At 41.2% G+C, this 72,089-nt stretch overlaps 1 protein-coding gene across 1 annotated transcript; it reads right to left on the reverse strand.

Moving 5' to 3' along the window:
* Positions 1–29,622: 29,622 nt before the first annotated feature.
* LOC107759287 (large ribosomal subunit protein eL24) lies at positions 29,623–32,434 on the reverse strand. Its single transcript, XM_016577174.2, has 5 exons — positions 32,343–32,434; positions 30,803–30,878; positions 30,579–30,680; positions 30,025–30,173; positions 29,623–29,925 (listed from the first exon to the last, which is right to left on the reverse strand). The coding sequence occupies exons 1-5, from the start codon at positions 32,351–32,353 to the stop codon at positions 29,769–29,771; spliced, it is 495 nt and encodes a 164-aa protein (XP_016432660.1). The 5' UTR covers positions 32,354–32,434; the 3' UTR covers positions 29,623–29,768.
* Between the last annotated feature and the right edge of the window lie 39,655 nt (positions 32,435–72,089).

Genomic DNA, 72,089 nt, shown 5'->3' on the forward strand with positions numbered 1-72,089 from the left:
CTTGTCCCCTCGCGGGTACGGAAAAAGGAGGTGTGACAGCTCTGGCGACTCTGCTGGGGATTATAACCCAGAACCACTGGTTCAGGGTTAAGAATTCGAGCTTAGAATAATTGTTATTATTTGGCTTTATTTATTATCCGATTATTACATGTCCTGAGCCTAATGTGCTAAATGCTGCTTTTACCGCTTTGATATTATTTGAACTGTATATAAACTGTGCCGAAACCTTTCTCTTCTTACCTCCGGGGATGTGCTCACTGGTTGAGACTCCCTATTCTGTTAGTGTCATACCCTAAATAAAAGAGGCTCGGAAAGTTTCTAAGCCGGCTGGCCTTTTGGTTCCCGGAAAGGAGCTCCTTCCTCAACTCGAGTTGTCCGCTCGGGTACACTGTCTAGAACACCGACCCAGGTTTTGAACATAGAATAACGTGACTTCATGCCGGATCCCTAGTAGGAACGCTTATTTGCATCATGTTGTATATGACTTAGGGGACTCAACACAGGGGTTGGGTCCGTCTAGGACTAGCAACCTGATATGAAAAGGCCATTCTGACGCATCCTATTGTTTTCCGTGCATTTATTTGTCTCATACCCGCATGCTGACCGGTGTTTGAATATTTGGAATATTGTGGAAAAAAAAGGAAAATAACGGTTAGGAATTGATTGTTTATTGTTGAAAAAAAAAAGAAAAAAAAAACAAATACTGTCAAAACTATGCCAAAATTTTGAAAAGTCGTTGTTCTGTCTTTCAAAAAAAAAAGATCTTATTTTTAAAATGGTTTTTTTTTTATGAAAATAATAATAAAAAAGAGTCTTGTGTTGTCTTTACTTTTATTATTTGTTGCAAATATATGTATATATATATATATATATGAAAAATTCAAAAGTTTTGCTTTACTTCAAAATGTATATATATCTTTATTTGTGGCAAAAGTATTTATCTTGCTAAAGGTCTAGAAAAGTCCTTTCAGGCTCCCAGTTTTCGAAACAAAAATCCAAAATATTTTCCGTTATTGACTTCTTTAGAAAGTTTTTATATATATATACGAAAATTCAAAATTCACAAAAAATCGCATATATTTTTGTTTTTATCAGGATAAGTGTCGTTTGTTAAAATCTTATTAATAAATGTGCAGAATGAGCACGATTCCGAATGAACCCTTTTCAATCATGAATAAAATTCCCCTCCAATTGCGGCTCTGGTGGAATGATTTGGGCAAAGAGGGGCATGACGAAATCAAGAAGTATCTGAAAGGCCTCACGAGTTTGTTGGATATCAGGCCACGAGGAGATATCATAAGGGCACTAGTCCCCCACTGGGATCCTGCGCACAATGTCTTCCGTTTCTCAGATTTTGAACTTACCCCAACTTTAGAAGAAATAGCAGGGTATATCGGCAGCACTGAGACTCCTTTGAGGCACAAATATCTGATTGCTCCAAGAGCTGTAGCAGTACACCGGTTCCTGGACTCCTTAAAGATAGTCAGAACAATTCATAACCCTGACTTGACAAAAGGTTTTTGCAGCATGAGTTTCATATATCAAAGATATGGTCACATAGGAGGATTCGACAAGCCAGAAAACCAGTTGTGCAGCAAAGGTAATCGCCAAAAGTGGGAAGAACATAGACGAATTGCTTTCATGATAACTTTCTTAGGACTACTAGTATTCCCAAGAAAAGATGGGAATATTGACATAAAGATAGCAGGGGTCGTCAGTACGTTGCTCACACAGAGTGATAGTACGTTGGCGCCCATGATAGTATCTGATATATTCCGGGCACTCACTTCTTGCAAAGCCGGAGGAAGCTTTTTCGAGGGTTGCAATTTGTTGTTGCAAATGTGGATGATCGAACACCTATGTCACCGAGCCCAGTTTCTGAGCCATGGATCCGCTGGAAAGACCTGCATAGAGGAGTTCTATACCAGAGTTGATGAAACCTACCTACCAGAAGGAGTTATAGCATGGACCTCATATTTCCATACCCTCAACGCCAGTCAAATACAGTGGGCGCTAGGGTGGCTACCGATCGACGAAGTCATATACATGCCAGCAGCCAGGCCCCATTTTCTCTTAATGGGACTTAAAAGTATTCAACCATACGCGCCGCATCGGGTTTTAAGGCAACTTGGGAGGTATCAGATAGTGCCGAAAGACGAGGATCTGAGCATCCAGGTAATCGAGATCAGTCCCGACGGCCAGTTTCCTGAAGCAAGGGTTCGTCAAATTTGGAGCCAATGTCAATACTTAGAGGCAAATACTTGTGTAATGAATCGGGCAAAAGGGGAAGTTTCGCCCGGGTATCAGGCCTGGTACAAAGGGGAGACATCATCTGGAAGACCGACCAAAAGACCTCACCTGCAAGAATTTGCCAAATCTTCACAAGAACAGTGGGGCTGGTTGGCCAAAGAGCAGGAATATCTTGTCAAAGCAGGCAAACTGAAGCAACAAGTTCAGGATATGAAGTTTGAGTGCCAATTACAGTCTGCTGCCCACAAGGGAGAAAAGAACAAGTTAATCAGAGAAGGCGAGATCCTCAAAGCTCAGATCCGGAGAATGAAAAAAGAGGCTAATAGCCAGCTAGGAAGCCGGGCAGATAAAAGATTGATAGCAGGGTTAAAAGATCAGGTTGCGGAATGCCAGGAAGATTTGGAAAAAGCCAGGGCCAGCACAGCAAAATTGCGAACCAAGTGGGCAAAGGGTGCGATGGCTCGGAGGCAGCGCCTGCAACAAGTCATAAGGGAGTATGAACTGAGCACCTGGACATTAAGGGAAATGAATGCCTCTCTTCGAGAAAGGATCCTCAAGCAAACACGAAATGCCCAAGCCGACAGAAGGAAATATTACGATGCAATGACCAGAATGGAAAGGCAAATGGAGATGTTCCAGGATCAGCTTGCCAACAATGCGCAAACACTGGGATTGAAGAACCAACAGATAAGGCATTTGTTCACAGAAAGGGACAACATCCGGGGAAGGATTGATGAAATAGGGCATTACATCTACATGAAATGCTTGGCATATGAGCGAACACCTCGGAAGACCCTCCTTGTTTCCATCATGGGCTGCGTCCGCCGGATTATGAACGAGTTGAAGAGCTTGCAAAGAGACCTTACACCTAGAGCCGCGAAAAGGCCGGATGATGCCTCGCGGCCCCTTAAATTGGAGAATTAGTTTTGGTCAAGTCCTGTTTATTTGGCTTTGGTTGTTTTTCCATATGTTGTTTTCTTTTTCGTTAAACCGAGTTTAAAACCGTGGAGTCTGTACTATTGCTATTCCTTGCTTGATGTAATTTGTAATAGCAAAATTTTGAGAATGAATTCAATGATTTCACAAGAATTGTGTGTTTCTTTACTTTAAGGCAGAACTACGCCTGGTCTGATTCACGCGGGGACGTGATACGTAGGCAATCCCCATAAGATTCGACCGCTTTTAATAAATAAAAATAAAAATACAAAATAAAACACAGGGTTTCCCAAAGTACTTTAAAAAGGGATGAATGAGCAAACCGGGATGACGTATGTTGTTTGAGGCAAAGCATGTAGAAACGATTAACTGCCTAGGTGCATTGCATCCTCTATGTGTTATGATCAAATCTGTTAAGCTCTAACACTAACAAAGTTTGTTGTTGTCTGATACCAGACAGTTAGTTGTTAAAGAATTCTGGTAACACATTCATACCAAACCAGATCCAAAGGACCGGTAGCAACAAGCATGACTACTTCAGAGAATAGTAATGAGGAAGAAAGGCCGATGAGCCAGTTGCTAAAAGAGGCAATGGAAAAGATTGAAAGGATGGGACTAGAGATGCATGCAATGCAGCTAGCCTTGGCCAAAACACAAAAGAGCCCTGAGACACTGGGACACATGCCGGAGTACCCTCACTCTGGCCCTTCCACAAGCCGCCCAAATCCCCTCTATCATCAGGAAAGAAGCCCTCATGATTCCCAAGCTCCACCACCCCATCAACCTCTCCCGACACCTAATATTCCCATTTTTGTGGGACCTACATCATCCCCTTTACATCGAACGACTAGTGAGCCGTTGTTTCAGGCTCACGACACCCAATACTATCCCCCTGAGCCTACATTCCATGCACCCGAACCACAGGCTTACAATCCACAGTTGGAAGTACCGGCAGAGGTTGAGAAGCTGGTTAAGGCCCCTGAACAGGATGAAGTGTTGAGAAAGTTCAAAAGCCTGGAGCAATCCTTCAGGAACTTACACGGGCTGGGCAATCAAGTCAACGTGGCATACAAAGATCTGTGCCCTTTCCCGGATGTCCAACTCCCGGCTGGGTTCAAGATGCCCAAGTTTGATTTATATGAAGGGCACGGTGATCCCATGGCACATTTGCGGGGATTCTGTAGCAAAATGAGAGGGGCAGGAGGCAAGGATGAGCTTTTGATAGCTTATTTCGGCCAAAGTCTGAGTGGATCTGCACTGGAATGGTATACCAGGCAAGATTTCAGCAGGTGGTACACGTGGGATGATCTGGCGCAGGCTTTTACAAGTCATTTCCAGTACAACCTGGAGATAGTCCCTGACCGTCTCACGTTATTGAGAACTGGAAAGAAACCCGGGGAAAGTTTTCGCGAGTTCGGGTTCCGCTGGAGAGAACAAGCAGCTAGGGTCGATCCTCCCATGAGAGAGGGAGAGATGGTAGACTACTTTTTGCAGACATTGGATCCAACCTACTTTGGTCACTTGGTGACAACGGTTGGAAAATCTTTCAACGAGGTGGTCAAAATAGGGGTCATGATAGAAGAAGGTTTGAGGTCGGACAAGATCTTAAACTATTCGGCACTTAAGGCCACAACCCAGGCTATTCAAAGCGGCACGGGAGGTGCGCTAAGAAGAAAGAAAGAAGAGGTTGCCACGATCGAGGCAAGCAGTTGGTCCAGGGCTGGCAGGCCGCACTACAACCAACCCAGGCCTCACAGGTCAAACTACCCATACAACCCACCACAAAATTTCTACCCACCTCGAGAACCACATTGTTCCGTACACCAAGCCCAGGTATACACTCAGCCTCCGGTTCGCCCACAATGGCGCGCACCGGCTCCCCAGAACATATATGCACCACCACAAAACACTTACCCTCCACCAAGGGCATATAGAAATCCTTCAGGGGCAGGTTTCCGGGGAAATCCAGATGCCAGAAATGACAGGTTGCGGAAGCAAAGAACCTTCACCGAACTGGGAGAAACCTACACCGCTGTGTTCCACAAGCTGCGGCAATTGGGTTTGGTTAGTCCTGTCCATACTCGGGAACCAAATCCCCCGCCTCAGAATTTGGATCGTTCAATCAGTTGTGAATACTGTTCAGGGATGCTCGGGCACGATACCGAGAAGTGCTGGAAGTTAAGGCATGCCATACAGGATCTTATTGACACCAATAAGATCGAGGTCCAGACACCGGAGGCTCCTAACATCAACCAAAACCCACTGCCAGCGCACCACGAAACTCACATGATTGAGTTGGTGTGTGAGGGAGGAGAATTAAGAAAACCCTCACAAACAGTGATGATGATCCAAGCTGCCCCAAAAGAAGTCTTAACCAGTGGGGGAACAAATGTACAGTCGCAGGGAGAAGGCGTTAAGCCGGTAGTAATATGGGGGAAGAGCCCGTCCGTCATAGCAAGCAAACCCGAGCCAAGCAAGTTGGTAATACCAGGGATCCTGCCCACACCGGCAGTCATGTTGAAAGGGGTATGTGGAGAACGGGTGACCATAAAGCCGGTGGTCCAACTGCCAATGCTTGACAGCAGGGCTGTGCCCTGGAAATATGAAAAAGCAGTGGTGACGTACCAAGGAAAACAGGTGGAAGAAGTCAGTTGTGAAGCGCAAGGGCTGACTCGATCAGGTCGATGTTTTGCTCCGGTGGAGTTAAGGAAAACCAACCCAGTGGCAACCAAGAAGCCAGTGTCAGAAGAAGAGGCTGAAGACTTCCTGAGGAAGATGAAAGTGCAAGACTATTCTATGGTTGAGCAGCTGAGAAAAACACCTGCCCAGATCTCACTATTGTCATTACTCCTCCATTCCGAGGAACATCGCCGGGCCCTGTTAAAGATATTGAACGAGGCCCATGTACCCAGTGAGATTTCTGTAAACCACCTGGAAACCATTGCCAGCAAGATTTTCGAGGTGAACAGGGTAACATTCTCAGATGATGACCTGCCGGTGGAAGGTACGGAGCATAACAAAGCTCTATACCTAGCTGTCAAATGTGAAGACTCGGTAGTAACTCGAGTATTGGTGGATAACGGCTCAAGCGCCAATATTTGTCCATTATCCACCCTGGACCAGTTAAAGATTGACCGTGGAAGAATCCGGGAGAATAGCATCTGTGTCCGAGGGTTTGACGGAAACGGAACAGCCACTGTGGGGGATGTGGTACTTGAACTAACCATTGGCCCGGTCCTGTTTACCATGGAATTCCAGGTATTGGACGCCACGGTATCTTACAACTTGCTGTTAGGACGACCCTGGATTCACGCAGCTAAAGCGGTGCCTTCCACCCTACATCAGACAGTGAAGTTCGAGTGGGAAAGACAAGAGGTCGTGTTGCACGGCGAGGATACAACATGCACCATGGGCGGAACCATTGTGCCTTTCATAGAGACCACTGATGACAAGGGTCCCTGGGTCTACCAGATTCTCGATACAGGGTCGGCCAACAAAATTTCTGAAGGAGAAATCATCCCGCACCCTAGGGTAGCTGCCGCAACAGTCATGATGATATCAGAAATGCTGGGTAATGGGTTTGTGCCGGGAAAAGGCCTGGGAGTTGAACTTCAAGGGATAGTCCAACCTGTCTCCCTTCCTAAGAATCTGGAAACTTTTGGGTTGGGGTTCAAACCAACCGCAGCCGACAGGAAGCAAGCACGAAAAATGAAGAAGAGAGTCTGGTTTCTGCCTAAACCAGTGCCATGCCTCTCAAGGTCTTTTGTTAAAGCTAGTGCCAAGGGGTCGGCGATCCCAAAGATTCGAGGACCTTTGATCGGCATAAGTGAAGACCTGAATCAGAGTTTTGAGAGACTATTCGCGGATGTCAGTATGGTGGAAGCTGGAGAGGGTTCCAGCAGAGCAGAGATACAATTTGTGGGGCCTGAGGCCAAGACCAACAATTGGACGGTTACTCCTCTTCCTGTCCGAGGGGAGTCTTGGTAGTAGGCTTTGATTAATGTTTTGTTTGTTTGTTTGTTTGATCGGATTATTCAAGGGTGTAATCCCAATTTTACTTTCGTTTTGTAAAAATGTGAACCCTTTTTATCCTGCAAATTTAATAAAGTTCTTTTCTTTTGTCCCATTTTAATTTCTTGTTTTGTTCTTTCTGAACAGTTCTCTTTTTACTGGTCCTAATGACATGGCATGCACAATGGATCTTCGACCTAGTCTAATAAATCAATCTGAAACCGACTCAATGATGCAAAAGGTCGTTTGTGACGATGAATCTGAATGTGACGAAGGGGAAGCCTTCGAAGAAATAAACCGAGAACTGTGCCAATTTGAAGAGAAACCCAAGCCTAACCTAAATGACACTGAGGCTGTGAATCTAGGAGACGCTGATAACGTCCAGGAGACCAAAATTAGCATCCACATTGAGCCGAATGTCAAAACAGAATTGATCGAAACTCTCAGGGAATTCAAAGATGTTTTTGCATGGTCATATGATGATATGCCTGGATTGAGCACCAATTTAGTGGTTCACAAACTACCCACTGACCCGGCATACCCTCCGGTCAAGCAAAAACTAAGGAAATTTAAAACAGAAATGAGTGTAAAAATCAAAGAAGAAGTGATCAAGCAGTTGCAATCGAAGGTCATTCGGGTCACTCGATATCCCGAGTGGTTGGCCAATGTGGTACCAGTCCCAAAAAAGGATGGAAAAATTAGGGTGTGCGTTGATTACCGCAACCTCAACAAAGCAAGTCCCAAGGACAATTTTCCGCTACCCAACATTCATATCCTGATCGACAATTGCGCTGGGCGCGAGATCGGATCCTTTGTGGATTGTTATGCGGGTTATCATCAGATCCTACTGGACGAAGAGGATGCTGAGAAGACAGCGTTTATTACGCCATGGGGAACCTACTGCTATCGGGTAATGCCGTTCGGGTTAAAGAACGCCGGGGCAACGTACATGCGAGCAATGACTGCTGTGTTTCATGACATGATACACAAAGAAATAGAGGTGTACGTCGATGATGTGATCATCAAATCTTGGCGTCAGGAGGACCATGTAGCAGACCTGAGAAGATTTTTCCAAAGACTCCGCAGGTATGATATCAAGCTTAACCCGTCCAAATGCGCATTCGGGTTCCATCAGGGAAGTTGCTAGGATTCATCGTCAGTCGACGGGGGATTGAGTTAGACCCATCCAAAATTGAATCCATTCGAGATTTGCCACCGCCAAGGAACAAAACAGAGGTAATGAGTTTGCTGGGTAGACTCAATTACATCAGCAGGTTCATCGCTCAACTCACAGCAACTTGTGAACCCATATTTCGACTGCTGAAAAAGGATGCTGCGGTAGGTTGGACGGCAGAGTGTCAGGAGGCCTTCGACCAAATCAAAGGGTATCTGTCTAATCCACCCGTATTGGTCCCGCCTAAGCCCGGGAAACCCCTAATCCTTTACCTGACGGTCTTGGAAAATTCATTTGGTTGTGTACTGGGACAACATGATGACACAGGAAGGAAGGAGCAGGCCATCTACTATCTCAGTAAGAAATTTACAGTGCATGAGGTCAAGTACACTCAACTCGAGAAAACATGCTGCGCCCTAACTTGGGTAGCTCAGAAATTGAAGCACTACCTGTCTTCATATACTACGTATCTCATATCCCGTTTGGACCCTTTGAAATATATATTTCAGAAACCTATGCCCACGGGAAGGTTGGCAAAATGGCAAATTCTGCTCACCGAGTTTGATATCGTCTATGTGACGAGGACAGCCATGAAAGCCCAGGCACTGGCAGACCATTTGGCAGAGAATCCCGTTGATGAAAAATACGAGCCCTTAAGAACGTATTTTCCTGACGAAGAGGTGATGCGTACAAATGAGTTGGAATTACCTAAGGAACCGGGTTGGAAGCTTTTCTTCGATGGAGCTGCGAACGCAAAAGGGGTTGGAATAGGAGCAGTACTCATTTCTGAAACAGGACGGCATTATCCTGTCACGGCTCAACTACGCTTCTATTGCACCAACAATATGGCCGAATATGAGGCTTGCATTCTAGGTCTGCGCCTGGACGCTGACATGGATGTCCGGGACGTCTTGGTCTTGGGAGACTCGGACCTCTTGGTACATCAAATCCAGGGTGAATGGGAAACACGAGATCTAAAGCTCATACCATACCGACAATGCTTGCATGATCTGAGCAAGCAATTTCGATCGGTAAAATTCAAACACATCCCGAGAGTTCACAATGAGGTTGCGGATGCCTTGGCCACCTTAGCATCAATGCTGCACCACCCTGACAAAATATATGTGGATCCTCTACACATCCAGGTTCGTGATCAGCACGCCTACTGCAATGCCATAGAAGAAGAAGCAGATGGCGAACCCTGGTTTCATGATATCATGGAATACCTCAGAATGGGGATATATCCAGAACATGCCTCTGGAGACCAAAAAAGATCCCTTCGGCGTTTGTCGAATGGTTTCTTCCTCAGTGGAGGAGTATTGTACAAAAGAACCCCGGATTTGGGATTGTTGAGATGCATAGATGCCAGTCAAGCAATGACGGTTATGGAAGAGGTACATGCGGGAGTTTGCGGACCGCACATGAGCAGATATGTATTGGCAAGAAAGATCCTTCGAACAGGGTGTTATTGGCTCACCATGGAACGCGACTGTATCACTTTTGTGAGGAAATGCCATCAGTGCCAGATACATGGAGATTTGATTCATTCTCCGCCAACAGAGTTACGTACGATGTCAGCACCTTGGCCGTTTTGTGGCATGGGGCATGGATGTCATTGGGCCCATCGAGCCAGCAGCGTCCAACGGTCACAGGTTCATTCTAGTGACCATTGATTACTTCACCAAATGGGTTGAGGCTAAAACCTTCAAATCGGTAACCAAGAAGGCAGTGGCGGACTTTGTTCACTCCCATATCATCTGCAGATTTGGGATCCCAAAAGTGATCATCACGGATAACGGTGCGAATCTTAATAGCAGTCTGATGAAAGAGGTATGCCAACAATTCAAGATTACACACCGCAATTCCACCCCATATCGTCCCAAGGCGAATGGAGCAGTCGAAGCAGCCAATAAGAATATCAAGAAGATACTGCGAAAAATGGTGGAAGGGTCCAGACAATGGCACGAGAAATTACCCTTTGCTTTATTGGGGTACCGCACTACCGTCCGGACCTCCATAGGCACAACTCCTTATTTGTTGGTATACGGAACTGAGGCCGTGATACCAGCGGAGGTCGAAATTCCGTCCCTCCGAATTGTCACTGAAGCCGGGATTGATGATGATGAATGGGTAAAAGCTCGATTGGAACAGTTGAGCCTGATAGATGAGAAAAGATTGGCAGCAGTGTGCCATGGTCAACTGTATCAGAAGAGAATGGCAAGAGCATATAACAAGAAGGTGCGCCCCAGGAAGTTTGACGTAGGGCAGCAGGTGTTAAAGAAGATCCTCCCACATCAGGTCGAGGCAAAAGGCAAATTCGCCCCAAATTGGCAAGGGCCTTATATCGTGACCAGAGTATTGTCCAACGGTGCTTTGTGTTTGACAGATGTCGAGGGTAGACGTGTCGACATGGCTATCAATTCAGATGCAGTCAAGAGATATTATGCGTAATTTCTTTAATTATGGCAATTATTCGGTTTGTTTGTTTGTATTTGGCATTTGTTGAATAATGAGATGACGGAGGCAATTCTTTCTTCTATCCAAACACTTTTAACCTTTGCTTCCCCCTTTGAGCCTAAGTAATCCTTTCATACCCCTCTTTTGGAATCACTAATGGAAAAGACATGGAAAAAGAGAGAAAGAAAAGAAAAAGAAAAGGAAAAGAAAATGAAAAGAAAGAAAAGAAAAATCAAGGAATATAAAACCGTGGGAACTACGTTTGACCTGATTCCTCAAAGAGGATACGTAGGCGCCTCACGGCTCGGTCATAGTATGCATCATAGTGGATATACGATGCATAATGTACATAGTGTGCGTAAAGCGTGCGTAACGCACATAGCGCAACATAAGTATAAAAAATAAATTCCCCAAGCAAGAAACCTGGGGCAGAAGTTATGTTTTAAAAATTCCAACAAAGGTTTGATTCCAAAAGTTGTAGCACATCACCCATCGAATTATTTTCATTTTTCATAGCCTTTCTTTAACTCCACACCAGAACCAACATTCAACGTCCAAAAGACCTCCCGATCAATGTTCAAAAGATGTCGAGTCAGGTAAATAAGACCGAGAATAATACACCAATCCCCAGCAAAGAAGAGGATCGTAAGACTGGGAATGAATTGATAGCCAAAGGAGTCTCCAGAAGAGAGGGTCGTATCTACAACTCCCCGATTCCTCGAAAGAAATAAAATGAGAGAGTCTCATCGGTGAAAACCTTCGCAGGCACCGAGAGGCGATGTAAGATGAGGGATATGAAATGAGAGAGTCTTATTGGTGAAAACCCTCACAGGCACCATAAGGCGCCGGGAGATGAGAGAAAAGAGAGAGTCTCATCAGTGAAAACCCCTCGAAGGGCACTATGAGGCGACGAGACAGATCAGCAAAACTACCACATTCGAAACGAAATGAACACTCTTTTATCATCCCCAGCAAGTCAAACCATCGGGCAAATCAATTGGTACAAATAGACTGGGTCGGGAATCTATGGTGCACGCCATGATCACAGGGACCAGTTGGGTCCTCCAGATAAGTTCTTTTGATTGTCTCCTCCCACAAAAATATTGGTTCAGAAAGATTTGCTCCTTTCCATATCTTTTATTTCTTTTCCTAAAAATGTGTCTTGAAAGGATTTTTCAAAGCTTACTACCAGAAACCGAAGAGGAATTCATCCAATACAGGATAATACAAACAGTCTTAAAGGCCGGTCCCAGGCAATGCAGGGATTGTGCCCGGAAATTTTGGAAGAAGTAAAGGGATTGGTTTCGGGGGTTAGAAGCAGACTCCCACATCATGTGTTTAGAGAGAAAGCAGAAAAGGGGGTAAATTGAAAACCAATCCCCAGCAGGCTAGAGACCCCCAACAGGCAACCTTGCCCGCCAACCAATTATGGGGACAAAGAGCAAGAAAGGGGGAAGAGAGAAAAATGGCTCGCCAGAAAGGCACCCTCTACCACCACGATTAAAACTGACTAAATCCTTTTGTCTGTTGCAGGAGAGCAAAGAATTGATGATGGCAGCAAGATGCAACGCCATGGAAGTTACCAAAAACCGGGGCAGAAAATTTTCTGCCGATTGTCGAAAATTTTCTCGAAAAAACGGGGAAGCAATTTCAATACTTTTAAGTTCTAGGTCGCCCACCAGTATAATGCGGGAATACATTTAAGTTCTAGGTCGCCCACCAGTATAATGCGGGAATACTTTTAAGTTCTAGGTCGCCCACCAGTATAATGCGGGAATACTTTTAAGTTCTAGGTCGCCCACCAGTATAATGCGGGAATACATTTAAGTTCTAGGTCGCCCACCAGTATAATGCGGGAATACATTTTAAGTTCTAGGTCGCCCACCAGTATAATGCGGGAATACATTTAAGTTCTAGGTCGCCCACCAGTATAATGCGGGAATACATTTTAAGTTCTAGGTCGCCCACCAGTATAATGCGGGAATACATTTAAGTTCTAGGTCGCCCACCAGTATAACGCGGGAATACATTTAAGTTCTAGGTCGCCCACCAGTATAATGCGGGAATACTTTTAAGTTCTAGGTCGCCCACCAGTATAATGCGGGAATACATTTAAGTTCTAGGTCGCCCACCAGTATAATGCGGGAATACATTTAAGTTCTAGGTCGCCCACCAGTATAATGCGGGAATACATTTTAAGTTCTAGGTCGCCCACCAGTATAATGCGGGAATACATTTAAGTTCTAGGTCGCCCACCAGTATAATGCGGGAATACATTTAAGTTCTAGGTCGCCCACCAGTATAATGCGGGAATACATTTAAGTTCTAGGTCGCCCACCAGTATAATGCGGGAATACATTTTAAGTTCTAGGTCGCCCACCAGTATAATGCGGGAATACATTTAAGTTCTAGGTCGCCCACCAGTATAATGCGGGAATACATTTAAGTTCTAGGTCGCCCACCAGTATAATGCGGGAATACATTTAAGTTCTAGGTCGCCCACCAGTATAATGCGGGAATACTTTTAAGTTCTAGGTCGCCCACCAGTATAATGCGGGAATACATTTAAGTTCCTAGGTCGCCCACCAGTATAATGCGGGAATACATTTTAAGTTCTAGGTCGCCCACCAGTATAATGCGGGAATACATTTAAGTTCTAGGTCGCCCACCAGTATAATGCGGGAATACTTTTAAGTTCTAGGTCGCCCACCAGTATAATGCGGGAATACTTTTAAGTTCTAGGTCGCCCACCAGTATAATGCGGGAATACAGTTAAGTTCTAGGTCGCCCACCAGTATAATGCGGGAATACCTTTAAGTTCTAGGTCGCCCACCAGTATAATGCGGGAATACATTTAAGTTCTAGGTCGCCCACCAGTATAATGCGGGAATACTTTTAAGTTCTAGGTCGCCCACCAGTATAATGCGGGAATACTTTTAAGTTCTAGGTCGCCCACCAGTATAATGCGGGAATACATTTAAGTTCTAGGTCGCCCACCAGTATAATGCGGGAATACCCGTTAGCTCTAGATTTTGGGAATCAGTCACCCCACCTGAAAACGGAAGGGTACAACAGAGAGCCCCGAATGGGAAACAATAAAATCCCAGCACCCAGAAGCAGACAACTGCAGAGGCAAGCGCACAATTCAAAAGGAAAAAGGAACGCGTCTCAAAAGAAGCAGTTTGGGAACGTTGTAGCATGCCCAGTATAACAATTCTGATGAAAAGCCGTACCACTGAAGAAACCATTGGAAGGTTTAAAGAAGAAAGCCATGTCCCCAGCAAATCAAACAAAGTGACGAAAACTGGCATTCAGAAAGGCAGTGGACCAGCATCATCTCTAAAGTCACAAGATAAAGGTATCGGAGGAAAGCGTTAGCCGACGAGAAAGCAAGGCAACAAGAACAAGTTGAAGATGGATGAGATTTCAGAATCCTCAGTTTAGCTTAGCTTCTTATTTTCCTTTTAGAATAATGTAATAGGGAGATCGGTTGAGCCGCAGTATCCTACAGCAGCATACAATAGCGCACAACAACAGCAAACACTACAGTCACACGGTAGTCCCAGCTACCAAAGATTTCCTGAACTACATTGACCTGATTCCTGTTCAGCCCAGGATATGTAGGAAACCTCTGAAGCAAAGGTTCGGTCAAATCTTTTTCAAAAAAAAAAATGCTTCACACGGAGTATTCGGACGGGCAAAAATCGCTCGCTTTATCTTTGCGCGAAAACCCTTCGTGTCTTCGGGCAAAGAGGGGCAGCTGTAAGCACGTGATTTTTGCTTTACGGACAATCGCTCCAAAAGAAAATAAAAATAGTGACAAATGGTTTCGCTGTACAATTTTTCGATCTGTCCGTGACATGTGTTTGTGGGTCTGTCCATTTTGCATCTAGTCATTATCAAACGAAAATACAAAAAAATATAAAAAAATATATAAAATATATGTGTCGTTAAAAGAAAATTCAAAAATATGAATATATGTGCGTCGTTCGTTCTAGGTTGTGATTTAACTTACTTAAATATTTTTGTGATAACTATGTGGAAATGTTACAGTGTTGTTGATTTTAATTTCACTATTTTATTTATTATTATTAAAAGAAAAAAAAAGAGAAAAAAAGAAAAGTAAAAGAGTGAGGGAAAACCGGTCTGGGCCCAAAAGAAATGAAATAAAACAGGCCCAAACCAGCACTCTGATCCAGTCCAAAACAAGCCTGCCCAAACACGGACTCAAACGACGCCGTATCGGCATCCCTACCAAAGCCGTTGATCTGATTCAAACGAACGGTCCAGATCAGGCTGTTCAACTCGCCTCAACGACTTCGTTTCAGGCAAGATGATCTAAGCCGTCCAACCCCATTGATCCAACGGATCCAGGCCCTCCTCTAAACCCGTCAACATGGCCCGATCCATGCCCTTTACCCGGTCTCACCCACCATCACGCCCAAACGACACCGTCTTTCCTAAGTGGATGGATCCTGGCCATAGATCCCCATTGATCCAACGGCCAGGATCTAAATCCTCAATACATATATAAGCTCTCCATTACACCCCACGCCCCCCAAACCAAACCCCGCCTTCCCCACTGTACACCCTCGTCCCAAACACAACCCCTTCTCATCCTCGAACCCTAGCAGCCGCCCCAGTATCCCTCGCCATTAAAGCCGGCGGCATGAACGCCGATGACCGCCTCCTGAACACCCTAGGACCACCTCATTGTCCTGAACACGAATCCACTAACCACGAGCCTCGAATCACTTTCGTTCGTCTCGAATCTTCATTTGAAGATTTGAGTCGAACCCGGATCTATGCCAAACCACCCCATCTTCATACCAGACACTCCCCTGACCTTCCTCATGACCAAACCAAGCTTGGTTTGGTCCGAATCTACCCACAACTCCCTAAAAATCAGATCTAGAAATCCAGACTTTAGAACACACGCACCTGGGGAATCCGGCCGGTTTGGACATGGGTTTGAGGTCTAATAGACCTTAATCAAGGTGTTCTCATGTGAGAACACCCTGATTAAAGTTTGTTCGGCCTCAAAAGTTCGAAGATGAATCAGATTTGGGTCTGTGTGATTTAAACATTTTTCGGTACGTTTTCCTTTCTTTTTTGTTAGTTTTTAATTAAGTGGTCAGCATGTTTCGTTGGGTTTGTTTGTTTGTTATTTTTGTTATTTTTCATTCGGATTTCTTTCATCTCTTTAAAGACCTTTTTCTTTGGTCGGTTGATTTTCTATGTGTGTATTCTGAATGTACTCTGTGATAAACATGATCGTCGATTAGTTTAATCGTCAGATAAGTTAACTCATATAGGCCCCAGTAATTGAACGAAAATTGTCTGATGCCCTTTAGGTCCCTAAACATATTGTTTATGTGAGCGATTGATTATTACCTGTTATAATTAGTATAGTTGACTCGATAAATATCGTCGATTAGCTTTCTATAACTAATAAATCGAATGAGCTAATAATGTCACATGACTAATTGAGCTTTGTCACTGACTGTATGCCCCAGCATTGTTTGAAATGGTTTGTTTGCACTATAAAACTGACTGAAAAGGTTCAGCCCAGGCAGTCTTGAGTTCGAACTTTCATCAGTTCAAAAAATGCCCTGATGCTGCAATAGGCAGGGGCAGTAATAATCAAGGTTGACAGGGGTATTCTGGGGTGTTAAAAAGAACAGAAGTAATTAGTTTAAGTGAGCTGACAAATGGGGTACTAAATTAGGATTAAACTAATGCCAATGGGGGGACAAAACACAAGAGTATGGGTTTAAAAGGAATACTAAAATAAGCCCATAATCCTTGATTAAAGAATAAACCAGGCGTGGGGAACAAGGGGGGCTGGCATCAAGAGATGCTCAAGCATGGGTTTAACAGGGTAGGGGCAGGCTGCAAGTTGCAGCATGGGGGCAGCTTAGCTGCACTTGGTCACTTTGGCTTATAAATAGGCCATTTGAGAACTGAAAAAGGGCTGGACTTTTAGTCTTCAGAAAAAGAGAAAACAAAAGGTTGGAATTTTTAGTCTTAAGGCTGGAATCTTTAAGTCTTAAGAAAGAGTGGTGAGTTAAAAGAAAAGATTGAAAACATAAGAGAGGCTCGAATAAGACATTGTAACCAAACACTGCCTGAAAGTGGTATAAGAATGCATTTTGGTCAATCTGTCTTGGCCAAGTTCTGTTGCTTGCATTGACTGAGTTGTTTGTGGTTGATTAAACTGGTGGTTTTACTGCATTTGAACCCTCAGTTACTGCTGCTATTTCTTTACTCTTTCCTGAGATTACTGGCTTGGCACTCGACTACTTGCTAGTCCTTGTATTCTGGGAGATCATTGTTGGTTGTCTGTGGCTATGGAAAACATTTGGTTTAGTTGGTTGTTGCTGTGTTGTTGCTGAGTATCTGTTGTTGCTGTGTTTACTGCATACTGCCTAGCTGATCATTCCTTCCTTCTTTGTCCTCCATACCAGGTACACAATTACACTACCAATGTAACTCGAAAGTTTGAGCAATGAGTATAAAAGAGAAGATCTGCAGATGTTGTTTATATACATGTACTGTTGTGTTGAACGTCATGTAATGTCTAATAGCTCATATTTGGGATACTGAAGTTAGCTAACAAGCCTAGTTGAGGTCAATATAGGGTATCGAATGATAATTATATATGTATGCTGTTAGATAAAAGTGGTCTCAATGAATTAGGTTGCATCTCAGATTTAGTTTACTTTGCCATATATGTTGTAATGTAGTCCAAGCATGAAACTTGTACACTGTAAATTAAGTTCTTTCCTTTCCAATAAATTGCCATATATGACTCTTAAAATCATGTTTCAAGATAAAGAACACAAATTCAGGGCCTCAACCTCATGAAGGTCGAGCCCAGGTCGAAGACAGACCAGGAAGGCCTGCATCGAACGAGCAGTGGCCCATGTCTGGCCAACCGCGCGTGGGCTGGATTTGGGCCCATGATTATTTGTTTGGCCGACTGTGCACGCAGCTTCGGTCCCGATTTGTTAAGCATTTCCGAATCCCATTACAAACAACTTGCAAGCATGTAATTAATTAGGATTATCTACTATTTTCAATTGATAGAGACAAACACGACAAGAAACGCAGTTGCTAAAGGATATCCTTTTAAAATAAGAACGAGATGAGCCTCGATGAAAATAAACAAAATGCGCATATGCGGGGCCCTTGTTAAATGTATATTATTGAAACATTTAGTTTCCAGGACGGGTTGTTTAGCAAATCTCACAACCCTCCTAAAATACAACACGTAGTCTCTTTAGGACACGCTTTAATAAACCTTACCGTCTTAAACTCGGGTGCACATTTATGTGACCCAAATCCAAATCTCGACGGATTCGAAATGTGTTTCTAATTACGGGTACATTGATTGTGACGTGGTTCGAGATGCGTGTCCATGACGTTGCAATTTCATTTTAAAAAAAAATAATAATAATAAGAATGAGATGAGCCTCGCCAAATAAAATACAAATTGCGGGGCCTTCAGTAAATATTTGCTTTAAAAAATTATTTGGACTTCGGGATGGACCGTTTAGTAAAATTCCACGGTCTTACCCAAAATAAATACGCTAGTCGCTTTAGGCGCGCCTTTAATAATTTAATTTCCTTAAACTCGGGTGCACATTTGATGTGACCCAAATCCAAATCTCAACGGAGTCAAAGTGTGTCGACGACCACGGGTGCATTAATTGTAACGCGGTTCGAGATACATTTTCACAACGTTGCAATTCTTGATAAAAACAGTAAATGATAAAAGCGGTTAAAAGTTAAATTTTGCACGCAAGTTCACACTTGTATAAAATCAGATAATCAAGCCGAATATAACAGTTGAGCGACCGTGCTAGAACCACGGAACTCGGGAATGCCTAACACCTTCTCCCAGGTTAACAGAATTCCTTATCCGGATTTCTGGTATGCAGACTGTAATATAGAGTCATTATTTTCCTCGATTCGGGATTAAAATTGGTGACTTGGGACACCCTAAACCTCCCAAGTGGCGACTCTGAAATAAACAAATAAATCCCCTTTCGATTGTCCTTTAATTGGGAAAAAAAACTCCCTTGTCCCCTCGCGGGTACGGAAAAAAGAGGTGTGACAATTGGAACAGCTTTGCTCCATTTGCCTGTCCAAATCTGTCTTCCAGGTCACTCCATAAATCCTTACACTCTGTGAATAGAGCACACTCTCAGCTATCTCTTTGGACAAGGAGTTGAGAAGCCATGAAAGTACCATATCATTACATCTATCCCAGGCCTGCTGGATTGCAGAATCAGCCTTAGGGATAATGAGAGTACCATTGATAAATCTCAGCTTGTTCTTTGCAGACAAGGCAATGATAACTGCCCTTCTCCAACCTCCATATCCCTTTCCATCAAAAGCTGAGGACACAAGGTTCATCCCTGGATAGTCAGAAGGATAAAGGTAGTACGAATGAGTAGAGTCAATCACTCATGAAGCAATAGTAACTGTAGGTGCAAGAACATTAGTGGTGGCAGCAGAAGCAGAGGCTAGAGTATCAGCTGACTCCGGTGAAATACTCATAGCAGATAAGCTTAAGAGAAGAAGAAAAAACTGATTTATGACTGAGAAAGCAGAAAAAGATAGCAGAATTAAACCTGCTCTGATACCATGAAAAAATGAGAGAATGAATTGAAGATTTCTGCTTTTGTATATTCAAATTATTGTGTTTTATTAAGTGTACAAGCCCAACTTTATATACAGAAGGAATGTTTTAGGGCACCATACTATATTGCCAAGTGGCAATGTCCTATTAGCTAGGAAAGTTGCACATAAAAGAAATACAAGGATGGAGCAAATAATTAAAATACAAAGGTATGGGGAGTATGGGGAAAATAATTAAAAATACAAAGGTGACATGTGTTGTACACTATGTTCTTACAATAGCTGAAGAAGGCCCAATCTGAAGAAGGGTGACTATCAGGTTTCAAATCTGAAGAAGGCCCAATCTCAAACCCTCACGTCCCAATTAGGCCCAAGGCCCAAAATACCACCTCAAGGCTCAAACCCTCACGTCCAAAACCGAATGGCCTCAATTGTGTCTGTCATCTTCATCGACTCCAACATATATATATATATATATATATATATATATATATATATATATATATATATATATATATATATATATATGGAATTTTTGTCGAACTTTACGGCGGTGACCTCTCTCGGTATAGCATATGTCCGCCTCTGGTCTCAATGGAGGTATAATTAAATTATAAAATTTAACCAATGTGATTTAAAGTACAGTCAATGTTATTTTTAAATATATAAATTTTATTTTTCGAAAAAAGATTCATTAACCAGTGCGTGAATACACACTGAAAATTAATATCTTGCCCATCATATAGTACTCTGAATCACGTCATTCTCTTTTTAAAGAACATAGCAGATAATAAACATTAGACACTAGCAATATTGGGTGATATAATGATGAAATATTAACAATCTATATATATATATATATATAATTGAGGGGCATAAGCCCGATGACGTGGCAAGCCTCAATGATCAGAATTCTCTTTTATCTTTTAAGTTAACTTTTTGTATTAAGACCTGCTTCTATTTAGTTAATGTGCCTACTGTTGAAACTGAGGCACTAACACAAACTTACGAATTTGGTAAAGTTTCTAAAGCAATAACAGTAGTTATCTTAGATTAATTGCTCATTGTTTCTACTTGTTTACCACTTAATTAACATTAGTTAATTTTCTTTTGTGTTTACTTAATCCAAAGCAATGGGGACCGTACAACTTGATTTGGATACATAGTTAACCATTAAAATGGCATGAAGTTTCTGCTTTATTCAAGAAACCATGAAAAATCATGTTGTATCTGAGTCTGATATCAAGCAACACGATCAATAGCAATATTCTAAAAAATATCACGTTTTTACATGTAATTTATTGAAATTTTTTCACTTTGGACTTTATTTTGTTTAGTTCTTGTACTTGTTGTGATTCTCGGATCAATATGAAGATTATTTGGGAGGAAAAACAACTCTATTTCACAAGAATAGAATTATAGAGAATTTACACCAAGAATTTCTCTCTACAAAAAACCTCACCAAACTCTCTTTTTGTTCTCACAATCTCTTCCTGGATTGTATTTCAATCTCTCTGTATTGATGTTTCTGTGTAAAACATAAGGCTCTATTTATAGCCTTAAAGAATGTGGTTGGTGGTTGAATTCTTCATTCAACAATGGAGGCTTCAACAATGGTGGCTTCTAGAATGGGTTGGTGGCTTCAACAATGGTGGGCTTCTAGAATTGGTAGTTGGCAGCAGCTGAACTTATCAATTCTCCCCCTTCAGCTGCATTCCAACGCAGCTACTATTTGAAAGTTATTCCAACTATGTCTCTGCACAGCTCTAACTTTTCTTGAGTGACCACCTTTGTTAACATGTCTGCTGGATTCTCCTTCGTATGGATCTTCACTAGTTTCAACAGTTGTTGATTCATCACCTCGCGTATCCAGTGATAGCGAATGTCGATGTGCTTTGTCCGAGAATGATACATTGAGTTTTTGCTTAAATCAATTGCACTTTGACTATCACAATGTATCTTATACTCTGTTTGATTTATCCCTAGTTCTTGGAGAAACCGATTTAGCCACAATATTTCTTTTCCAGCTTCCGCTACAGCAATATACTCTGCTTCAGTTGTGGATAGTGCAACACACTTCTGCAATCTTGACTGCCGTGACACAGCTCCCCCTGCAAAAGTATAAACATATCCTGAGGTTGATTTTCTTCCATCAGGATCTCCGGCCATATCTGAATCTGTATAGCCTTCCAAGACTGGATCAGCTCCCCCAAAGCACAGACTTGATTTTGAAGTACCTTTAAGATACCTGAAAATCCACTTAACTGCCTCCCAATGTTTCTTTCCAGGGTTAGAAAGAAAACGACTTACCACACCTACAGCATGTGCGATATCTGGCCTCGTGCAAACCATGGCATACATCAGGCTTCCAACTGCTGAAGAATATGGAATTGTAGACATCTCCTCAATCTCTTTCTTGGATGAGGGGCACAAACTCTTGCTCAACTTGAAGTGATTTGCCAAAGGGACACCTACCGGTTTGACATTACTCATATTGAACCGTTTGATCACCCGTTCAATGTAATTTTCTTGAGATAGCCATAACTTCTTGTTTCTCCTATCTCGAGTTATCTGCAATCCCAAAATATGTTGAGCTGGACCTAAGTATTTCATTTCAAAGGACTTAGAAAGTTCTTTCTTCAACTGTCTAATTTTTGTTGCATCTTGTCCGACGATCAACATGTCGTCTACATAAAGTAGAAGTACAACAAAATTGCCATCCGAAAATCTCTGAATGTAAACACACTGATCTGCAGCAGTCCTTTTATATCCTTGACTTACCATAAATGAGTCAAACCTTTTGTACCACTGCCTCGGTGCTTGCTTTAGGCCATATAAACTTTTCGTAAGCTTATAGACGAGGTTTTCTTTTCCTGAAACCTCAAAACCTTCCGGCTGCTCCATATAGATTTCTTCATTTAGATCACCATGAAGAAATGCTGTCTTGACATCCATTTGTTCAAGCTCCAAATTCAAACTGGCTACCAATCCAAGGATGATGCGGATTGAAGTCAATTTTACAACTGGTGAAAATATTTCATCAAAGTCAATTCCCTTTTTCTGTAGGAATCCTTTGACTACTAACCGGGCTTTGTGCTTCACCACCTTTCCGCTGCCATCTTTCTTCAGCTTGAATACCCATTTACTCTTCAGTACCTTCTTTCCTTGTGGAAGATTCACAATCTCATAAGTGTTGTTTTTCTGTAAAGAGTTCATCTCTTCGGTCATTGCTTGCAGCCATTTTTCTTTATCCGTATGAGATATAGCTTCATGGAAACTCTCTGGTTCTCCATCTTCAGAAAGTAGAATATACTCGGTTTCTGGGTATCGAGTTAATGGAATCTGACCTCGTTCAGATCGACGAGGTTGTTGATTATTAGCTTCAGGATGTGTACCATCATCGTTCCCATGTGATGGTTCTGTAGTTTCCTGAGGGGTTTGTGCCTCCCCCTGCCAAACATCCTCCTGTTCTGCTTCTGGTACTGCTTCATGCTCCCCCATGCTATCTGTGTCAAACTGCAATGGTAGTGGATCTGGACCAACTTTTTGGGCACTGGAACCTCTTTCATAAGACATTGTGGGCTTTTCAATGTCTTCAATTGTCTGGTTTTCGTGGAATACAACATCCCTACTTCTGATCACCGTCTTCTGTATTGGATCCCATAATCTATACCCAAATTCTTCATCTCCATAGCCTATGAAGATACATGGTATAGTTCTACCATCAAGCTTCTTCCTGAGCTCCTTGGATACATGTGCATGTGCTAAACAACCGAATACCCTTAAGTGAGAATATGAGGGATTCTTACCCGACCATATTTTCTCTAGAATCTCAAAATTCAACGGGGTTGATGGTGACCGGTTGATTAGGTAGCAAGCGGCGCGAACAGCTTCTCCCCAAAATGGCTTAGGCAGCTTTGCCATACTGATCATACTTCTGACTCTTTCCATAATTGTCCGGTTCATTCTCTCGGCTACTCCATTGTGTTGTGGGGTGCGTGGGACTGTCTTTTCATGTCGAATCCCTTGTCTCTTGCAATAGGAATCGAACTCCTTGGAAGTATACTCGCCTCCATTATCTGAGCGAAGGCATTTTAATTTCTTTCCCGTTTCACGCTCTACCATGGCATGCAATATCTTGAAATAATCAAAAGCCTGGTCCTTTGTCTTTAAGAAGTACACCCACACCTTTCGAGAAGCATCATCAATGAAAGTCAGAAAATACCTATTGCCGCCAAGTGACTTCTCCTCCATGGGACCACAAATATCAGAGTGTACAAGACTGAGTAACTCTGATTTTCTGGTTGAAGAAAATGTAAAAGAGACTCTATGTTGCTTTCCGAATAAGCAATGATTACAAGGGTCTAAAGCAGCATTCTTGTCCATTCTGATAAGCTGCTTTTTTGTTAGAATTGATATCCCCTTTTCACTCATGTGACCGAGTCTCTGGTGCCACAGGTTTTGAGACGCCTCTTTTTCCATAACATTGAGGCTGTCTGAACATACCTTCACATGAGTTTTATATAAGTTGCCACAAATATGTCCTCGAGCGAGAATCATAACCCCTTTCAGCAATTTCCATGTGCCTTTTCCGAAATAACTTTCATAGCCCTGTTTGTCAAGAGCTATACCTGATATTAGGTTTAGACGAAGATGTGGCACGTGACGGACATCCTTCAATATCATTGTACTCCCGATATTTGTTTGTATTTTGATATCACCAATTCCAACTATCTCACAGGAAGAAGTGTTCCCCATCTTCACTACTCCAAAGTCTCCTACTTTGTATGTTGTGAAGAAATCTTTTCGGGATGTGGCATGGTATGATGCTGCAGTATCTACCACCCATTCGTTTTCTTCTTGACTTGAGACGTGAAGGCATGTCTCTTCTTGGATGGAACAAATGGCTACCTCTCTGTGGGTAGTGACTAATGCATCTCCATCCTTTTGCTTCAACTGCTCCTTCTCCTTATGCAATTTTCTACAGTTCTTCTTTAAATGGCCCTTTATTCCACAGTGGTAGCACGCATATGATGACTTCCTACCATCCGTGGATTTTCCCCTACTCTTGCTTCTGCCTCTCCTCTTATCTTGACTTCTTTCTTGTTGTCTCCCTCTTTCTGTAATAAGGGCATGCGACTCACCATGATCGATGTCCTTTCTTCTGGCTTCTTCATTAAATAAGGCATCTTTAACCATAGACATGGTCAGATTTCCACTAGGAGCTGAATTACTGAGAGAGACTACCAGCGTCTCCCAACTATCAGGAAGAGAACTAAGAAGTAGTAGCGCTTGCATCTCATCTCCGAGCGGCATGTCAACAGACGATAATTGATTTATCAAGCTCTGAAACTCACTGGTATGCTCGGCAACTGAAGTTCCGTGCTTTAACTTCAAATTTACCAAACGCCTCATCAACAAGGCTTTGTTCCTAGCGGTCTTGGCTTGATACATCCCTTCTAACTTCACCCAGAGGGCATACGCATCTGTCTCTTGTGCAACATGATGAAAAACGCTATCGTCAATCCATTGTCGAATTTGACCGATAGTTTTTCTGTTTAATTTCTTCCACTCTGCTTCTTTGGTGGAATCGGGGTTCCTACCCTTTGCTTCTATGGGATCAAACAAATCTTTACAACTGAGGAGATCTTCCATCCGAGGTCTCCACAATGTGTAATTTGTGGCAGTAAGTTTTATCATAGCTCCAGATGATGATGACTATTCCATTATGTCTTTAAAATGGCTTGGTCAAAATTTTGGAGCAGAATCTCTCCAAACGGAACTCACCAACACGTCCGGAATGGTGAAAAATGGTAGGATTGACTCTTCTTGGGTCAAAATAGGGCCTCCAGAAAATTTTCAAAATTTACACCAAACTTTTGGGGTTAAATCGAAAATATACTGAACTTGTGGGGCAGATTTATAATTTCAGTAACTTCAGGGGTTATTTCATAAATTTCTAAAAAATTTATGATGACTGGATGCTGACGTGGCGCTGACTGGATGCTGACGTGGCGCTGACTAGATGTTGATGTGGCACTGACTGGATGATGATGTGGCGCTGACTGGATGATGATGTGGTGCTGACGTGGCGCTGACTAGATGATGATGTGGCGCTGATTGGGCAGAAAAAAAATTGTCATAACTTCTTCGTTTTAGCTTTGTTTGGCCTCCGAAAAATTGCGTTGAATTCGTATCGACGCAAGGAATCTAATGAAATGATCAAAACACACCGAAGATCACGTTTTCGAAAAAACGTAAATCCGGGTTGAAATTTTCAGTGTTCCGATATTTCTCGATGAACACAGAATCGAAGGCTCTGATACCACTTGTTGTGATTCTCGGATCAATATGAAGATTATTTGGGAGGAAAAACAACTCTATTTCACAAGAATAGAATTATAGAGAATTTACACCAAGAATTTCTCTCTACAAAAAACCTCACCAAACTCTCTTTTTGTTCTCACAATCTCTTCCTGGATTGTATTTCAATCTCTCTGGATTGATGTTTCTGTGTAAAACATAAGGCTCTATTTATAGCCTTAAAGAAGGTGGTTGGTGGTTGAATTCTTCATTCAACAATGGAGGCTTCAACAATGGTGACTTCTAGAATGGGTTGGTGGCTTCAACAATGGTGGACTTCTAGAATTGGTAGTTGGCAGCAGCTGAACTTATCAGTACTCAGCTTTCAGCAACATGACTAAATAGCTAGCTGCATTTTCAGAGAATAATGCAAACTTCAGTTGCAGTGAATTTTAGTGTTACTCAAATTTCTTTTATAATTTTAGGTTTATACACCAAACTAGATTATTTCAGTATTGTAATGATGATCTAGAGCTATCTTTTGGGTACATTATTTCAGTATTTTACTCTTTGTGTTTGAATTTCTGCTAAATGTGTGAAATAGTGGGATCAAACTCTCATTCTTACTTACTACTTATCCCATTCACAAGTGTGAGGAAGATACCTATGGTATTGAAGGCATGTTGTTACTACTACATTCAAGAAATTGTAGAATATTTAAAACTGTACCAAGAGAGTGTGTGTGTATACAACCATACGTGAACATACAATTATTTAAAGATATACGTGAACATACTAGTAAAGATATAAAAGGAAATTATTTAAACCATACGTGAACATACAATTGTGTAATGCAACGACTTTTGAAAGAAAAATTACACGCCTCAACAGCTTGATCGTTACATAAATTGGTACTTTTTATTTTTATATTACTACAAATTTAATTATACGATACACTAAAATTTAAGTAACAATCGTCCCAACAAGCTCTAAAGGTAATTGCTTTTAACTTTTCATGCGTTCCAATTGACATATGACCGCGACAAAAGAAATAAGAGAGAGAAATGGGACAAGCTAGTCCCCTTTCCTTTGTGGTCCGCATAGTTTCTCACGGCTGATGGACGAGTTGGATCAAATTTGTACAAGTTTAACATGTCAAATCAATTAACAGCCCACGACTAGGGTGCTCGTTGGTCGGTACAATACAGTATTTAGACATTTCGGTTCTATATTTTTGGTATTCGGTTTCTTAAAATGCTATACCAATACGGTACCTAATTAAATTCGGTATGATTCGGTTTTTCTCTTTTCGGTTCTGTTTGTTCGGTTCGGTAACTTTGGTTTATTCGGTTTGAATACTAACAAGTGCATATAGTCATAGACTATAATATTCTTAATTAAAGTACTCAAAAGTACAAAAAAGAAAACATCTGTTGAAGAAAGTTTTGTCTAAACCCAGCAAATATCAATCTAGAGAGAGAAAATGCACATAAAGGAATAGGTTTGTGCATAATTTGATAAATACCGAATTACCGTACCGAAATCGAAAATTTTGATATTTGGTATACGGTATTTTGATATTTGGTATGATATTTGGCTTAAGTTTTTAAAAAAGAATTGGTATTAGGTATGGTATTTGGTATTTTAAAATAAAATACCGAAATACCAATACCGTACCGAAATATATATATTATATTACACAAAACATATATTATCAATTATAACATAAATATAAAAAAATTAAAATTTTACTTTTCTTTATTCTCTAAGTTGATCAATTAACTCTATACAAGTAACAAGACATTTCTAATGATCAAACATTCTTTTATGTACAATTTTCTCTATTTGGGTCGATATTTGCTAGTTTTGGACAAATTTTTTGTCAACAAACATTTTCAGTTTTGTATTTTTGAGTACTTTAATTAAGAATATTAGAGTCTATAGCTCTATGCACTAGTTAGTATTCAAAGTTTCAAACCAAATAAATCGAAGTTACCGAACCGAATAAACTGAAACCGAAAAGAGAAAAACCGAACCATACCGAATTTAATTTGGTATGGTATTGGTATAGGATTTTAAGAAACCGAATACCGAAAATACCGAACCGAAATGTCTAAATATCGTACCGTACCGACCGACGAACACCCCTATAAAGGAATAAATTCGATCATTAGAAATATCTTCTTACTTGCTTAGTAATCGATGAACTTAGATAATAAAGGAAAGTAAAATTTCAATTTTTTATATTTATTTTATAATTAATAATATCTGTTTTTTGTAATATAATATATATTTCGGTACGGTATCAGTGTTTTGGTACTTCATTAAAAAATATCGAATACCATACCTAATACCATTATTTTTTAAAACTTAAACCAAATATTATACCGACTACCAAAATATCTAATACCAAATACTAAAATTTTCGGTTTCAATACGATAATTCTATATTAACCAAATTATGCACAGCCCTACTCACAACCCAACAGAGCTAACTTTCCCTCCTTTTCTATTTGCGTTTTGCCAAAAAAAAAAAAAAAGGAAGAAGAAGAAGAAGTGCTAAAGCTAATGTATTTTTCTTTAATTATTAGCTTAATTCATCAATATTTACATAACCTTTGGTTTTTATGTTAGATTTGGGTTGCATATTGACCGGTGTAAAAATTGCATGGGGCGTCGCCCTATTTGGTCGTCTCTTTTAACTTATAGCCGTTTTGTTTTCCCGTTTGTATCCGTATCCATTTTTTTGTTAAAAGCATTTTAAAAATATGATTTTGCCCTTTTTTAATAAAAGACTATTGAGAAACTGCAGGACAAAAACTTAAGCATGTTTAGGCTGAAGTTTTAGCAATGAACAAAAAAAAACTTCAGCTTGTTTAGACTGAAGTTTCGGATAAAATTCAGGACAAAACTATAAATTGCGTTACAAAACTTCAGCATGTTTTGGTATGAAGTTTTAGCAAATGAACTAAATAACTTAAGCATGTTTAGACTGAAGTTTCGGATAAAACTCATGACAAAATTGTAGACTGCAGGATATATATTTTCAGCATGCATTAGCATGAAGTTTTAGCTTCAATGTAAAACAACTTCATGCTACGTTAGCATGAAGTTTTAGCTTCAACGTGAAACAACTTCATGCAAGTGTGATTCTGAAGATGAATCTGGATAAGTTTCTAATTTTTTGTAAAGTTGCTGAGAGGAGATCTTTTTTCACAAATGAGATTGCAGATCACGCGATTAATGCGTGATGCGGGTTTTATATCTTTTTTCAGGAATGTAATTGTCATATTATTACAGATTTTTTGTTAGCTGGCTACCAAATCAATAATTTTAAAAAATAGGGTACAGGTTAAAAAGTGACACAAATATAGGTTACAACTGCAAATCCCCCTTGACCAGTTGGGTTATACTACTCAACCCGTTTTGACTCAATAGTTTGATAGATCGTTTTGAGTTCTAACTTCTACACACCACGTCAGCAAACAGATAATACTTCAACATAATCCAATCTGTTTAAACTTGAGTGAGTTGGGCAGGTTACTAAAAATGGTTGATTATGCTGGCATCTCAACTTCTCAAACACCAGTCTTATAAGCCACAAACTGCAATATCTCGACTCTACAATTCTATTGCTTCCTTTGCCAAATTATAGGACAGCTCAATGCACTAAGCTTTCGCTATGCACAGGATCGGAGGAAAGGCCAGACTACATCAACTTTATAACAAACTAACATGTGCATTTTAACATTACATACTTGTGGGACAAGGAGCAAAATTTAGTGAAGACTTAATTGGGGTTAGCTAAGGTGCAAGGAAAATAATTCTCATAATGGGAACAAGAGTAATTAATCTGCATATTTGAAACAAGACCAAAATTCAGAAATATATTTGTTTGAACTGCTGATCTGCAGTTGGATCAAAAACTTACATTCAATCAAGATGCAAAACCATTCTAGTACTACTTAGAAACACAAACATAAACAATAGCTTAACGTTTTCCACCGCCGCCACCAAGCTTGGGGCCTTTTCCTGCAGCTCCCTTTGACACATTACCTTTCCCTCCACCTTTCTGTGACTTTGCCATCACCTCTGCTTTCTTAGCCTTCTTTTCATCCTTTGTCTTCTTGATTCTTTCCTTGATTTCACTGCAAAAACCCAACCAACAAATTAATCACTCCATCTTCGACAAACACAACTTCTATAGTCACCTTTATAGTAAATGCACGAACTCCGTGAATACATACCGAAGAGCAGCCTCCCTAGCAGCATCTCGAACTTCTGGCCTTTCAGTTCTCTTCTTCTGGATTACCTCTAAAGTTGCACCCACAATGGACCTAGAGTAAGGCTTCTTTGTGGCGCGTCTCCTCTTCTTGACAGCTTCTTGTGCAATATCCTAAGGTTATCGAACACCAAAAAATAAGAGTTTCTTTAATTGACCGATGGCCCAACATAATTATAGGCGGTAGCCCAAATATACAAAACATATACACTGACTATGTTTTTGTATATTCATACTAAAAATAAAAAACATATATATTTGTCGGCAATCATTTTTTTGGGCGGCCAAAAATGTAATTATCCCAAAAACCACAAATTTAACTGGGCAAAAGTACCCATGAAATGGCATTTCATCTCTAAATCCAAGTTTTCTAAATAAACACTTTGTGATCTGAAGACAAAGTGCATCCAAGGGTACAACTTTACATCACAAAGCTTTATCCTTCAATGTCGGAACGTTAGTGATAAACTTCAAAGCAAAAAAAAATGTTAAGTTCAGAATGCTTTATTCAAGACTCACCTTCTTGTGCTGCTTCCTGTACATGGCTGTCCATGTAAGCTTGGAAGGCTTCAGGCGGTTGTGGAAGTACCGCTTGCATTTTGAGTTAAGAAATAGGAACACCTACAACGACCAGAAAAATACTAAGTGCAATGGACAAGAAAGCATGACTCTACGCCCTCCTACAAATAAGTGCACAAATAACTTAAATTACCATCACCCAGGAAATGGCTTTGCATATGTACCTGAGAATCTGAACGAATAAATCTGATACCCCTCCCTGGGTATATCTTGCCACCGCTGAAACGGCAGAGTTCCGTCCTGCAATGGAAGTACAAAAAAATACTAATGAGTACTCGCTCGCAAGTGCTATAGCCTATAAGTAACCAAGGCAAAACTAAACAAAAGCATGTCTACAATAACATACCCCCTTGGTCCCAATCAATGTGACACTCTTCCCTTTTTAGTCAGTCCCAAAAAGAATGACACTTTTCTATATTTAGTAACAATTCAACTATAAATTTTCTCTTTTATCCTTAATGAAATGATTTCTAACCACACAAATTTCTATGTTTTGTTTTAGACAACACACAAAAGTCTTCCTTTATTTCTTAAACTCCTTGCCCAGTCAAACACCTTTACATAAATTGGGACGGAGGAAGTAACAAAGAGGAGGTAACTCCACAATCTCCACTAATTGAGACAAATGCCAATCACATTCTATTATTATACAACCATTTCATGGGATAGTCAAGTTGAAACATACCAAAATCAGCCAAACAAATAACTCCCTATAAAACAGTTCACAAATCACCTTGAATTTATCAAAATTCAAAAGTGATGAGTATTTTCCAGACACAATGTTACCTTGAATCAGTTGTACCAATTCAGTATCATAACAACATATCACAATTTCCAGGGATAATACTACAGACAAAAAATAAAAACACAAAACATGCCCTTCTCATAACACATTCATTAAGATTCATTCAATAAAATACAACGGGAGACCATACTAAACTCCAGGCAACCTCCTAAAGTACCCAAACTATTGGTAATATCACATTTAATTTAATGGTTAATCAAATTAACCAATTAAGCAAGCTTAAACACCTCATTCAGAGAAACAGGATCCAAAATATTTTGCACAAATCGATGGGTTAATCTGTTGTATATTCAGTAACACCTTTCAATGTACTCCTCTTTTCACACATTTTCTCTTCTGTCATACTAATAAGTCAATAGAAATAATTAAAACACAAGATCATATATGAGTGTAACAACATTTTACCAGTAAAGGGTTTTCAGGAACAGCTTTTTCCCCCTAAAATAAACTACAATCTACATTACACATGAACATACATCTTGTAAAAAGAATGCCAAAAACAGTAAAGATTTGACTTTTACGTATTTCCCACATAGGAAGAATTCAAATCAGCAAAAAACACAGAAAGGATTACACTTCTAATCAATTTTATGCAATGTATATAGTTAGAGTTTAGCAACATTTTACCAATAAAGGGTTTTCGAGAGCAACTATTTTCCCCTAAAAATAGACTTCAATATACATAAAAATGAACATAAATCTAGCAATAAAAATGGCCAAAAAAGTAAAGTTTTGATTTTTAACCTTTTCCAACATAGCCAGAATTCAAATCAGTAAAAATACATAAAGGATTAATGTTGGAAACTTCTGATAAATTTATGCAATATATACAACATTTGCTTGTACATAAGATGCAGAGAGAGAGAGAGAGAGAGAGAGATCAACGATCGAGGGTTTACTTGAGAACCATGGCTGATGCTGTTGTGAGCTCCCTCCCTCAGGTGCGGTACCTCAATGAAGAAGAAGAAACCCTAGGATACTATCTTTATATTGGAATTTGTGGTTAGGTTTTTATAGGCCCAAAAGAATATCAGATCTACCATTGGGCCCAACTGATGTGGACCTCTATATGGGCTTGTGTACGAAAATCTCAGAAGGTAATTTCTTCATCTATTGGGCTATTCAATTAACCCAAGCCCAATAACAAGAAGAAGAATTAAGGAATTATTACACAAATAGCCGATCTCATTATTTTCTTCTTTTAGCTGATATACATAGATTGTATACTGATTAAACACAATTACATATATATATTATACATATATTATATATCTACCAGTTATTTTTGGTTTAAGCAGTTGTATAGACAGCTATTTCGGCCAACACTAATTGTTGCTCAAAAGTGTTTTTCAAATTGATTAACCAAACATAAACTGCTTCTCACAAAAAGTACCTTTTTGAAAAGTATATTTGAGAAAAATATTTTCCAAAATAAACTAATTTAGAAGCACAACCAAACATGCTATGAATAACAATAACAATTCATCACAGCTTATTTAAATAAAAAATTTACTTTGACTAAGTTTAAATTTTATATATTGATAGAGTAAAAATATTTATATAATTAGATCATTTGTAAGATAATTAGAGATAAATCATTATAATAAAAATTAAATAATTACAAAAAAATTGTAACCAACATGCTATGATATATTAACTATAAAACTCTTTCTCAACCTTTTTTTTATTATATAATGAATTTAATTTTTATAAAATATAAAAATGATACTTTTTTATTTGCATAGAATATTTGAAGGATTAGAGGGATAAAAGTTTTTGCTCTTTTAAAGGCGGTGTAAATGGTGACACTAATTGTCAACGGTGAGGTGTTAGTGATAGAAGAAGAAAGAAAGAGGAGGGAGTAAAATAGGTTAGTGTCACTTAAGCGACAATGCGTTGACAAACGAAGGTGCATAACGTTAGAGGTATTTTTGTACACACAATATTAGGAGATTTAAATTAACATTTTCATAAAATAAAAGGGTAAATTTGAATTTTTCCTATTTTCAAATACATGAAATATATTAGTAATTTGAGTCATATTACATGACTATTGTTTAGTCGTGAAATGGTGTAGTTGAATTTAAATGTGGTTTATAGACAAGCCAATCGATTTGATCCCGAAATGATAAATAAATTAAATAAGAATGTAAAATTTAGCACTAAAATCGAGATAAGACAATAGAGAACTTGGTTTCGGGAGTAGAGCTTCTGAAGGTAGTAATAACGATGTTAAGAAGAAAAAAAATAAAGTAATCAAATGTTATTGAGATTTGAATAGTATATAGTATAAGTTTGTCAGAAAATTCGTGTCCTTTACAATGGTTGTTGGAATTCTTATTTATAGTGGCACCTAGGGAATAAGGTCCTAGGATTAAACCCATTTTAAATGATAATTATGGGGGTTATTGAAGAATGTGTAACGGCAGGCTATTAATGTTATATTCTCTATAACAGATTATGTATTTAATACTGCAGAATATTCTTCATTGAATGCTACCGGGTAACAGATATTCATCTGTCTCCATGAGCAACATTCTCTTCACGGGCTTCCCGGTGCCAGCCGTGACTGCTGCCCTCGGTCTTGACTTCCACCTGTCCCGCTTTCCATCTTCCTTTGGTTCCACGTGTCACTCTATTATACGTGCATTTAATATGAATTGATTTTACCTTATACAGATAGTCCCCCTGCTTTCCGGTGGCACGTCCTTGTGTCATCAGGAAGTTGGAAAAAATACCTTTCTTGGGGGGAAATTTACTGACTTCCATTGAAAAGTTTCTGATGCTTGATTAGACGCACATCTATCCGCATTTAATACCCCAAACACGCGTCATCCCACGATTTAGCATTACTTTTTCCGGTTCTCGAGGTAATAATGGTCATAATTTTAGCCATTTATTTCTTTACTTATACGCTTCTATCTTCTTCTCTTACACTTTATAATTTTTCGAATTCTCTCAAACTTTTTTTACTCAACTCACTCTTACTTTTAACTTCCTTCTTCAGAGAAACCCTGACTTCCTTTGATAATTATGGCCTCCTCTTCCAGAAACTCTAGTTCTTCAAAGAACAGAGAAGGCATCGATGCTCCTCCTACGGTGAGCACCATTATCCCCAAAAAGCTTACTACGACTAAGAACTTTAAAGAGAATTTCCCTTCTGCTAACTTCCGTTATACCCTTCTTCCATCCGTCCTTCAAACATCCCTTCTGCGAAAGAAGACTGTGGTTTTCATGACTTGAACATCATTGCTCATGACCTAGTGAAGCAAGTAACCTTCCCCAAGAAGGGTTTTACGTATGTTTACAGGTACCTCTTTACTTTGGGCCCGTTTTCATTTAGCGAGGCACTTGACTCCGTAATATTAGAGTTCTGCCTCAACTATCATGTCCGATTAGCTCAGGTGAGCCCTTCTGTGTGGCAGACGGTAGATTGTCTTTGGCGACTATGCCAGGAGACGGGAGAAGAAATCTCCCTAGCTCGATTGATGAACCTTTATTCCCCCAAGATTTTCCGTGGGGGAATGATAAACTTCAGCAAACGTGGTCATCGTGCTTTGCTCACTAGCATGGATGATGACAACGATTGTAGTTGGATGGAGCGGTTTGTTGTAGTTGCCACCAGGGACATCATCCCGGCCACAACTTTATCCTTTCCTGAATCATAGAATAGTAAACGTAAGTTCAACGCCTATACTTTCTTCTGCTTAAAGGTTATTTCATGTTATCGATGATCCTTCTTTTTCTATTATTTCATTAACTTAGTGGACATCATCAAGGGTTAAAGGCTTGGATCAGTGGGTCAAGAAAATTTTGGATGTTACCACGCCTGAGACCTGCCGATGGAAAGAACCAGCCCTCAAATATGGGTGGAAGGCAAAAATCATGGTAAGTTGATTCTTGAGTTTATCTTGTTCTTTATCTCACTTAGAAGAAAACATGCTAACTTCTCCCTTTGTTGAAATTAGGTCTTTCGTAGGGCTATGTCACCATCCTTGAGTAGGACATTTTGGCTGATCCTGCAGATGCGACGAGGTTGTTACATGAGGCTTTTGCCCTAACGGGTGTCGTCGGACCTGCTTCCGGTGTGAATGCTTCCTCTTGGAGTCCCCGACCAGGGAACAAGCAACAAAAAAGCGGCGCTCCTCTACGACCAAGGGTAAAAATAAAAATGTAAAGAGCGTCGCTCCTGAGCCAACCACAAACACCATGGTGATTGACGATGATAGAGGAGCCAGTGATCAAGGGGCTTCTCTACATAGAAGACGACGACCTTCATCAGCTCAATATGATGTTCAATCTGTTGAGCTAGTTACATCAATCGAGAACGAAGTCCAGGCACTCTGGGGAGAGAGTGGTAGAGATGCCAACTCTCTCTTTCGGTCCCCTATCGCTGCTCCCGATACCATGATGTTAGGTGCACTGTCTTTTCTATCTTCGTTTGACGAGCAAACAATAACTATCATTTCTTTTGTTACAGCTATTTCTCAACCTACAATGCCATCAGCTTTATTTCCTTCCTCACCAATCGTGCCTTCTCCACCAGCAACTGTCTTCGTTTCACGAATTTACTTATCATTTACTTGAGATGGTTCTGGGTCATGTCTCCCCAACAGAGTCGCCAGAGCTGTCACACCTCCTTTTTCCGCACCCGAGGGTGCAAGGGAGTTTTTCCAATTTAAGGACAATCGAAATGGGGTTTGTTTATTTATTTCAGAGTCGCCACTTGGGAGATTTAAGGTGTCCCAAGTCACCAATTTTAATCCCGAATCGAGGAAAAGAATGAATCTATATTACAGTCTGCGTACCAGAAATCCGGATAAGGAATTCTGTTAACCCGGGAGAAGGTGTTAGGCATTCCCGAGTTCCGTGGTTCTAGCACGGTCGCTCAACTGTTATATTCGGCTTGATTATCTGATTTTATACAAATTGAACATATGTGCAAATTTTAACTTTTGACCGCTTTTGTCGTTATTATTATTTTACAAGAATTGCAACGTCGTGAAAACATATCTCGAACCACGTTACATCAATGCACCCGTGGTTATCGATATATCTCGACTCGGTTGAGATTTGGATTTGGGTCACATAAATGTGCACCCGAATTAAGGAAAATAAATTATTAAAGGCGCGCCTAAAGCAACTAGCGTCTTGTTATTTTGGGGAAGGTCGTAAAAATTCGTTAAACGGCACATCCCGAATTCTAAATACTTTGATATATACATACATTTAGAGGGCCCCGCAACTTTTGTACATTTTGTTTGTCGAGGCTCGTCTCATTCTTGTTTTTAAAAGGAATTTGCGACGTCATGGACACGCATCTCGAACCACGTCACAATCAATGTACCCGTGATTAGAAACACATCTCGAATCCGTCGAGATTTGGATTTGGGTCACATAAATGTGCACCCGAATTTAAGAAGGTAAAATTATTAAATACGCGCTTAAAGAGGCTATCGCGTTATTATTCCGGGGGGTCGTGAGATTTGCTAAACGACCCACCTTGGAACTGAATGCTTCGATATATACACTTAACGAGGGCCCCGCAGTTTGTGCGTTTTCCTTTATTTTTGTCGAGGCTCATCTCGTCCTTATTTTAAAAGGATGTCTTATAGCAACTACGTTTCTTGTCGCGTTTGTCTCTATTAATAGAAAACAAAGATAGTCCTAGTTAATTACATGCTTGTAGGCTTATTTATAGCAGGATTCAAAACGCCTTTACACGATCAGAATCACGGCCCCATACCCAGGTCGCATCCCGAATATTATGGGCCCAAACCCAGCCCACACAGTATCGGCAGGGTCCTGGGCCACTGCTTTTCCGACGGAAGCCTGCTGGGTTCGTTTGATTTAGGCCCAACCTTCATGAGGTTGAGAAATGCAGGCTTGTATTATTTATTCTAAAGGCAATGTTTTGCCAATTATAATGAGGCAGCTTGTTGAAGGGAAATGAATTCAACTATCAAGGGATAACTCCATACTTGGCGTGCATTACAGGATATGCTAAACATAATTAACCAAAGTATAAGATACAACCTACTGCACTGTAAATCCTTCTATCACCAACCTATATACACAGTCTAACATTCAATTACCATACATTGACATTTATTAGGCATGAGGACTATCTCCAGTATCCAAACAAGAATGTAAACTATTATACATTATATGAGGTTTAACATAATAGTCTATGTATATATAAACATCTGCAGATCTTCTCCTTTACATTCATGCTCAAACTTTTCAAGTTACATTGGTAGTATATTTGTGTACCTGGTATAGAGAACAAAAGGAGGAAGAAAATGATCAGCTGAGTGGTACGCAACAAGCACAGCAACAGCAGATAATACAGCCCAACACAGCAACAACCAAACAGCCACAAAGATGGAGTTCACACGTTGGTCGAGCAACAGACCAATAATCCCAGGAAACAGGATGGGAAACAAGACCAATCGAGAAAAGAACCAGAATATTTTGTGCTATAGCCAACAGAAATTCAATAACCACCAAAGCTCAGCAAACAACCAGCACAGTTTCAAACAATCAGGGAGACTTAAACTCAATGTACAACACACAAAAACTCAATGTAGTAGCAATCACAGCTGAAGATACACAGACTTCTCTTAATGGAACAATAACAGCCTCAGTTAGGATAACCAACTTGGTTTCTTTGTGCAGTTTTTGGATAGTGTTCAGTTACAGTATTTCTGGAAATTTCTTTCTGTTTTTTTTTCAGTTTTCTTCAACTCACAAGACCTCTCTCAAGACTAAAATTTCCAGCCCCTCTTAAGTTCTGAAAACAGTTTATTTATAAGCCAACAAACTAGTGCAATCAAGCTGCCTGGATTCTGCCAATTGCAGACTGCCCATACCTATTAAATCCCATGCCTAAGCATCTTTTTGATGCCAGCCATTTGTTTCCCACGCCTGGCTTATTCCTTTTGTTCAAAAGTTATGAGTTCATTTTAACCCCCATACCCTTGTGTCTTGTTCCCCATTGGCATTAGTTTAATCTTAATTTAGTACCCTACTTGTCAGCTCACTTAAACTAAGCTTTTTCTGTTTTTCTCGAACCCCAGACTACCCTTGTTAAACCTTGATTATTACTGCCCTAAACCCATTGCAGCATCAAGGCATTTTGAACTTCTGAAAGTTCAAATTCAGGACTGCCCTGGACTGAACCTTTTCAGTCATTTTTGCAATGCAAACAAACCCATTTCAAACAATGTCGGGCATTCAGTCAGTGACATAGTTCAATTAGTCATGTGAAATTATTAGCTCATTTGATCCATTAGTTATAGAAAACTAATCGACGACGTTTATCGAGTCGACTATACTAAGCATAACAGGTAATAATCAGTCGCTCATATAAACAACACGTACAGGGTCCCGAATGACTTCAAATATCTTTTGTTCAATTACTGGGAACCTATATGAGTTAACTTATTTGACGATTAATCTAATTGACGAGCATGTATACCACAGAGTACATTCAGAACACACATAGAAAATCAACCGACCAAATAAAAGGTCTTTGACAGAGATGGAAGAAATTTAAGAAAACACCAGACAATAACAAACAATCACAACAAAGCATGCTAACAACTTAATTATCACTCGAATAAAACAGAAAAGCAAATAAAAACTTACCGAAAAAATGTCCAAACAAAATTTGACCCAAGTCTGACTCAACTTTGACCATTTGAGGCCGAACAAACTTTAATCAGGGTGTTCTCACACGAGAACACCTTGATTAAGGTCTATTAGACCTCAAACCCCTGCTAAGACTGGTCGGTTCCCAAGGCTATTCGTGTTCTAGGGTTTCGATCTTTAGATCTGGCTTTTTAGGAGTTGTGGGTAGATTCGGACCAAACCAAGCTTGGTTTGGTCACGAGGGAGGTCATGGGAGTGTCTGGTACGAAGATGGTGAGGTTTGGTATAGATCAGAGTTCGACTCGAATCTTCAAATGAAGATTCGAGACGAAGGAAGGTCATTCGAGGCTATGGGGGTACAGATCCATGTTCAGGAGAGTGAGGTGGTCCTAGGGTGTTCAGGAGGGGGTCATCGGCGTTCATGCCGCCGGGTTCTGGTGAAAGGGAAATCGGGGCGGCTGCTAGGGTTTGGGGGGTTTCAGTGTTTGGTGAGGACGATGAGTGGAGGGGGGTTCGGATATGGGGCGTGGGGTGTGAGGGAAGGCTTATATACGGAGTAGAGGATTGGATCTGGGCCGTTAGATCAGATGATCTCAACGGCTTGGATCTGATGGTGAGGGGTGAGACGAGGTCGTTTGGCATTAAAACGGGGTCGTTTGGTTTAAGTGAGGGGTTGGGTTGAAATGGTTACTGGGTCGGGTTATGTTAAACGGATCTGGGGGTGTAATCCTGGCCGTCGATCCACTTGAGATCAACGACCCAGCTTAACCGGGACAAAACGATGTCGTTTGGACGCTTTAAGGGGGCGGACCATTTTGCTCATTGGGCCAGTTCATTTTGGGCCTATTTTTGTTTGATTTTCTGGCCCAAAACCGGGTATCCTCCATTCTTTTCCACTTTAATTCAAACAAAACCCTTAAATAAAACAAAAAATAAAATTATACACCCACAAATTAATATTTAATAAAAATCAACTAATGACAAGAAACACTTATGCATATATTTTGATTTTCTTTTTCTTTTTTTGGAGTAATTTCCGTGATGCAAAAATCACGTGCTTACAGCTGCCCCTCTTTGCCCGAAGACACGAAGGGTTTTCGCGCAAAGATAAAGCGGGCGATTTTTGCTCGTCCGAGTACTCCGTGTGAAGCATTTTTTGAAAAAGGTTTGACCGAACCTTTGCTTCAGAGGTTTCCTACATATCCTGGGCTGAACAGGAATCAGGTCAATGTAGTTCGGGAAATTTTGGTAGCTGGGACTACCGCGTGACTGTAGTGTTAGCTGCTGCTGTGCGATGTTGCATGCTGTTGTAGGATGCTACCGCTCACTGATCTCCTTGTTACATTTTCTAAAAGGAAAAACAAGAAGCTAAGCTAGAGTATGGATCATGAGATCTCATCTATCTTCAACTTGTTCTTGTTGCCTTGCTTTCTTGTCGGCTAACGTTTTTCCTCCGATGCGTTTATTTTGTGAACTCGGGGGATGATACTGGTCCTTCGCCTTTTCTGAATGCCAGTTTTCATTACTTCGCTTGATCTGCTGGGAACATGGCCCTCTTCTTTAAGCCTTTCAATGGTTTCTTCAGTGGTATGGCTTTCTTCATCAAAATTGTTATGTTGGGCAGGCTATAACGTTCCCAAACTGTTTCTTTTGAGACGCGTTCCTTCTTCCTTTTGAATCGCGCGCTTGCCTTTGCAGCCTTCTGCTTCTTGGTGCTGGGGATTTTATTGTTTCCTGCTTAGGGATCTCTGTTGTAATCTTCCGCCTTCAGGTGGGGTTACTGATTCCAAAATCTAGAGCTGAAAAGTATTCCCGCATTTTACTGGTGGGCGACCTAGAACTTAAATGTATTCCCGCATTTTACTGGTGGGTGACCTAGAACTTAAATGTATTCCCGCATTTCACTGGTGGGCGACCTAGAACTTAAATGTATTCCCGCATTTTACTGGTGGGCGACCTAGAACTTAAATGTATTCCCGCATTTTACTGGTGGGCGACCTAGAACTTAAATGTATTCCCGCATTTTACTGGTGGGCGACCTAGAACTTAAATGTATTCCCGCATTTTACTGGTGGGCGACCTAGAACTTAAATGTATTCCCGCATTTTACTGGTGGGCGACCTAGAACTTAAATGTATTCCCGCATTTTACTGGTGGGCGACCTAGAACTTAAATGTATTCCCGCATTTTACTGGTGGGCGACCTAGAACTTAAATGTATTCCCGCATTTTACTGGTGGGCGACCTAGAACTTAAATGCATTCCCGCATTTTACTGGTGGGCGACCTAGAACTTAAATGTATTCCCGCATTTTACTGGTGGGCGACCTAGAACTTAAATGCATTCCCGCATTTTACTGGTGGGCGACCTAGAACTTAAATGTATTCCCGCATTTTACTGGTGGGCGACCTAGAACTTAAATGTATTCCCGCATTTTACTGGTGGGCGACCTAGAACTTAAATGTATTCCCGCATTTTACTGGTGGGCGACCTAGAACTTAAATGTATTCCCGCATTTTACTGGTGGGCGACCTAGAACTTAAATGTATTGAAATTGTTTCCTCGTTCTTTCGAGAAATTTTTTGACAATCGGCAGAAAATTTTCTGCCCCGGTTTTGGTGATTTCCCTGGCATCGCGTCTTGCTGCCATCGTCAATGTTTATCTTCCTGCAACAGACAAAAGGATTTAATCAGTTTCACTTATGGTGGGAGGAGGTGTCTTTCCGGTGGATGATTTTCCTCCTCTTTCCCTTTCATGCTCTGTGCCCCCATAACTGGTTGGTGGACAAAGTTGCTTGCTGGGGGTTTCCGGCCTGATGGGGGCTGGTTTTCAATTTATCCCCCTTCCTGATTTCTCTTTAAGTACATGCTGTGGGAGTCTGCTTCTACTCCCGAAACCACTCCCTTTAGGAGCTTACTTCCTCCGAAACTGCAAGGCACGATCATTGCATTGCCTGGGGCCGGCCTTTAAGACTGTTTGTGTTATCCTGCATTGGATGAATTCCCCTTCGGTCTCTGGTAGTAAGCTTTGAAAAATCCTTTTCAAGACAAATTTTTAGGAAGAGAAATAAAAGATAGAAAAAGGAGAAAATCTTTCTGAACCAATATTTGGTGGGAGAAGAAATTCAGAAGAACTTATCTGGAGGACATGACTGGTCCCCGTGATCATGACGTGCACCATAGATTCCCGACCCAGTCTATTTGTATCAATCGACTTGCCCGATGGCCTGACTTGCTGGGGATAAATGAGTGTCCATTTTTTGCGAATGTGAACGCTTTTGTTGATCTGTCTTGTCGCCTCATAGTGCCCTTCGAGGGGTTTTCACTAATGAGACTCTCTCTTTTCTCTCATCTCCCGGCGCCTTATGGTGCCTGTGAAGGTTTTCACCAATAAGACTCTCTCATTTTATATCTCTCATCTTACGTCGCCTTTCGGTGCCTGTGAAGGTTTTCACCGATAAGACTCTCTCATTTTATTTCTTCATTGAGGAATCGGGGTGTTGTCGATACGACCCTCTCTTCTGGAGACTCCTTTGACCATCAATTTATTCCCAGTCTTATGATCCTCTTCTTTGCTGGGGATCGGTGTATTATTCTCGGCTTTATTTGCCTGACTTGGCATCTCTTGGATATTGATCGGGAGGTCTTTTGGACGTCAATGTTGGTTTTGGTATGGGGCTAAAGAAAGGCTATCAAAAATGAAAATAATTTTGATGGGGGATCTGCTACAACTTTTGGAATCAAACCTTTGTTGGAACTTAAAACATAACCTCTGCCCCAGTTTTCTTGCTTGGGGAATTTTATTTTTTTATACTTATGTTGAGCTACGTGCGTTACGCACACTGTGCCTATTATGCACACTATGTACATTATGCATCCTATATACACTATGATGCACACTATGACCGAGCCGTGAGGCGCCTACGTATCCTCTTTGAGGAATCAGGTCAAACGTAGTTCCCACCGTTCGTGGTTTTTATCTTCTTCTTCTCTTTCTCTTTTTCTTTCTTCTTTTTTTTTCTTTTTTTTTTCATTTTTCCTTAAAAATTATCTTTTCTTTTTTCTCTTTTCATATCTTTTCCGTTATTGATTCCAAAAGAGGGGTATGAAAGAATAACTTAAGGCTCAAAAGGGGGAAACAAGGGTTAAAGTGTTTGGATAGAAGAAAGAATTGCCTCCGTCATCTCATTATCCAATAAATACCAGATACAAACAAACGAACCAAAAATTGCCATAATTAAAGAAATTACGCATAATATCTCTTGACTGCATCAGAATTGATAGCCATGTCGACACATCTCCCCTCGATATCTGTCAAACACAAAGCACCGTTGGACAATACTCTGGTCACGATATAAGGCCCTTGCCAATTTGGGGTGAATTTGCCTTTTGCCTCGACCTGATGTGGGAGGATCTTCTTCAATACCTGCTGCCCTACTTCAAACTTCCTGGGGCGCACCTTCTTATTATATGTTCTTGCCATTCTCTTCTGGTACAGCTGACCATGGCACACCGCTGCCAATCTTTTCTCGTCTATCAAGCTCAACTGTTCCAATCGAGCTTTGACCCATTCATCATCATCAATCTCGGCTTCAGCGACAATCCGGAGGGATGGAATTTCGACCTCCGCTGGTATTACGGCCTCAGTTCCGTACACCAACAAATAAGGAGTTGTACCTATAGAAGTCCGGACGGTAGTGCGGTAACCCAACAAAGCAAAGGGTAATCTCTCGTGCCATTGTCTGGATCCTTCCACCATCTTTCGCAGTATCTTCTTGATGTTCTTATTGGCTGCTTCGACCGCTCCATTCGCCTTGGGACGATATGGGGTGGAATTGCGGTGGGTAATCTTGAATTGTTGGCATACCTCTCTCATCAGGCTGCTGTTAAGATTCGCACCGTTATCCGTGATGATCACTTTTGGGATTCCAAATCTGCAGATGATATGGGAGTGAACAAAGTCCACCACTGCCTTTTTGGTTACCGACTTGAAGGTTTTAGCCTCAACCCATTTGGTGAAGTAATCAATGGTCACAAGAATGAACCTATGACCGCTGGATGCTGCCGGTTCGATAGGTCCAATGACATCCATGCCCCATGCTACAAATCGGCCAGGGTGCTGACATCGTATGTAACTCTGTTGGCGGAGAATGAATCAGATCTCCATGTATCTGGCACTGATGGCATTTCCTCACGAAAGTGATACAGTCGTGTTCCATGGTGAGCCAATAACACCCTGTTCGAAGGATCTTCCTTGCCAATACATATCCGCTCATGTGTGGCCCACAAACTCCAGCATGTACCTCTGCCATAACCGTCGTGGCTTGACCGGCATCTATGCATCTCAACAATCCCAAATCCGGGGTTCTTTTGTACAACACTCCTCCGCTGAGGAAGAAACCATTCGACAAACGCCGAAGGGCTCTTTTTTGGTCTCCAGTGGCCTGTTCCGATTATATCCCCATTCTGAGGTATTCCTTGATATCATGAAACCAGGGTTCGCCATCTGCTTCTTCTTCTATGGCGTTGCAGTAAGCGTGCTGATCACGGACCTGGATGTGCAGAGGATCAACATACATTTTGTCAGGGTGGTGCAGCATTGATGCTAAGGTGGCCAAGGCATCCGCAACCTCATTGTGAACTCTCGGGATATGTTTGAACTTCACCGATCGAAATCGCTTGCTCAGATCATGCAAGCATTGTCGGTATGGTATGAGCTTTAGATCTCGCGTTTCCCATTCACCCTGAATTTGATGTACCAAGAGGTCCGAGTCTCCCAAGACCAAAACGTCTTGGACATCCATGTCCGCAGCCAATCATAGACCCAAAATGCAAGCTTCGTACTCGGCCATATTGTTGGTGCAATAGAAGCGTAGTTGAGCCGTAACAGGATAATGGCGTCCTGTTTCAGAAATGAGTACTGCTCCTATTCCAACCCCTTTCGCATTTGCAGCTCCATCGAAGAAAAGCTTCCAACCCGGTTCTTCGGGTAACTCCAGCTCATTTGTATGCATTAGCTCTTCGTCGGGAAAATACGTTCTTAAGGGCTTGTATTTTTCATCAACGGGATTCTCTGCCAGATGGTCGGCCAGCGCCTGGGCTTTCATGGCTGTCCTCGTCACATAGACGATATCAAACTTTGTGAGTAGAATTTGCCATTTTGCCAACCTTCCTGTGGGCATAGGTTTCTGAAAGATATACTTCAATGGGTCCAAACAGGATATGAGATAAGTAGTATACGAAGACAAGTAGTGCTTCAACTTCTGAGCTACCCAAGTTAGGGCGCAACATGTTTTCTCGAGTTGAGTATACTTGACCTCATGTACTGTGAATTTCTTGCTAAGATAGTAGATGGCCTGCTCCTTCCTTCCCGTGTCATCATGTTGCCCCAGCACACAACCAAATGAATTTTCCAAGACCGTCAGGTAAAGAATTAAGGGCTTCCCAGGCTTAGGCGGGACCAATACGGGTGGATTAGACAGATACCCTTTGATTTGGTCGAAGGCCTCCTGACACTCTGCCGTCCAACCTACCGCAGCATCCTTTCTCAGCAGCCGAAATATGGGCTCACAAGTTGCTGTGAGTTGAGCGATGAACCTGCTGATGTAATTGAGTCTACCCAGCAAACTCATTACCTCTGTTTTGTTCCTTGGCGGTGGCAAATCTCGGATGGATTCAATTTTGGATGGGTCTAACTCAATCCCTCGTCGACTGACGATGAACCCTAGCAGCTTTCCTGATGGAACCCCGAATGCGCATTTGGCCGGGTTGAGCTTGATATCATACCTTCGGAGTCTTTGGAAAAATCTCCTTAGGTCTGCTACATGGTCCTCCTGACGCCAAGATTTTATGATCACATCATCGACGTACACCTCGATTTCTTTGTGTATCATGTCATGAAACACAGCAGTCATTGCTCGCATGTACGTTGCCCCGGCGTTCTTCAATCCGAACGGCATTACCCGATAGCAGTAAGTTCCCCATGGCGTAATAAACGCTGTCTTTTCCGCATCCTCCTCGTCCATTAGGATCTGATGATAACCCGCATAGCAATCTACAAAGGATCCGATCTCGCGCCCAGCGCAATTATCGATCAAGATATGGATGTTGGGCAATGGAAAATTGTCCTTGGGACTTGCTTTGTTGAGGTTGCGGTAGTCGACGCACACCCTGATTTTTCCATCCTTCTTTGGGACTGGTACCACATTGGCCAACCACTCGGGATATCGAGTGACCCGAATGACCTTCGCCTGCAACTGCTTAATCACCTCTTCTTTGATCTTTACACTCATTTCTGTTTTAAACTTCCTTAGCTTTTGCTTGACCGGAGGGTATGCCGGGTCAGTGGGCAATTTGTGAACCACTAAATTGGTGCTTAATCCAGGCATATCGTCATATGACCATGCAAAAACATCTTTGAATTCCATGAGGGTTTTGACCAATTCTTCCCTGACATTCGGCTCAATGTGGATGCTGATTTTGGTTTCTTGGACGTTATCAGCGTCTCCTAGATTCACAGCCTCAGTGTCATTTAGGTTGGGTTTGGGTTTTTCCTCAAATTGGCACAGTTCTCGGTTTATCTCTTCGAAGGCCTTATCCTCGTCATATTCAAATTCATCGTCGCAAACGACCTCTTGCATCATTGAGTCGGATTCAGATTGATTTATTAGACTAGGTCGAAGATCCGCTGTGCATGCCATGTCATTAGAACCAGTAAAAAGAGAACTGTTCAGAAAGAAAAAAAGAACAAAACAAAATTAAAATGGGACAAAAGAAGAGAACTTTATTAAACTTGCGGGATAAAAGGGTTCACACTTTTACAAAAACGAAAGTAAAATTTGGATTACACCCTGGAATAATCCGAACAAAACAAAATACACAAAACATAAATCAAAGCCTACTACCAAGACTCCCCTTGGACAGGAAGAGGAGTAACTGTCCAATTGTTGGTTTTGGCCTCAGGCCCCACAAACTGTATCTCTGCTCTGCTGGAACCTTCTCCAGCCTCTACCATACTGACATCAGCGAATAGCCTCTCGAAACTCTGATTCAGGTCCCCATCCATACCAATCAATGGTCCTAGGATCTTCGGGACTGGCGACCCCTTGGCACTGGCTCTGACAAAAGGACCTTGAGAGACGTGGCACCGGTTTGGGCAGAAACCAGACCCTCTTCTTCATTTTTCGCGCTTGCTTCCTATCTGCTGCGGTTGGTTTGAACCCCAATCCGAAAGTTTCCAGATTTTTAGGCAGGGAGACAGGTTGGACAATCCCCTGAAGCTCGACTCCCAGGCCCTTTCCCGGCACAAATCCATTACCCAGCATTTCCGAGACCATCATGACTGTCGCGGCGGCTACCCTAGGGTGCGGGATGATTTCTCCTTCAGAAATTTTGTTTGCCGACACTGTATCGAAAATCTGGTAGACCCAAGGACCTTTGTCATCAGCGGTTTCTATGAAAGGTACAATGGCTCCACCCATGGTGCACGTTGTGTCCTCGCCGTGTAACACGACCTCTTGTCTTTCCCACTCGAACTTCACCATCTGATGTAGGGTGGAGGGCACTGCTTTGGCTGCATGAATCCATGGTCGTCCCAACAGAAGGTTATAAGATACTGTGGCATCTAACACCTGGAACTCCATGGTAAACAGGACTGGACCGATGGTCAATTCAAGTACAACATCCCCCACAGTGGCTGTTCCGTTTCCGTCGAACCCTCGGACACAGATGCTGTTCTTGTGGATTCTTCCGTGGTCGATCTTTAACTGGTTCAGGGTAGATAGTGGACAAATATTGGCACTTGAGCCGTTATCTATCAATACTCGAGTTACCACCGAGTCCTCACATTTGACAGCTAGGTATAGAGCTTTATTATGCTCCGTACCTTCCACCGGCAGATCATCATCTGAGAATGTTACCCTGTTCACCTTGAAAATCTTATTGGTAATGGTTTCTAGGTGGTTTACAGAAATCTCGTTGGGTACATGAGCTTCGTTCAATATCTTCATCAAAGCCCGTCGATGCTCCTCAGAATGGATCAGTAATGACAGCAATGAGATCTGGGCCGGTGTTTTTCTCAGTTGTTCGACCACAGAGTAGTCCTGTACTTTCATCTTCCTCAGGAACTCTTCAGCCTCTTCTTCGGACACAGGTTTCTTGGTTGCAGCTGGGTTGGTTCTTCTTAGCTCCACCGGAGCAAAACATCGACCTGATCGAGTCAGCCCTTGCGCTTCACAACTGACTTCTTCCACCTGTTTTCCTTTGTACATCACCACCGCCTTTTCATATTTCCAAGGCACAGCCTTGCTATCAATCATCGGCAGCTGGACTACAGGCTTTATGGTGACCAGTTCTCTATATGCCCCTTTCAACACAACTGCAGGTGCGGGCGGAATCCCTGATATTACCAACTTGTTTGGCTCGGGTTTGCTTGTTATGGCGGACGGGCTCTTTCCCAATATCACTACTGGCTTGACGCTTTCTCCCTGTGACTGTACCCTCGTTCCCCCACTGGTTGAGACTTCTTTCGGGGCGGCCTGGATCATCATCACTGTTTGTGAGGGTTTTCTCAACTCTCCTCCCTCATACACCAACTCAATCATGTGAGTCTCGTGGTGCGCTGGCAGTGGGTTCTGGTTGATGTTAGGAGCCTCCGGTGTCTGGACCTCGATCTTATTGGTGTCAATAAGATCCTGTATGGCATGCCTCAATTTCCAACACTTCTCGGTATCATGCCCGAGCATCCCTGAGCAGTATTCACAACTTATTGATCGATCCAAATTCTGAGGTGGGGGATTTGGTTCTCGAGTCTGGACAGGACTAACCAGACCCAATTGCCTCAGCTTGTGGAACAAAGCGGTGTAGGTTTCTCCCAACTCCGTGAAAGTTCTCTGTTTCCGCAACCTGTCATTCCTAGCATCTAGATTTCCCCGAAAACCTGCCCCTGAAGGGTTTCTATATGCCCTCGGTGGAGGATAGGTGTTTTGCGGTGGTGCATATATGTTCTGGGGAGCCGGCGCGCGCCATTGCGGGCGAACCGGAGGCGGAGTGTATGCCTGGGCCTGGTGTACGGAACAATGTGGTTCTCGAGGTGGATAGAAATTTTGGGGTGGGTTGTATGGGTAGTTTGACCTGTGAGGTCTGGGTTGGTTGTAGTGTGGCTTGCCAGCCCTGGACCAACTGCCTGCCTCGATCGTGGCAACCTCTTCTTTCTTTCTTCTCAGCGCACCTCCCGTGCCGCTCTGAATAGCCTGGGTCGTGGCCTTGAGTGCCGAGTAGTTCAAGATTTTGTCAGACCTCAGACCCTCTTCTATCATGACCCCTATCTTGACCACCTCGTTGAAGGATTTTCCAACCGTTGTCACCAAGTGACCAAAGTAGGTTGGATCCAATGTTTGTAAGAAATAGTCCACCATCTCTCCCTCTCTCATGGGAGGGTCGACTCTAGCTGCCTGCTCTCTCCAGCGGAACCCGAATTCGCGAAAACTTTCCCCGGGCTTCTTCCCAGTTCTTAATAATGTGAGACGGTCAGGGACTATCTCGAGATTGTACTGGAAATGACCTGCAAAAGCCTGCGCCAGATCGTCCCAAGTATACCACCTACTGGAATCCTGCCTGGTATACCATTCTAGTGCAGATCCGCTCAGACTTTGGCCGAAATAAGTTATCAGCAGCTCATCCTTGCCGCCTGCCCCTCTCATTTTACTACAGAATCCCCGCAAATGTGCCATGGGATCACCGTGCCCTTCATATAGATCAAACTTGGGCATCTTGAACCCAGCCGGGAGTTGGACGTCTGGGAAAGGGCATAGATCTTTGTATGCTATGCTGACCTGGTTGCCCAAACCGTGCAGGTTCCTGAAGGACTGCTTCAGGCTTTTGAACTTTCTCAATACCTCATCCTGTTCAGGGGCTTTAACCGGCTTTTCAATCTCTGCCGGTACCTCCAAGTATGGATTGTAAGCCTGTGGTTTGGGTGCATGGAATGTAGGCTCAGGGGGATAGTATTGTGTATCGTGAGCCTGAAACAATGGCTCACTGGTCGTTCTTTGCAAGGGGGCTGATGTGGGTCCCACAAAAGTGGGAATATTGGGTGTTGGGAGAGGTTGATGGGGTGGTGGAGCTTGGGAATCATGAGGGCTTCTTTCTTGATGATAACGGGGATTTGGGAGGCTTGTGGAAGGGCCGGAATGAGGGTATTCCAGTGTGTGTCCCAGTGTTTCAGGGCTCTTTTGTGTTTTGGCTATGGCTAGCTGCATTGCATTCATCTCTAGTCTCATCCTTTCAATCTTTTCCATCGCTTCTTTTAACAACTGGCTCATCGGCCTCTCTTCCTCATTACTATTCTCTGAAGTAGTCATGCTTGTTGCTACCGGTCCTTTGGATCTGGTTTGGTAAGAGTGTGTTGCCAGAATTCTTTAACAACTAACTGTCTGGATTCAGACAACAACAAACTTTGTTAGCGTTAGAGCTTAACAGATTTGATCATAACACATAGAGGATGCAATGCTCCTAGGCAGTTAACCGTTTCTACATGCTTTGCTTCGAACAACATGCGTCATCCCGGCTTGCTCATTTGTCCCTTTTTAAAGTACTTTGGGAAACCCTGTATTTTATTTTATTTTTGTATTTTCTTTTCTTTCTTTATTAAAAGCGGTCGGATCTTATGGGGATTGCCTACGTCGCGCGAATCAGACCAGGCGTAGTTCTGCCATAAAGTAAAGACACATAGAAATTCTTTTGGAGTCACTTAATTTCATTATCAAAATTTGCTATTACACATTACTTCAGACAAAAATAGCAACAATACAGACTCCATAATTTTTAACTTGGTTTGACTAAACGAAAAGAAAGCAACATATGGGAAAGCAACAAAGCCAAATAAGCAGGACTCGTCCCAAGCCTAATTTTCCAACTTAGGGGCCCACGAGGCATCTTTCGGCCCTTTCGCGGCCCTAGGTGTAAGGTCTCTTTGCAGGCTCTTCAACTCGTTCATAATCCGGTGGACACAACCTATGATGGAAACAAGGAGGGTCTTCCGATGTGTTTGCTCACATGCCAGGCATTTCATGTAGATGTAATGCCCGATTTCGTCAATCCTTGATCGAATGTTATCCCTTTCACAGAACAGCTGCCTGATTTGTCGGGTCTTCAATCCCAGTGCCTGAGCATTGTCGGCAAGTCGATCCTGGAACAACTCCATTTGTCTTTCCATGCGGGCCATTGCATCGTAACACTGTCTTCTGTCGGCCTGGGCATCTCGTGCTTGTTTGATGATCCGATCATGTAGAGTGGAGTTCGTCTCTCTTAATATCCCGATGCTCATTTCATAATCCCTTATGACCTGTTGCAGACGTTGTCTTCGGGCTGTTGTACCTTTTGCCCATTTGACCTTCATTCTTGCGATGCAAGCTTCTGATTGTTCTAATTCCTCTTGGCTCTGGATGACCTGATTTCTCAAACTTGCTATCAATCTTTCGTCGGAGCGACGTTTCTGTCGGTCAATGTTATTCTTACTGGCTTGGCGAAGGCGGGCCTTCAAGGTCTGGTTCTCTTGGGCTAGCTTGTTTCTTTCCGCCTGTTCCGAGGCGACTTGCACATTCTTTTCAAATACAAGTCTTTCAACTTGACGCTTTAGCTTCCCGATTTCAGCTCGGTAACCTTCCTCTTTTGCGAGCCAGCCCCATTATTCTTGTGATGACTCAACAAAATCTTGGAGGTGAGGCCGTTTGGTGGGCCGCTCCGCAATGTTCTTCTTATTATGCCAAGCAAGATAAGCTGGTGAGACTTCACCTCTGGATACATCACCTACCCGAGTATTTGCCGTCAGGTACTGGCATTCTCCCCATATGCAACGAACTGTCTTTTCAGGAAATTGGCCGTCACTGCTGACCTCGACTGCATAAGTGCTGAGATCTTCATCCGCGTGTACTACTTGACACCTTCCTAACTGCCTCATCACCCTGCAAGGGGCATAAGGTTGAATACCTCTGAGTCCCATCAAGAGGAAGTGAGGACCAGTGGCGGGCATGTATACGATTTCTTCCACAGAAAGCCAACCCAAAGTCCAGTTTATTTGATCTGCAGTTATGGCCCGGAGATAGGATATCCATTCTTCAAACCCTCCTGGTGATCGGAAACCTGAAACCCTCAGGTTATAACCCTCGATGCAGCCCCCATTTGTAGACATGTAGCGCATGTATTGAGGATGGTGACACAGGTGTTCGATCATCCACATCTGTAATAACAAGTTGCACCCCTCGAAGAAGTCTGTCCCGGCGTTACAAGCCGTGAGGGCTCGGTATATTTCTGACACTACCATAGGAGCAAGGATGCTTTTATCGTTGGTAATCAGGACCTTAACGATTCCAGCCACCTTCAGATCGATATTTCTATCTTTTCGGGGAAACACCACAAGGCCCAAAAATGCCACCATAAAAGCGAACCGCCTATGCTCATTCCACTTTACCAGATTTCCCCTACTACAAACACCACTTTCTGGATCATTGAATCCTCCTATGTTCCCGTACCTCTTGTATATGAATTGTAGGGTAGAAAAACCTCTATCCAGTTCAGCATATGGGACTCCCTTGCTTATCTTCAACAGATCCATGAATTTGTGTGAATTCACAGCTCTTGGAGCGATCAGGTATTTGTGTCTCAAACCTTCAGTGACGTCCATGTAACCCGCCATTTCTTCTAAGGTTGGGGTGAGTTCAAAATCCGAGAAACGGAATACGTTGTGGTCCGGGTCCCAAAATGTAGCCAAAGCCTTTATGATGTCGCATCGGGGCCGGACATTCAACAAATTAACCAGACCCCCCAGGTGCAGTTTGATCTTGTCTTGCTCTGACTTTTCCAGATCCTCCCACCATAATCGCACCTCCAGAGGGATCTTGCTCCTAACCGTTACTGGCAAACTTGGACTTATGCTCATTTTGCATGTTTATTGGGGTGATTAATCAAAGATCCAGACTCATTGGATTCAAATACCAAATTGACACACCCTTCTTCCCTAAAAAAACGAAATTTGGTTGTTTCTGAAAAGCGTGATGTCACCTTGACTATTTTAAACTTTTGTTCCTTTGGATTGTACCTATATTTTGATAAATAAGTTGAGCCCGATGGGGGTTGCCTACGTATCTCTCACCCTGCGAGAATCAAACTGACGTAGTTCGGGCGGAAAACATAAACCAAATTTTGTGAACCATGTTTCCCATGACAAACTATTTTTCCTTTTCTGTTCAAAATGAAACAAAAATCCATTTTTCTCTTTTCTATTTTCTTTGGTCTTTAATAAAACAAATTAATAAGACATCTTTTGTTTATTTTCTCAAAATTCCGGCAGAGTTTCAACCATTTTCTAGGTATTGGTTTTTCCGAAAATAATTAATTCCCTAACCGTTGTTTCCCATTTTTATCTCTCTTTTTCACAACATTCCCGATATTCACAAGTCAGTCAGCATGCAAGCCTTGAAACAAGTAAATGCATACAGCAAACAAGATGTAGCCGGATGGTCTTTTATTTTCAGGTTGCATGTCCTAGACGGACCCAACCCCTGTGTTGAGTCCCCTAAGTCGAATGCACATGATGCAAATAAGCGTTCCTACTAGGGATCCGTCATGAAGTCATGTTACACTAAGCTGTAAACCCTAAGTGTTTGTTCTAGACCTGGCTTACCCGAGCGGACAACTCGAGCCAAGGATGAGAGTTGTGTACCGGTAACCAAAAGGCCATCCGATTTTGAAACTCCTCCGAATCCTCGTTCTATTTTGGTATATGACACTAACAGAAAGAAGCCACGACCAGCGTGCACTCCTCAAGAGAAAGAAGAGAGGGGTTTCGGCACAGTTTATATGTACAGTTCAAATAATATCAAAGCAGTAAAAGCAGCATTTAGCATATTAAGCTCAAACACGTAAAGATCAGATAATAAATAAAGCCAAATAATAACAATTATTTTTAAGCTCAAATTCTTAACCCTGAACCTGTGGTTCTGGGTCATGTCTCCCCAACAGAGTCGCCAGAGCTGTCACACCTCCTTTTTCCGCACCCGAGGGTGCAAGGGAGTTTTTCCAATTTAAGGACAATCGAAATGGGGTTTGTTTATTTATTTCAGAGTCGCCACTTGGGAGATTTAAGGTGTCCCAAGTCACCAATTTTAATCCCGAATCGAGGAAAAGAATGACTCTATATTACAGTCTGCGTACCAGAAATCCTGATAAGGAATTCTGTTAACCCGGGAGAAGGTGTTAGGCATTCCCGAGTTCCGTGGATCTAGCACGGTCGCTCAACTGTTATATTCGGCTTGATTATCTGATTTTATACAAATTGAACATACGTGCAAATTTTAACTTTTAACCGCTTTTGTTGTTATTATTATTTTACAAGAATTGCAACGTCGTGAAAATATATCTCGAACCACGTTACATCAATGCACCCGTGGTTATCGATATATCTCGACTCGGTTGAGATTTGGATTTGGGTCACATAAATGTGCACCCGAATTAAGGAAAATAAATTATTAAAGGCGCACCTAAAGCAACTAGCGTCTTGTTATTTTGGGGAAGGTCGTAAAAATTCGTTAAACGGCACATCCCGAATTCTAAATACTTTGATATATACATACATTTAGAAGGCCCCGCAACTTTTGTACATTTTGTTTGTCGAGGCTCGTCTCATTCTTGTTTTTTAAAAGGAATTTGCGACGTCATGGACACGCATCTCGAACCACGTCACAATCAATGTACCCGTGATTAGAAACACATCTCGAATCCGTCGAGATTTGGATTTGGGTCACATAAATGCGCACCCGAATTTAAGAAGGTAAAATTATTAAATACGCGCTTAAAGAGGCTATCACATTATTATTCCGGGAGGTCGTGAGATTTGCTAAACGACCCACCTTTGGAACTGAATGCTTCGATATATACACTTAACGAGGGCCCCGCAGTTTGTGCGTTTTCCTTTATTTTTGTCGAGGCTCATCTCGTCCTTATTTTAAAAGGATGTCCTATAGCAACTACGTTTCTTGTCACGTTTGTCTCTATTAATAGAAAACAAAGATAGTCCTAGTTAATTACATGCTTGTAGGCTTATTTATAGCAGGATTCAAAACGCCTTTACACGATCAGAATCACGGCCCCATACCCAGGTCGCATCCCGAATATTATGGGCCCAAACCCAGCCCACACAGTATCGGCAGGGTCCTGGGCCACTGCTTTTCCGACGGAAGCCTGCTGGGTTCGTTTGATTTAGGCCCAACCTTCATGAGGTTGAGAAATGCAGGCTTGTATTATTTATTCTAAAGGCAATGTTTTGCCAATTATAATGAGGCAGCTTGTTGAAGGGAAATGAATTCAACTATCAAGGGATAACTCCATACTTGGCGTGCATTACAGGATATGCTAAACATAATTAATCAAAGTATAAGATACAACCTACTGCACTGTAAATCCTTCTATCACCAACCTATATACACAGTCTAACATTCAATTACCATACATTGACATTTATTAGGCATGAGGACTATCTCCAGTATCCAAACAAGAATGTAAACTATTATACATTATATGAGGTTTAACATAATAGTCTATGTATATATAAACATCTGCAGATCTTCTCCTTTACATTCATGCTCAAACTTTTCAAGTTACATTGGTAGTATATTTGTGTACCTGGTATAGAGAACAAAAGGAGGAAGAAAATGATCAGCTGAGTGGTACGCAACAAGCACAGCAACAGCAGATAATACAGCCCAACACAGCAACAACCAAACAGCCACAAAGATGGAGTTCACACGTTGGTCGAGCAACAGACCAATAATCCCAGGAAACAGGATGGGAAACAAGACCAATCGAGAAAAGAACCAGAATATTTTGTGTTATAGCCAACAGAAATTCAATAACCACCAAAGCTCAGCAAACAACCAGCACAGTTTCAAACAATCAGGGAGACTGAAACTCAATGTACAACACACAGAAACTCAATGTAGTAGCAATCACAGCTGAAGATACACAGACTTCTCTTAATGGAACAATAACAGCCTCAGTTAGGATAACCAACTTGGTTTCTTTGTGCAGTTACAGTATTTCTGGAAATTTCTTTCTGTTTTTTTTTTTTCAGTTTTCTTCAACTCACAAGACCTCTCTCAAGACTAAAATTTCCAGCCCCTCTTAAGTTCTGAAAACAGTCTATTTATAAGCCAACAAACTAGTGCAGTCAAGCTGCCTGGATTCTGCCAATTGCAGACTGCCCATACCTATTAAATCCCATGCCTAAGCATCTTTTTGATGCCAGCCATTTGTTCCCCACGCCTGGCTTATTCCTTTTGTTCAAGAGTTATGGGTTCATTTAAGTATTCATTTTAACCCCCATACCCTTGTGTCTTGTTCCCCATTGACATCAGTTTAATCTTAATTTAGTACCCTACTTGTCAGCTCACTTAAACTAAGCTTTTTCTGTTTTTCTCGAACCCCAGACTACCCTTGTTAAACCTTGATTATTACTGCCCTAAACCCATTGCAGCATCAAGGCATTTTGAACTTCTGAAAGTTCAAATTCAGGACTGCCCTGGACTGAACCTTTTCAGTCGTTTTTGCAATGCAAACAAACCCATTTCAAACAATGTCGGGCATTCAGTCAGTGACATGGTTCAATTAGTCATGTGAAATTATTAGCTCATTTGATCCATTAGTTATAAAAAACTAATCGACGACGTTTATCGAGTCGACTATACTAAGCATAACAGGTAATAATCAGTCGCTCATATAAACAACACGTACAGGGTCCCGAATAACTTCAAATATCTTTTGTTCAATTACTGGGAACCTATATGAGTTAACTTATTTGACGATTAATCTAATTGACGAGCATGTATATCACAGAATACGTTCAAAGCATACGCAAAAAACAATTGACCAAATAAAGGGTCTTTGACAGAGATGGAAGAAATTTAAGAAAACACCAGACAATAACAAACAATCATAACAAAGCATGCTAACAACTTAATTATCACTCGAATAAAACAGAAAAGCAAAGAAAAACTTACCGAAAAAATGTCCAAACAAAATTTGACCCAAGTCTGACTCAACTTTGACCATTTGAGGCCGAACAAACTTTAATTAGGGTGTTCTCACACGAGAACACCTTGATTAAGGTCTATTAGACCTCAAACCCCTGCTAAGACTGGCCGGTTCCCAAGGCTATTCGTGTTCTAGGGTTCTGGATTTTCAGATCTGGACTTTTAGGAGTTGTGGGTAGATTCGGACCAAACCAAGCTTGGTTTGGTCACGAGGAGGTCATGGGAGTGTCTGGTACGAAGAAGGTGAGGTTTGATATAGATCAGAGTTCGACTCGAATCTTCAAATGAAGATTCGAGACGAAGGAAGGTGATTCGAGGCTAGGGGGTTACAGATCCATGTTCAGGAGAGTGAGGTGGTCCTAGGGTGTTCAGGAGGGGATCATCGGCGTTCATGCCGCCGGGTTCTGGTGAAAGGGAAATCAGGGCGGCTGCTAGGGTTTGGGGGTTTCAGTGTTTGGTGAGGACGATGAGTGGAGGGGGGTTCGGATAGGGGGCGTGGGGTGTGAGGGAAGGCTTATATACGGAGTAGAGGATTGGATCTGGGCCGTTAGATCAGATGATCTCAACGGCTTGGATCTGATGGTGAGGGGTGAGACGAGGTCGTTTGGCATTAAAACGGGGTCATTTGATTTAAGTGAGGGGTTGGGCTGAAATGGTTACTGGGTCGGGTTATGTTAAACGGATCTGGGGGTGTGATCCTGGCCGTCGATCCACTTGAGATCAACGACCCAGCTTAACCGGGACAAAACGATGCTGTTTGGACGCTTTAAGGGGGCGGACCATTTTGCTCATTGGGCCAGTTCATTTTGGGCCTATTTTTGTTTGATTTTCTGGCCCAAAACCGGGTATCCTCCATTCTTTTCCACTTTAATTCAAACAAAACCCTTAAATAAAACAAAAAATAAAATTATACACCCACAAATTAATATTTAATAAAAATCAACTAATGACAAGAAACACTTATGCATATATTTTGATTTTTTTTTTTTTGGAGTAATTCCCGTGAGGCAAAAATCACGTGCTTACACTTACGTTGATTAACTTACGACGAAACTTTAAAGTACGAAAATGCGGGATGTAACATCTTTTTTTCCGAGCTTCCATCAATTTATTTATGAGGTACTTTCATGCACGAAAACATGGGGTGTAACAGAGGAGTATTTCCCTCTTGGTCTCTAACAATTGCCATCTACTGTCCCGGCTAGTGGAACTTGCCATAACCTGAAGCCCCTGGCTTTAGAGAAGGATAAGAATAAAATAGAGTCTCTCTCGGGGGAGTATATGGTAAATTACGCCATGTACAATACAGTAACAGTAAGATATATTTCCCTTTGGTGTTCCTTGTATCTTCGTTATGACAAGATTTTTAATTTAAACTTTTGCTTTGCAGGCTAACTTCGTTGCTTTCGTAGGCCTTCAGAGGTTGATCCTTGATAAAGAAAAACTTACATCCGAGCAGGATCAAATTGTGCCCGCCTCCTTGCACTTGAAGCACAGGCTGTTGAGGCCGTTGAGTTAGAGGCTCAGTTGCAACAAAGCGAGCAAGAGGTGGTGACACGCAACCAAGAGGTCGCCATATTAAAGGTATAATTTTAAGAGGTCAAGGCAAAATGGTTTGAGGTCCAAAGCGAGCGTAATTGTCTTTGATGCCGAAATCGCCTAGGCCCGTGAGCTGGAGTCAACTGCCCGAAGGGGTTTCCCGATCCAACTTGATGCGACTGAATCTTCTAGTTCCGGTTCAGAGTTCTCGAGAAGAAGAACCTGAAGGGGATGAGGGTGAAGGCCAAGATCTTGAGCCAGCGACAAATCTGCCTACTTCTCATGGGGTGCAAATACTTCTTTTCCCCCGGATTTCGGGGATGCGGTAGCTTAGCCTTTCGCTTTCTTTTCACTTTGGTTTTCTTTTCCATACTTTTGTACTCGCGCTGCTTGGCTTGTTTGTGCTATATAGAAGTGTTTTTCATTTAAGTATTGCGCAAATTTTACTTTTTTGCGTCGAGTTATGCAAGGTTCAGGTGTATTTTTCTCCGATGGAATTTGGATTTCGGGCATAAGTTCTTTCAAAATCGACCCTTTACTGTGAGAGTTTCATAAGAGAGGTCCTTGTTATGTTTACGGTGCTCTTGAAGAGGACGTCTCATGCTCATTCTCGCATTAAAATTTGAAGTACTTGTTTAACTTTCAAATGATAAAATTAATTCATCGTTTGGACAAGAAACAAAATAAAAATAAAAGGATTTTACTTCATTCCTTTCATTTTCAAAAGTACATAAGTATTTGTTGTGCTAAAAGAAATTACCATTACTTGCGGCTAATTTGTACAACTTATTTCTATGGGCTTGGTAGCGCAGTCCCCGGTCCTAATAATAAAACTTTGTTCCCAAATTTTATAGTACCAATTGATGTGGCAGTCATGTTGTCGTATTCTCCTATCATTCACTATTTCATATCAAATTCAGTGTACTCATCCAAACCAAAACTAAAAATTTCATCATATCACGAGCATAACTTTCAAAGAATATTCAAAGAAATCGACTTCTCTGTTTAATTATACAGCATTACCAGGTTTGAGAAGGTAATCTACAAAAAATATTGACTATAGAAAACCAGGTTTCAGAAAAGTTTCTTAAAATGCACTCAAAATCCAAGTAAAATTTTGACACAACCATAACAAATGAAGCACGTTGAGAAACAAAATAGAAAGTAAAAAATGCAAAAAGAAACAAAAAAAACCTTCTCAAAGTAACGAATATGAGATGAAATGAGAAAAATCGCTCAAGGCCGCTTCTCAACACTCAAAAGATACCTAAGTTTCTCTCCAAAGACAAATAGTTTGCTTTCATTTTCTACTTTCATCTCTTAACTCGAATCTTCTGCAATAGCCCTGATTAAAGATATGTATATATATTGAGAGAGAAGGGCGGATTTGAATGGACTAACGCCAAGCACTAAATGTTTTAGGAGAATGGGGAAAAGAATTTTGGAATAAGGGGTTTTTGAAAGGCCTTCACACTCTAGGGTTTAGGAGAAGCATGAAGATATGATTTGGCAAAATGAGAAAAATAAAGAAAATGTAGCTTTCTTTTAAGAAAAAGAATTATGTTATTTATTTCTTTATTATTTTATTTAAAGCAAAACATTAGTGGCGACACAATCGCCCCATTAGACATTTTGTGTTAACTTTTGATGGTTGCTACAAATGGTTCTTCAGCTAAATTTTTGTTCTCAAAAGAAATAAAAATTTAGCATATCATTAGAGGCAACCTTACCAATGCCACACCATAATCTTACTTTCTGTAGCGACTATAATGGTCGCCACTAAACCTTTCACCTTTTGTGGCGACATTTTTAAGTCGCGACAAATATCTTATGTCACGACCCGGATTTCCCACTCTCGGGAGTCGTGATAGCGCCTACTAATGGGAGTTAGGCAAGCCAAACCTTAACTATTTGCTACACGTTCATTTTTGCCTCTTTTAACAAACACAAGCCGATAATATGATAAAAGCGGAATTCTGAATAAATAAGCAAAAGTCAACAATTATATATCTTAAGGCTACGTCTATTATAACTTTTAAAACCTCAAATACCCCAAAATCTGGTGTCACAGTATGGGAGGGGGAAAACATGTTGTGGGGAAACAACAAGTATCAACAGGAAATCAACAATTTAGTATAGAGAAAACCGTAACACAATTATCAATAAAAATTAGGAAATCAAGAACAAGTGAACGACATCACCCTTCGTGCTTTAACTCTCTCTCACCAAAATAATACACGGCATCACCCTTCGTGTTTTACGCTCTTCCTCACCCAAATAATAATCACAAGGCAAATAGGGTAAGGGAATCTATAACCTCGAAGTAAATCAAATAACAACAAGTAATGAAAGAAACAACATAACTCGGATATCAACAAAGAATCAGAAATCAACAAATGCACGGCATCACCCTTCGTGCTTTTTACTCTCGTCCTCACCAATGCAATCATATAATAAAAATGTGCACTGTCACACCTCCTTTTTCCACCCCCGCGAGGGGCGTAGGAGTTTTTCTAGTTAAAGGACAATCGAAACGGGATTTATTTATTTATTTCAGAGTCGCCACTTGGGAGATTTAGGGTGTCCCAAGTCACCAATTTAATCCCGAATCGAGGAAAAGAATGACTCCATATTACAGTCTGCGCACCAGAAATCCGGATAAGGAATTCTGTTAACCCGGGAGAAGGTGTTAGGCATTCCCGAGTTCCGTGGTTCTAGCACGATCGCTCAACTGTTATATTCGGCTTGATTATCTGATTTTATACAAATATGAACTTATGTGCAAATTTTATCTTTTTACCGCTTTCATAATTATTATTATTATTTTTTTACAAGGAATTGCAACGTTGTGAAAATGTATCTCGAACCGCGTTACAATCAATGTACCCGTGGTCGTCGACACACTTTGACTCCATTGAGATTTGGATTTGGGTCACATCAATGTGCACCCGAGTTTAAGAAAATTAAATTATTAAAGGCGCGCCTAAAGCGACTAGCGTATCATCTACTTTGGGTAGAGCCGTGGAATTTTGCTAAATGATCCATCCCGAAGTCTAAGCAATTTAAAGCAAATATTTACTAAGGGCCCCGCAATTTTGTATTTTTATTTGGCGAGGCTCATCTCATTCTTATTTTTAAGGATAAACCTATAATGACTACATTTCTTCTATTAAGTTTGTCTCTAAAAATAAAAGAAAATTTCTCAATTAATTACATGCTGAAAAATATAACTTATTAGTTATTAGTTTACGGCTAATGTGAATGGAAAATTGCGATCGAGTTTGTACAAAGAAAAATTGCTTTCATTCTATATTCTATTATTCAATAATACTAGAACATGAGATTGACACACCATAATATCAAAACAAATTAACTAGTATTTGATTAATTTAAACTAACATTATTAGATAAAGAAGTTATACATATGCAACCCCATTACTCATTAATTAATCGACTACATTTTTATACAAAGAAAGGAAAATTATATTCAAACACAAATCTAAACAGGAGGGATTCAACAGGTACAAAGCCTGATTAATATTTCATTTCGCTTCAAGCCGAGAGTGTACAAATGTGTACCTAGAAATGGCAGTACAAGAAGAAAAGAAGGAGGAGTCAGCAACAGTAATAACACAGCAACAGCAGATTCAGTAACACCGCAAAACCAGTAACGACTAGTAGAATAACCCAGTAACAGATTGAAAAATCAGCAATATCAAAGTGCAATCGCAATCAAAGCAGAAGAGAGACGAATACAAGATGCAGTAGTTTACTGATTTTGAATAACACTCGAGGAAAGGCAAGCGGAAATTATTCAAGTGAAAGTTCAAATTGTCTTTCTCTTTTACTCTCAAATTCTGATTTCTCAAAATTCTTTCAAGTTCAAGTCTCCTCTCTCCTCTCCAGTTTTAGTCTAAAACTCTTTTTTTTTAAACTGCCCGTTTTTTAGTCCCCAGCTCTCAAATGTAAAAGTCTGTCCGAGTGTCAAAAGTCTCCCCTAAAATTTGATTCAAGTTCTCTTATTTATATCTCATCCCAAAACCCTTTAATCAATTAATAAATCAACCACTTTCTCCTACCAAACCCATTATCTTCCCACTCATCCCCCACTATATTAAACAAATATATCAACCCCACCCCATTACATCTTGTCCCCCATGCCTAACATAAACAATTACAATATTCCCCTCCACTACATTATGTCTTGTCCCCCATTATATTAAACAATTATATCACCCACACCCCATTACATTTTGTCCCCCATGCTTAACATAAAGAATTATTCAAAATGTTCAATTCCCAAACTACCTCTCTGACCTTACTGAAATTACCAATTTACCCCTGAACGTACTGCAATTTACCACACTACCCCATCAGCTATAACCAATTCACCTAATCAATCTCAACAAAAATATAGCCAATATGACCAATTTCTCAACAAATTCAACAACAAATCATATGAACACAGATGAATCATACAACTTCAAATTAATGGAAATAAATTAACCATATTGGGAACAAATCCTGGTTAACTTAGACCATTAATTTGGATGAGCAAGAAAACAACAATATCAACAACAAAATAATCTGAAACAACATGAATCACGATTAACGGAAATGATGCAAACTGAAAATCATACCATGAACAACAAAAAGCAGGAATTATTTTGACTAAACAAATTTTAACAATAATCCTACTTTCAGATTCAACAACAATAACAAATAAGTATATTTAAATCACTAAACTCAAAAATTAATTGAACTCAAACTGAATCAAACAACATTATAATGAAGATGAATGATTCAAACTAAAATATGTTGAACTCTACGGATAGATTTCAGACTACGATTGACACGCAGATGCAAGGGACTAAACTGACTGCATTGGGAATAAAATCGTGATTTAACTTAGCCAAAACTTGAACGAACAGGGAACCAAATCACGTGATCAACAACAAAGAGCAAACTAGCACCATTTCAACAAATAGCAAACTACAACAATACAAATATACAAACCAACTGACGGAAACGAGATAATATGACAATTAATGGAGACAAACGACTATGTAAAACTTCTTATGTGATTAAGAAATTAAACAAACAAACATCACAAATGAAAAGGCCAAGATATCAGTATCACGTGAGTCATAAAACTGGAACGAAGGGAATCGAACCAAACAACTCATATACCCACGACGCAAGATCTGAAAATCGAAAGATGAGCAAAGTTAAAATATGACCTTCTTAATAGAAACTTCTTCATTTTCAACATCAAAGAAACTCCATTGAAAAGATCAATTTTTGAATCACGAATGGAACTAACGAACGAGCGATCTCGTCGGATCCGAATTCAAACTGGCGACTTGGACATGAGCTAGAACGGACGAACCGTTGGACGATCTCTTCTCTTGTAATGAGGACGAGGGGTGAGTGTGATGTTCGATGAAGAAAGCTGAAGCAGTAGCAGCATGACGGAGCAGCAGTAGCATGACGGAGGAGCTGGAGCCTGGAAGGAGTCGCGACGGACGCAGCTGAAGCAGGCTGGGAAACAGAAGCAACAACACTGCTTGGAGCAGCCATGGCTGCTCGTCGTAGCTGGACGCGGGCAGCAGCAGTGACGAGGATGGAAGAAACAACAACAGTCATGGTAGAAAGAAGAGAAGCAGCAGCGTCGATGTTGAGAAGAAAACGCAGCAACAACGCAGCTGAAACAGATGTTGGACGAAGCTGAAGGCAGCTTAATCCTAGTGGTTTCGTTATCGGGGTTGTGACTGATGGAGGAGCTGGTGTGTTTGGTCTGCTATGGACGTGAGGGTGGCGATGGACTGGAGGGTGGTCGATGACGAGGAGGCAGCCATGGCTGCTAGGGAGGGGAGCTTGGTGAAGCTTTTGGAGAGGAAGAAGAAAGAGAGGGGGGCGGGTAGTGTAGGTTAGTTTTAGGTTTTTTTTTTCTTTTGTTTTGTTTTTTTTGAAATGTAAGATAATAGGGGTGTTGGGTTATGGGCTGGGTCGACCCGGTTTGAAATGGACCGGGTCATGGGGAAGGTTGGGCAATTTTTTGGGCCTGTGGTTTGAAATTGAAGAAGATGCCCAATTCCGATTTTTTTTTGTATTTTTGCTCTCTTTTCTTCTTTTATTTTTCTAAAACTAAATTCTAAAAATCCTTAAATTATTATTAAGAACTAAATTAAGTTATAAAAGCGCAAATTAACTCCCAATAACAATTAACGCACAATTAAGTAATAATTAAGCATAAAATTGTATATTTGGACATTAAATGCTAAAAATACAAAAGATGCCTATTTTTGTAATTTTCAATTTTTGTAAAACAAACTTAATTACCAACAATTGTAGAATTAAATCCTACATGCAAAATGCGACATATTTTTGTATTTTTTTATTAATTTAACAAATAAACATGCACAGACAAATACAAATAATTATCCAAAAATGTCACAAAAATTCTCAAAATTGCACACCAAGGAAAATCATTTTATTTTGAATTTTTTGGGAGTAATTCTCATATAGGGCAAAAATCACGTGCTTACATGCACGACATCACCCTTCGTGCTTTTACTCTCTTTTCTCGCCATATAATCAATAAAATCGGCACGGAATGGTACATCGTGCGGCACGACATCACCCTTCGTGCTTTACACTCTTTCCTCACAATAACAAACAATGCACGACATCACCCTTCGTGTTTTAACTCTCTTCCTCACCCAAACAATAATCACAAATAATAGGCTAAGGAAATAAACAAAGTAATAATATAAATCCCGGAAAAGGAACACAATTAAATAATTAAATCCCGGCAAGGGAACAACATCAATAATCTCAACATTCCGGCAAGGGAGATAATTAACAAAGCAACAATATCCTGGAAAGGGAATAATTTAATAACTCTTTATTAATTTTTACTTTACAATTCACTTCACAACTCGATCTGATGCTCTAGATGTTCGATTATCACTCATTCTTTCACAACTCATTTCACAACTCGAGCCAAAGCTCTAAAAGTTCAATTGTCACTTATACTTTCACAATTTCACTATACAACTTGAGCCAACGCTCCTCAATGTTCATAGGTCACAATTCTTTCCACAAACTTTATACAACAATTAGAAATCTTCACCAAGGCATGAATAATACAACAAAATCATGAAAATCACAATATAAGACCCATGATCATGCTTGACACCAACGTATAGATACTCGTCACCATGCCTATACGTCGTACTCGACAAGAAGCAAATAGCAAATAGGACACAACTCCTAATCCCTCAAGCTAAGGTTAGACCAAACACTTACCTCGATGCAACGAACACAATTCAAGCCTCAACTACCGCTTTACCTCTTGTTTCCACCACCAACTCGCTTGTATATAGCCACAATTTGCTTAATGATATCAATAAATGCTAAATGAATCAATTCTAATTCATGAGAATAGGTTTTATAAAGATTTTTCCAAAAAGTCAAAAATCGACCCCGGGCCCGCTTGGTCCAAACCTGAAATTCGGACCTAAACCCGATTATCCATTCCCCCACGAGCTCAAATATGTAATTTGTTTTGAAATCGGACCTCAATCGAGGTCTAAATCCTTTTTTTTTTCGAAAACCCTAGGTTCTACCCAAAACACCCAATTTCCCCCATGAAAATAATTGATTTGAAGTTGAAATCATGTTAAAAGATGTTAATGATTAAAGAAAATTAGTTAAAAATGACTTACAATTGATTTGGAGAAGAAAGGTTATTTGAAAAATCGCCTCTTATGTTTTGGGGGTTTTGAAAAGTGAAAAATAACTAAAAAGTCTGTTTAAATATACTACTCTCAGACCTTCTTCGCGGACCGCATAAAAAGGACTGCGGCCGTGGAACTCCACTGCGGACCGCATAAAATGGACTGCGGTCGTGGAGCTCCACCGCGGACCGCATAAAAAGGACTGCAACCACGGAGCTCCACCGTGGACCGCAAGAAATCGAGCGTAGCCGCGGAGGCTTGGCCTTGCTCACCGCAGACCGCAAAAATCCCACCGCGGTCGCGGAGTCCCCACCGCGGCCACGAAGTTTCTACCGCGGACCGCGAGACCTAGCTTCAGAGACCTGCAACTTCTCTGAATCTGCAACTTTTTCCTAAGTTCAAAACTTACCGAAGCACATCTGAAACACACTCGAGCCCTCGGGGCTCCTAACCAAATACACGTATTAACTCAAAAATATCATACGAACTTATCCGTGCAATCAAATCACTAAAATAACCTCAATAACAATGAATCAAACCTCAAAATCAAGAACTTTTTCTCAAACTTCATCAAGTATCAAATTTAATAATTTAGGTCCGAATCACGTCAAACGACGTCCGTTTTCAACCAAACTTTACAGAAATGACTTAAACCATATATAAGACCTATACCGGGCACCAGAATCAAAATACGGGTCCAATACCATCTCTTTCTAATCAAACTTCATTTCAAATTTCCTTAAAAAATTTCAGAAAATAATTTCCTTTAAAAAATCATTTATCAGGCTTGGGACCTCAGAATCTGATTTCGGGCATACGCCCAAGTCCCATATTTTCCTACGGACCCTCTGGGACCATCAAATCATGGGTCTGGATCCGTTTACCCAAAATATTGATCGAAGTCAAATTAGCTCATTTTATAATCAAAACTTATCATTTTTCACAGATTATCATATTTAAGCTTTCCGGCTACGCGCCGGACTGTGCACACAAATCGAGGTGACTCTAAATGAGGTTTTCAAGGCTTCAGAATATGGAAGTTTCGTTTTAAAACAAGTGATGACCTTTTGGGTCATCACATCTTACCTATTGTAGCAACTGAAGTGGTCTCCACTAATATCGCTATAGAAAATCTAATTTCTTGTAGTGACTCGAAGTCTAGCTATTTCAAAGATTCAACTAGTGAATGGTTGGATAATCTTTGGTTCGATAAAAAGCTTCACTTCCCATTAGGAACTTTGCTATAGAGCTAAAGACTATCTAACCATCCCCCGGTGGCTTGCACTGGTGAACGGTCGGGTAACCTTTGGCCCGATAGCAAACTTTACTTCCCGGTAAGAACTTTGCTACCGAGCAAAAAATTATCTAACCATCTCATAGCAGTTCTCCACTTTAATGCCTTGTTTCTTAAAGGTCTTATTTTTGCTGACGATATTTCCTTCGTAGTATGCTTTCCGCTGATGCTTCATTAAAAACTTTGCCAGAAAAACCCAATTGGGACAAAAGCTGTCCGAAGGGAAAAAGAGTGCAACACATACTTTTAGTATAGGCGGTGCTCATCAGAAATAGTATCTTTTGAGGTGCGACACATTCCAGTTGCTCGACAACTTTACTCCGTCTTGATTTTCCAATTCATATGACCCTTTTCCGGTAACAGCTGATCAGGGATGTCCTCGATGGATTTAATTTTATCGGGATTGACTTTGATCCCCCTTTGGGACACTAGGAATCCCAAGAACTTACCGGAACTGACTCTGAATGTGCACTTTTCGGGGTTAAGCTTCATGTTATGCTTTCTTATGATGTTAGAGGTTTCTTGAAGGTGTTTAAGATAATCACCTTTGTTCAAAGACTTAACCAACATATTATCTATGTAGACTTCCATGTTTTTTCTTATTTGTTTTCAAACATTTTTTTTACAAGCCTCTGATAGTGGCTCTGGCGTTCTTAATCCCGAAAGGCATCACATTATAGCAATATGTGCCGAAGTTTATTATGAACGAGGTTTTTTCTTGATCCTTTGGGTTCATCTTTATTTAGTTGTACCCGAAGTAAGCATCAAGGAAACTCATCAATTCGTGCCCGCCCGTCGCATCAATCATTTAATCAATGTTTGGCAATGGAAACAAGTCTTTTGGGCATGCCTTATTTATATCCTTGTAGTCCACGCACATGCAAAATTAATTCTTCTTATGTGGAACTACCACTGCGTTAACAAGCCAGTCAGGATACTTTACCTCTCAAATTGAACCAATATTAAGCAAATGAGTTACCTCTCACTTGACGAATTTGTTTCTGACCTCGGCAATAAGGCATTTTTTCTTCCTAAGCAGAGGGATGTTAGAATCCATGCTTAGTTTGTGCATTACCACTTTTGGGGGGGTACCTATCATATCCGCATGCGACCATGCAAAATAGTCAACGTCAAATTTAATAAATTCAATAAATCCTGATATGAGCTCGGGGTTTAGTCTTGTCCCCAAGTGGAATTTCCTCTACAAGAATTTCTCAAACAATACGACTTGCTCGTGTTCTTCTGCCGTGGATTTGGTTGAGTCCATCTCTTCTGGTACCTGAAAATATCTTGGTACCTAGTAGGATTCTGACGACTCCTCCCCCCTGTTGACTTCGTTTTGCTCAGGAGTAGGTACCTATTCCTGTAATTGCTATGGCGCATGATCCTTCCTTTTGCTACTGGAAACTAATATTGTGTTCATCTCCCTTGATACCGGTTGGTTACCCCTTATCTGTTTAATTCCCCCCGGTGTTGGGAATTTCAGGAGTTGATGGTATGTTGACGGGACTGCCTTCATCTCGTGCGGCCTTGGTCTCCAAAGAATGACATTGTAACCTATATCGCCATCTATAACTTCGAAAAGTTTGTCTTCATTACCCCTTCGGCATTCGTGGGTAGTAGGATGTCCCCTCGGGTTGTTATGCTTGCTAAATTGAACCCGACGAGGAGCTTTGTGGCCGGAAAAGTGCTTCCGGTTAGCTTGGCTTGTTCCAGCACTCTCCATTGGATAATGTTGGCTGAACTTCCTAAGTCCACCAAAACACGTTTAATTTTAAAATCTAAAATATTAAGAGAGATTACCAGGGCATAGTAGTGTGGAAGTAGGAGTTTATTTGTGTCCTCCTCCATGAATGTGATGTCGTCTTCAATGACTTCCCGGAGTCTCTTGCTATAGGTCACCGATACCTTCGTCTTTTTCGCTGTCGAGAAAGTTATACCATTAATCTCGTTTCCCCCAAAAATCATGTTAATCATATTGATCGTTAGATGAGGGGATCTTCTCCCGCTTTCGAGGGTTCCGCATTGTCCTGGTTGTGACCGTAGTTGTTCTTGTCCCGGTTGCCTAAGAATTCTCTGAGATGTTCGTTTTTCAGCAATGTCACCACCTCCTCGCGTAGATGCCGACAGTCCCCATTTTGGTGGCCGTTGGTCCATAATACTCGCACCATAAATTAGGATCCCTCTGACTGGGATCAGATCTCATTGGCTTCGGGAATCGTGCTTTCTTAATGTTCCTTATAGCCGACACTAATTCCACCACGCTAGCGTTGAAGTTATATCTGGATAACCTGGGGTAGGCGGAGTCTCGGGAGCCCGATACCTCTTTGTCATGCAATGATCTGCTATTCCGGCAGCGATCAGCTCTCCTATCGGTACCGAACCTACCCGTCGACCGAAAACCTCTATCACATTCTTCAGTCATTTTATAGGGCAAAAATCGACGTCTAGAAGACCGTCAATCTGTGTCGAAATCATCCTTAGATTTCTCCTTATTCTTCACCCGGTCCCGACCCTTGGTTGATGTGGGGAAACCGAGCTCGTCATCCTTAATTCTTATCTTTGACTCGTACTGGTTGTAAACATCCACTCATGTTGTTGCCTAAAAGTCGAGCAGACTTTCTTTCAATTTTCGGGAAGCGTCAGAACTTCTTGGATTCAGCCTTTTAATAAATGCTTTAGCTGCCCATTCGTCGAGTACGACCGGTAATAACATCCTTTCTTTCTAGAATCTGGTCATGAACTCTCGCACCAATTCGTACTCTCCTTGTGCAATCTTGAATATATCGGTCTTTCGGGCATGTACCTTCTTGGCCTTGGCATGGGCCTTGGTAAAAGAATCCGCAAGCATCTCGAAGAAATCTATTGAGTGCTAGGGTAAAAGTGACTACTGTGTCAGGGCCACTTTCGTAAGGGTCTCCCCGATTTTCTTCAATAATACTGACTCAATCTCGTGTAGATCTAAGTCGTTCCCCTTCACCGCCATTGTGTAGGTGATGATGTGCTCTTAAGGATCTGAAGTCCCATCATATTTTGGCACGTCTGGCATCTTGAACTGCTTCGGGATCAACTTTGGTGTCGCACTTGGTTTGAACGACATCTAGTGTATTTCTTTGAATCCAGCCCTTTTAATACCGGCAGTGCACCCGAAATTTGATCCATTCGGGCGTTTATTTCCATCATAAATCGCATGAGTTTGGTTTTAGAGGGATCACTCTCATTGTTATTACCGGATCCACTACCGTTCCCCCCGGCCATATCGAAACCAACTTCGCCCCTCGGGGGGTTGTTGTCAACCCTCTGCGTTGTTTGGTTTGCGGGAGCACCGAGAGGAACTGGAACTCATCCATTCGCATTGTTAGAAGCACTTGACAACGCTTGCCTCAACTCCAACATGGCATGATCCTGTCGTGAGAGGTGGCCTATGCATGATCCTGTCGTGAGAGGTGGCCTATAATAGCCTTTTGTTGCTCACTTCGGATTCTTACTATTTTAGCGACGTACTCGTCTTCATCATCATTAGGAGTTGCCTCTCGAACATGATGTGGATATTTCCCGTCATGGACTAGCGTGGCCTCATCCCACTTGTTGCGGGTATCATTGATCGAGTTTTCATGCTGAGGCTGATTTCCGTGGGCCTCAAAGTTGTGTGCGACATTGACATCGTTATTTGTCATTTTTATGATTTTTTGCTAAGAACAAAGAATCAAACATGTTAGTAACAAATGAAAGGATCAAACTCAATTACGCAACTGTCTAAGCCCACGATGAGCGCCAAACTATTTACCCGTAAAATGATATAGTTAAATTTATACATGGTTTATAGACAAGCGAATCGCTTTGATCCCAAAATGATAAATAAATTAAATAAGAATGTAATACTTATCGTTGAAATCAAAATAAGATAGTAAAAAACTTGGTTCCAGGAGCAGAGCTTCCGAAGGCAGTAATAACGATATTAAGAAGCAAGAAAATAAAGTAATCAAGTGTTGTTGAGCTTTAAACATTATATAACATAAGTTTGTCAGAAAATTCGTGTCCTTACAATGGTTGTTGAAATCCTTATTTATAATAGCACTTAGGCAACAAGGTCCTAGGATCAAGCCCCTCTTAAATGATAATTATGAGGGCCATTGAAGAATGTGTAACGACAAGCTATGAATGTCATATTTTCTATAACAGATTGCGTATTTAATATTGCAGAATATTCTTCACTGAATGCTATCGGGTGACTGCTTTTCATGTGACTTCATGAGCAACATTCCTTTCGGCTGTTTCCCTGTGCCAACCAAGACTGTTGCCCTCACTCTTGACTTCCACCTTTCTCGCTTTCCAT

This window comes from Nicotiana tabacum, chromosome 10 (assembly GCF_000715075.1).
Source record: "Nicotiana tabacum cultivar K326 chromosome 10, ASM71507v2, whole genome shotgun sequence".
NCBI lineage: Eukaryota > Viridiplantae > Streptophyta > Magnoliopsida > Solanales > Solanaceae > Nicotiana > Nicotiana tabacum.

Bases quoted from the DNA above. Each gene is read 5' to 3' on its own strand.
- LOC107759287 (XM_016577174.2), bottom strand. The intron at 30,681-30,802 runs GTACATATGCAA...TGGTCGTTGTAG, and splicing joins TTATTCGTTCAGATTCTCAG to GTGTTCCTATTTCTTAACTC. The intron at 30,174-30,578 runs GTGAGTCTTGAA...CGATAACCTTAG, and splicing joins ACAGGAAGCAGCACAAGAAG to GATATTGCACAAGAAGCTGT.